This window comes from Eucyclogobius newberryi, unplaced genomic scaffold, assembly GCF_026437365.1.
Source record: "Eucyclogobius newberryi isolate DKJ021-1_F unplaced genomic scaffold, fEucNew1.0.hap1 SCAF_2, whole genome shotgun sequence".
NCBI lineage: Eukaryota > Metazoa > Chordata > Actinopteri > Gobiiformes > Gobiidae > Eucyclogobius > Eucyclogobius newberryi.
In genome coordinates this window covers 19,498,218-19,567,910 of record NW_027315834.1, presented here as the reverse complement: position 1 = coordinate 19,567,910, position 69,693 = coordinate 19,498,218, and the positions used below count along the sequence as shown (strand labels likewise).

Genomic DNA, 69,693 nt, shown 5'->3' with positions numbered 1-69,693 from the left:
GGCCCGCTGTGTGTGTGTGTGTTAACCAATTTCACAGTTCATACCCAGCACAGTTAAACTCTCTGAGCCCGCTGTGATGGCCCTGTGATAAAAGAGGGAGGGGCTCCGGTGGTAGCAGAATGGTAATCTTCAAGTTCATTCAGCATGATTAAACCTGAGAGAGGACTTTTCTTCTCAGCTAATTATGTGGAAATTACAAACACAATAAAGCATCTGGTAGTCATGCTTTCTCTGGGTTTTTCCTCAATATTGTGACAGGCAGATGCATTGTGTGAGCCTCCACTCCCCGCGCACATTGGCCGGGACGCTGAGGTCAGCAGAGAGCAAATAGATGAATTTATAACTTTGGCTTTTCACAAACAGAGCAGTGATATTGTCCCCCTTTCTCCCCTGCCCGTCTGCACTGTTCCACCCCAAAGAGCAGCACTCATTGTGAGGACACAGGCTTTCTCCCACCATGCCACCCAAACTGAATGTGCAGTGCCTCAGAGACGGGACTGCTTCACTAATACGCTCCTCCTCCCTCTTTCTCTTCCTCACCAGGACACAAAGTGGGCCTCCCTTGCTCTGACAGGCCACCCTGCAAAATAGCTGCCTTTTTATCATTCCTGTCTGCTGCCACTAATTCAGCACACAAGTCACAGCAACGCCGCTCACAATGACCAGGAAATCATGTCTAGCTTTGCCCGCAGGACGCTATGGAGACAGGCCAGGACAGATCCGATGATGTTTGTGAATCTGGCATTTGAGAAACTTTATTCACTTAACTTGTTGATTCTTGATAACAGCTTCTACTTCATGTCAGTCACAGATTTCCCTGCACCTGATGTCCTGCATCTCCTCCACAGTTATGGTGCTGCCTTGGCCCTTAATTAAATGTGCACTTCATTAATGTAAATTGGGAGGTTTAATGCCCTTGTTGAAATTCTGAACAAAGTGCACTGGCCCCGCGAAATGTGCCTGCATCATTGCAAATTAGATTAGGGACCAAGAAAGGCAGTAAAATTAGAATGATAATGGTTGATATGGCTCCCTGACAGGCATGACTATTCAAGGATCAATGAGATGTTGAATGCTTTAGCAAAGCTCACTTCTCAAAGGCCCGGGACAAAACGTCAGCCTACAGATGTGCCTTTTGGAAGCACTTGAAATTAGTTTAATTTGGTAAATGGTAAGGATTTAGAAGCTTTTAGCCTGGCAGAAACAAGACAAGAATACATTGGAATGTTTTGCCATTATTAGCATAAAATGGGTTGGGCCAATTTGCATTAACAACAAGTCTTTTTTTTTTACTTCCATAAATGCATATCTTTCTTTGCTTTTGCATCCAACAGTGGTGCTCAAAATTAACATGTTTTAAAACTTCTTAATCCTATTTAGAAAATGTAGTTTTTTACTGAATTACCAAGGTTATTTTGAATGAATCTTAATAACTTTAATAAGGCTTAAAGGATTCAAATGTTTCGTAGTTTCTCTGTTATGCTAAAAGATTGGGCTCAAAGTTTTCATGATGTGTGTGTGGGCATCTTGACAATACAGTTTAAAGGTGCATTCTGTAACTTTTCTGTAATTCTTCTGGTGGGGGGGGTCGGCCACCTGCTTGTCTCCATTGTTTTGCTCTGCTTGGAATGTTCCACTGTGTAGCATTAAATGAGCTCTCTTGCATTTATTTAATTAGTTGTGCTGCTAATATTGCTCAAAAATATAACATAATAATATCATATCATATAATATTGCGCACTACTAATAAGGTATTTGAACTTTTGTATCCAAAAAAACTCTACAGTCTATATTCTGATTATATTAGATAATTAATCAATAATCTATAGCCTAGAAATGTTTTTTCAGCACTGAACAGATTATGTGATATTACAATAATCTTACACTGGAAGCCATTTTTAATTATCGCAATATGCTAGATGATAAAATAACTCAAATAAACTAATCTGTGTTAATTTGAACCTTATTAGAAAACTCAGATGAACTTTCCCCTTCTCAGAACACTATTATCAATCATGGTAGAGATATTCACACACGGTTCCTTCTTTCTCTGTCCTGTTTCCTGTAGAACCAAAGGGGCGGTCACAGGAAGCAGGTCATGGCAAAGTGGTCACTGGCAGCCCCATAATTAATCAGCTTCCTCTGTAATTAAGGTGTCCATCAACAAACCAGGCAACAGCGTGGGCCCCATCGCTATACAGAGGCCTCGGGAAATCAACCTGCACAAATAATGAGTTCACCTTTAACTGCCGTGGTAACAGATAAACACCACATCACGAGCTGAATACACAACACATCTGATGGATCACTGTCATGCTCCCAGCCTTACAACTTCTAAAACATGCATTTAAGAGCCAGAAGAAAAAGCCTGGTGTAGGTGCAAATAATCTTTTAAAATAACAAATATCGAGATTTCACTTAAAGAAGACATGCTATTTTTAGGGTTCTCAGTCTTAAACTAATACATTTGGTGATCATTAGTTTACATTTTATGTATAGATTTACATAAAAGTTCATAATAAAGACTTCCTGTTCAAAACCGTAGAACTGAGAAGCGAGGCCAGTGTATTATAGAGCACAATTTGTACACAAGGCCATTCAAAGTGCTTCACAAAACAGGGGAAAATGCACCAAAATCACAGAAATGACAGAAATCACAAAACAGTTAAAGACATAAAAGAGAAGAGTGCAAAGTTTTTGGATCTGGACATTCCCAGAGCAGAGGCCTGTATCACACTTCAGGAAGACTGTTCCAGATTTTAGTTGTATAAAACTGAAAACTGAAGCCTGAGAAAAAAATGTTTAAACCTACATGTATAAATCAACACGTTATCACAAGTAAATTCATAAAAGTGGCCAGAAATTGGGGGTAGGTGAAAACAGACATTTTTGGAGCTTTCAAGTCATTGGTGTAGGACAATGCAGGCTTACTGAAATATGCATGATTTAATTGAAAGTGAGGGAATGATGAGAAGACTAACATGGTATTTATAGAATTTGCCATTATTATTATTATTTTATTATTAATTTTTTTATGTTGCACCTTAAAAGGCGTAATGGACGATTTTTTTTACCCAAATCTGAGTCTCATTTCCTCTGGTGTGGACTGTCGATTAGTCCTGCCACGTATCAATCATAAAACGCACCTACCGCTCACCTGCAGCCACGTTCTGGCTCGTCCCCAGGAGAGCAGCACTTTCTACGTGTCTAAGCGCATTGATCTATCATCTGATAAGATAAGATAAGATATTCCTTTATTGCCACACATGGGGAAATTTTGTTGTTGCAACGCAGGTAGATACAGAAGAAAAGGACAGATAACTTATAGGAAGTTTAAAAAACACTCTTAATAGAAGAACACTCTTATAAACAAAAACTCTTATAATATAGTTCCCTCAGTGTTCAGGACAAAATGAAGACAGAGAAAGACAGTTCGAGCTGGCTCAGAAGAAGACGGAAATCTACGGGAGACGAGAGATGCGATGCGATCCGTTGCGCTAATAAACAAACGCACGTGTGTGTTGTATCAATCCACACGGGGGAGTGCGCATGCGCACCTCCGCCTGAGTTCTCAAATCGCCGAAAAATCGTCCATTACGCCCAAAAGCGCAAAACAAGTTCCTGTTTGTGAACTTTGTTCAATTATAATGGCAATAAACCCTTTTCTGATTCTGATTCTGAAAAGTATTTAAGGGCAGACATCTGGACGCTGTTTCGAAAATCAAGACCTTTCAACATCCATCTGCACGCTCAATTCCAAAAATGTATAAAGACTTTTGAATAAAAGTTTAAATGTTTTGATTTTCAAAACAGTGTTCAATTCAATTCAGTTCAATTCAGTTTATTTTTTCTAGTGCCTGACATCACAACAGCAGTTTGCTCGAAGGGCGACTACCCTTAAAACCTTACATGGAACACTGCTGGATGAATGAGGGATTATGTGGATATTGATCAATTACCACCAACATGGTAAAAGACCATTTTTACATAATATGTCCCCTCTAAAAATGCAATTTATGTACATACTACATTGAGTTATGCTGATGTTATTATTCATTATCCCTCGCTACACTGAGCGGGAAAGCCATCTTTGAAATGCATGTGCTCCTGTGTGAACAGGATCAATGGCAAAAGTGGAATTAGTCATTCTAAATCATGCAGCTGTGGTCGAAGAGCGGGCCCTCCAAAAATCATTAAACAATCATGTATTCTCATTGATTTATTCTAAATATCTGAGGAGGGGCAGATTAAACAGGGGAAGAGCAGGCTAATGCAGATGAAACAGTTGAAGGATGGTGGCTCCTCAGGGAATGCTTTTGTCCTAATCAGAAGGAAACAATACTGCTGCAATTACCAGCCTAAGCAGGTCTATTAAGGCTCCTTCACTTGACATATTTATGTATTTCAGATACTATAGGACACATTAAATTGAGTTTACTCAGGGACTTTTACCTTTATGCAGTAAACAGGGGATACACAGGGGACGAAGTGAAAAACCCATTACTGGAACCGCTTATATTAAGGCCCTAAGTCTTATTCTGGACCTCACTATGTGCATGAAGCATAAACCAAATCAGGTCATCAAGAAAACTACATTCATGCTGTGCCAAATGCAAGTGCATTACAATTGTTACATACAATGGGTATTGTATTTGGACATGTCCTTTGGAAAGGCTATTTTCTGGTAAACAGGACTCTTTAATGCAAATATTCATAATGCATTTTTTGGGAAGTGGACAAATGTAAGTCACATATTATACCTCCCATTATGAGTATGCAAATTGTATTTATAAGTGCTGTTACATGTGTTGACCAATATTACATTTTGAGATCAACAACAAAGCTTTGAATGACCAAAAAAAGTAGATTATTGGTTTCGTGCAGCTGATTAAAAGATAAAACTAAAATGAATAGAAAATATCAGTTTGTGTTCAATCTGCTTCAATACAATGTCTAAGTATAAAAAGAAGAGATTTACATAATTTCTTGATAAGATTAGAGAGACTTTTAAGCCTTTTAACTTATTCTCTCTGAGAAAATGTTAATCAGAGCAGATTAAAGATATGCACATTTGTCTCCTGGGAATGAAGAATGAGCATGTTTTCATCAGACACTTCACAAAGCTCTCACATTTGCTATCACCAAACTGAATCTTAAGAACAGGTGTCATTAACAAATAAAGCTTACTTGGGAAGGATTGGAAGAGATTAGACACAGTAAAATTTAAGTTCAACAGTGAAGTGTACTTAATCCTACTCATGTAAAACAGTGTATATAGGCATTTCCCTCAAATTGTGGGGTCTTCCAGTGTGTCCAGGGCAGCGGTCAGAGATATTGAGCTGTGACTCTGACAGAGAAGACATCACACTAATTGCTTTCTGGCTGAGCAAAGAGACATTGTAACTGCCGCAATTAATATGCTCCTCTGCAAACAGCTGAGGGTCAGACTCACACTCACACAGGGGAGTGTTCTTCACAAGGTACAGTCATTTTTATAATTGTCTACACTGCACTGATCCAGACCTACCCCACCTGATAATGTTTATGCTCCAAAAGAAAGCCCTAAAAATGTCACCAGATTAAAGAAAATAATTCATAGATTATAGATTCTTCGATTATCAAGGAAATTAAATAGTTAACAGAAATTGTTTGTGATTTAATGGCAGGTTGTTCTCACATTCTTAAAAGAATTGCAATGTAAAATTAGAATCAGAATGACTATTTTTTGCATTCCCTCAGTCACAGAAAACGAAAAGAAGAAACTCTAAATAAATTATCTTAAAAGTTAAAAGTAATTTATCATGTGAACAAATGATTTCAATGGGGCTCCACAGCATGGCCTGCTGCTCTTGTATGCCCCGTCATTTAGAATCACTTAAAGGTCTCATCTCAGTTCATCTCGTGCTAGCAAGAAGAAAACAAAAAGTCAATTCGACTTTGATGGAATCTTAGTGTGAAACTGAGGATTTGTGTGTGCTCTGGAGACAGCAGTGTGGCTGTTTAAACAGTGTCTTGATGTAGCACAGTTATGCTGAAGGTCGACTCACACAAACCTCTCTAGTCAAGACATTGCTGCAATCAATATTTCTTTAGCACAAACACACAAAATAAAAGCACTTTTAAAGGCTGAAGCTACAGTTCTACAACAGCAATCTGCATCGAAGGCAGCATCGACTGCTGCACCAGCTTTAGTATGTGAGGTAATCAATGAGGGTAAGGGTTGGGATGAAATGATTAACTCCATATGGGGGTTCCTTAGACTGCCCACCAGACAACAGGGGCAGCCGTAGTGTTACAATATACTAATCACTGTTTCTTTCTGTGTCTGTGTGTTTGCATTTATGCATATGAAATACATATTTACAAGGTTATTTAAGGCCATTTGAACAGGCAGCCCAGCTTTATTAAATTTGACAAACAGTATTCTGTCTGTTTGTTTGTATATATATATATATATATATATATATATATATATATATATATATATATATATATATATATATATATATATATATATAACACATACCGGTACATGGACTTGGTGTTTAATACAGGTATTTTAGTGTCTTCTCTGAAATACAATGGTGTGCACAATGAACCCTCTGTCAGGTCTGCAGCATTAATGTGCCACTGCTGGCCTGTGTGTTGACAAAAGCTAACTGATGACAGTCAAGGAGACACAGCAGTCCGCCATATTGGGGAGAAAAACACTGTTGACCCTGTTTAGATTGGATTTACCGCAAGGCTGGATCTCACAACTGCTAGACATGATGGATTACTGTAATGGCCATCTCAATGGCCTCTTTGTCATGTTTAAATGGCAATACATTTTGTCTGGAAAGGGACTAAATATAACAGCAGAGGACTATCTGTTTGAGGCGTAAATAAAAGCATGCCATGATAATGATGCGCAGGTGCTGCTGATGGCCTGTAAAGTTGGACTTGACATGGCAGGCCATTGATCCCTGATTGCTTTTTATTGGGCACATTCATCAGCAAGCATTAAAAGCCACTATTATATCTGACTGGATCACTGCCAGGCTCGTACTACATGGACGTATCTGGCATTTGTGGCTGTATATCTTCACCACCAGTGTCAAATTATAAGTAATCTTTGTATCACCCATTTATCAAGGCAAAGTGTGGTGATAACATTTGCAGTTGGTCAAGACTCAAGGTTCACTTGTCCAAGCTGCAGTGTTTCCAGCTGCATTATCTTCTGACTCCTTGCACACAATAGTGATTAAGTGTCTGACTTGTTTAGCTTTGAGGGCACTCTTATCACCAGTGAGCTGTTGGTATAACTATACACATTCCCATGTAAAGCTAGAGAGTAAAAAGAAACACCTCAGTTGAGAAGTGCAAGGGACACATTTTTAAAAACTCACTGAAACATATATATTTGATTAACATAATTTTTTATAATTAATTTCTTAAGTCACTCATCAATTCATATCCCAATAGGAGATGTACACATTATTTTAACATGTAGCATCAAATATATATTATATATAACATATATATATATATACATACATACATACATACATACATACATACATACATACATACATACATACATACATACATGCATACTATATTTCATCCCAGAGCACTTTGCTCCATGTGTACTTTCTACCTTTTACTACATTCCTACAAAGTAAAACTGACCAGATGACAAAGCGTGAGAGAGACAGGTTCATTTGGAGACAGACACAGCTCCCACAGTGGGGCAAACAGTCTATAAGAGAATGTAAATGAAGTGGCTTATGCCAACAAACCAGTACTTTCTCTCGATCATGAATAAATATTAGAGGTTCTCACTCTGTGGCTGTCTGTCCACCGGCTGAACATCAGATACACAATGTCTCTCATCACGACCGCAGAGTGGAGGAAGAAAGCTTCTTATGTCACATGGTGAACACAAGTCATTAACCAGGAGATGGTTTCAGATGAGGACATTCACTCAAACTGTAGGAACTTTATGCTCGCTCCATAAAGTGGTCGTCCTGGGTAACTAGGTAAACTGCATCTTTGTCTTATAATGTCAGTGAAATGATTATAAGACAAAGATGCAGTTTAGAAACAAAGATGCAGTTGCACAGACATCACCTAATCCACAGGTGTTATAATAATGCGTAGTGCTTTTTTTGAGCACTCAAAGACGCTTTTCCCAGGTTGCAGTTAGCTTTAGATACAGGGTCAAAGGTTTCATGTCTGATGAACAAAATTTTATGAAATGATTGTATTGTTGGGGCCTGAAGCATGTACATAATGTATGCAGCTTGATATTGTTTAATGCACTTTACTTCCATGTGTTCTATCCCATTATTGGCCATTTCTGTTTTGTGTGATAATAACATTTTGATCAATGATTTGAAGATATATTTTTCCCAAACAATAAAAGTGATGTATTGCTTTATGTTGTGTTCAGTGTTTGCAGAGATTTTACCGAGTTGCTGTGTTCACTTGCGGCTGTCAGGTTTTGAATGTGGGCTTATAGGACGAGGGTCTGTGTCGTATTAACAAGGAGGTATTTGTGTTCATTACTGCAGAGAGAGCAGACATGAGCACAGACAAGTCGGAGCATGGCCAGTTGATTTGAGCGCTGTCTCTAGTGACAGACTGCTGTCTCCTCAGCTTTAAATGGATTCTGTGTCAGGAAGAATGGAGGGGATAAACTGCACTCTCCAATCCCCAGACCCATTTAGAAGAGCAGATGAAAAGGTGGACAGACAGCCTATACATGTTCTCCCACTTTTATTCAGCGCTGGCTTTCTAATAAACAAAACAGCAAATATCCAGTGCATTTTGACAGCCACTTTCCACCTGCCACTCCACATAACAGACATTGTGGGCTTTTTGCTAAGCCAGGCAAACTCTGGGTCACCACTCCACGTCTTCCCTCACTCTGATCGAACTTGGACAGACAATTAATTCAAATCATAATTATAACATTGTGGGAACAGCATTATTGAGAGCATGATTAAATGTTTCCGTGTTTGTCTATTGACTGAGGCTGGTGTGATTGATGCATTTGTTTAGTCAATAGTCTTGTTGAAATGATGTAATTAATTATGTATGGTGACTTCAAGATGTGCTCAGAGACACTCTGTGTCTCACTTTACTCCTGCAACAGAAAAGGCTGGGGACATAGACATTTGTTCCAGTAATCCTGGTAGATGATCCCTAAACATACAGAAATATGGTTCTGAAATAAAAAGTTAATGATGATGTGATTTCTTAAATTTATTAAATTCTAGCTATGCAAACTGTTAAAGATATCCTATTTTTCAAACCGTTAAATACTCATATTTCGGCCAAAAATATCACAATCATAAGACGAATATAATCCCACGTGCCTATTGTGCTGTTAATGCAACAGGCCCTAAAGTCTCTATCCATCCTGTCTGTCAGTTCACCTCTCGGAGGGATTGCACCGTCAGTCCGTGGTCTTACACAAAGGTCAGAGGTCAGCTGCAGTTTCCTGTCAAATCTCCCTCGAGTAATTTCCATTTTAATGTCACACTAATCTATCAAACTGTGAGGGACATCACACACAGGCTTTACATCTTCTTCCCCAGGGCTCTGTCGTTCATGTGATTGGCAAAATGATATGTCACAGCTTCTTTTGGCAAGACACGAGAAATAGATTTATTGGTCCAGGATCACACATTTAATGTCTGTAGAGTTATAAGAGATTTGTAAACTGGTTCATATTGTTTTATTATTGCAGAATATTAGCACTGCAATTCTATCTCACTGACATGTCTTTGAAGGAATAAATACTATCTGACTTTTGGTAAAATTGCAAAAGTGTACAAAAGTAAGGTCAAATAGCCCTTACTTTGACTTTTGTTTGATGATTGATTTTTTTCCTATGAAATGCCAAGAATATCTATTAATCTATTTATGTAGTTGAGTGTAGGTTGTGAGAGGGGCTGATGGCACACATTGGCAGCCTCACCTGCATCGGTCTGCCCCAGGGCAGCTGCGGCTACAATAGTAGCTTACCACCACTGAGTGTCGAGTAAATGAATAATGCACTATATAAAGCCAGTGATTAATTCCTTCAAAATATAAAATGTCAATGCTAGAGTGGAAAGTAGAATAATGCATGATAGGGCATTAAAAATAACTTAAACATACACGCATAGCAACTCGAGGTATGCTTTTGATTAACATGGTTGAAAACTGTGGCTTTGACTATCAGAGGGAGTATATTTTTATATTTGATATTTTATAAACAGAAAGATGTTTTCAACATTGTGAGAGATGGCTGGTTCCAGTCATTGCCTTTAGCATACGCATGACTTGGGATATTAATGCGCTCCAGTAACTGTTAATTTCACTTTGGAGAAGTGATTTATGGGTAGACGGAGGGGAGAGGCATAATCTAATTGAGATCAGAATGGCTGTTTCTCACATAGTCACGCCTGCACCTTCCAGATGGGGCACCATGATTAATGCAAAATGAGCAAATAATCCATGAAATGAATAAAAAACAATTCTTCAACCATTGCTTTCTTTGTGGACAGCAGAATAAATAGTAATGAAACTACCTTTGTCATATCTTGCTTGCTCAGAATGCTGTTCTTTTTCCACACTTTATTGAAGAGTTGAACAATCAATGAAGAGAAACGGCATAATCAATCTGATATTGCATTGTCTGTCTGTGCGCTGCCTTTATGAAATGATAAAAGAGCCCAGAAAAGCTCTGCATCATTAATGTCTTCATCTTTCAAGTCATGAGGTTGCAAGCCAAACAAGCTCATGCCAGACCATGTGGAATAATGTACCACACTTCAAAACAATGGGGGCATACGTGTATTTTGGGTTTGTTTGGAAAATAAACTCAACTTTAAGCAAATAAGTGCTGAAAATATACAATCCAAAAAAGCAAATAGACAGTTTAAAGGGGTAAAAACCCTCATTTAGCAATAACTGGCTAAATGGCTTTGAAAAATATAATTAGAAAGTCTAATAGTGGACTTTGGCCATTCCTGTCCTCTTGAGACGATGAATATCAGATGAAAAGGGAAGATGGCAATAGAAGAGGCCCATTATCGATTGATAAAACTATAACATTTTCAGCTTAGAAGAGTGGCTGCCTCATTGTGAAAAAGATCTATAACACTAGAGAATCTCCTGTATTGATTTTAACATAAGGATTCATCTTTCTGCATTAGAACACATTTGGGACAAAGACCAATCCAGTTCACTTATCATTATTTGACAGGGGCATTATCAATGGAAGTGGCAGTGGGGCAGTTAGTTCAAGTGTCTCCCAGGTAATGAACTATGCACGTGGCAGAATTGGCAGGGATTATACCTCACACCATTTATTTGCTTAGCATGGCTCTTAGCTGTACTGACCTGCATAGCTTCTTTTTCACACTTAAACCATTTGCACAGCTGGAGCAGGAGCATGGGGCTGCAACAAATGGGCCCATCCACTGAAATGAGTGACAACAGTTATGGGAAATGCCTTGTAACTAACCAATACTTAAGAAGTCGACAAGTCAAGCGATTGATTTTTTAACAACTATTTGACCAAATAAAGGTTGAAATTTGGTGACTGAAGATGTAAATCAGAAATTGCATATTCCTTTTGCCATCTTTGTTATAAAAGGTCTCATGGCATAACCTTTGGAGTCTGTAGTCCAACGATTATGCTTATTTTAATAGTCGACTAGTCTCAACTATTCTGAGTAATTGGGGAAGCCCATACTGCAAGGTAAAGATCAGTTCATGATCAAGTGAACGGCTGAGAATCTGACTGAAAAATTAGGTCTTCATTTAGTGTTTACAGTGGAATCAGAACGCCTGACTGACAGCGTTTACACATAAGATTATAGCCATGTGCGATGCATCTATTTACCTGCCTTAAAGCAGATCTGTCTCTCTGACACTGTGAGAATAATGCACAACAATCATTTTGTTACCTAAGTGGGAACAAACAGATGCCCTCCACAATTTCAATCCCAAGGGAAAGCGTCATTTTGATTTACATGGAAAGCAGGTCTGTACCTCTGCCTTAATAAATACCTGCAAACTAGAATGGACACACTTAAAGTCATTGGCTATTAACAAGAGGGACTGAGGTCAGAGGACTTTATAGAACCTTTATAATCTGTAGAAACTGAGCATGGAACTGCTTGGGAATGTGTGAAGTGCAATGTTGGACTAACACAGAAAAACTTAATTATTCTGGTTGCTCGTCACACCAGAAAACAAGTGAAAAATACAAGTACAATACAATAAAAGTGTCTCATCTAAAAGCATTATCTGGACACCTTTTTTACTGGCCTCAACTTAATGCGGCTAGTGCTGTGTGTGTATGAAATGGAAACCACACGTTTAACCATTTCATTTATTTATTAGATTTTTATATCCATCCATCCATTTTCTACCGCTTGTTCCCTTTCGGGGTCGCGGGTGACTGGAGCCTATCCCAGTGACTTCGGGCCTTAGATTTTTATAAATAAAATTAAATATCAAGCAAAGCAAAGTATATATATAAATATATATATATATATATATATATATATATATATATATATATATATATATATACGTGTATGTGTGTGTGTGTGTGTGTGTGTATATATGTATATGTATATAAAAGATTTTAAAACTTAAAATATTATTTATATACATTTTTATACATGGTCATTTGATTGAAGAACATTTACGTATCATTCAATTGCAGCTTTGTATTTAATTATTCTATTTTCTGTTGATTCAAGTCCACTTTAAATATAATTATACATGTATATTATACATGGGTTAGGTTGGATAGGTTCATAATGCTCAAACTTTCTTATATCCTAAAGGTCAGCTTTATAAAAACACTGTATGCTCATCATCTCAGTACAACTGTTTTCTGGTCTTGATTAAATGACAGGCCCTAAACTGACAAGTCCACAGAACACTGCTGAACACCAAACCTTGCTGTGAGACAAATTGTTACAAATTGGTATTTTTCCACTTTATAGGATTACAAAGAGGCCCCTAAGGGTCATTTCTATGGTCCGGTGAGGAGGGAGGGAGGGGGTTCCAGAAGGAACAAAAAAGCTGTGGGCCACGAGGGTTGGTCTCATGGTCTTAGCCACCTCACGCTTTCAAAGCATAAGGGGCTTTAATGGGATGGGACCTTCCCACAGTTCCAATAATTAAACAAACAGAAAAAAACTCTAAAGTCTAAACCAATATACAAGTTGTATCTATTGTAGTTATGAACATACAGTATAAGTAAAAGAAAGAAGTGGTTGAATCACTAAGGAAGATAAACTAACCACAACCAATTGTTGAAAGGTTTTCCCATGAAATTCTTGAAAAAGTCTGCTTTGTTTTTTGTCTTTCTATCTCAAAGTCACAGTTTGTTCTGACAAGCTCAAGTCTTTTAAGTGTAATTGATTGCAGTTGCGTACCATCCACATCCAAACTCTGGGATAATACATGAATGTGTCACAAATTGAAGACAACGGTTTGGGAACAGACACAGTCAAGTGCCACAAAAAGATCCACACTTATCTATGAACCAGAATTGACAGGATCCTGTCTGGGTTGGTACTCACGAGAGAAAATTGTCAGCACTGTGAAGGTAGAAATAGAAACCGTTCAAACACAAGGCTCAGATTGTGACGTATTCCTCTGTCAGTGTGGACAAGACCATAATGCCATTTTCCCATGCTCGCCAAGGCCCTGCTGTTTGTTTAGTGATGTTGCAACTGAGTGTTAATGCCTCTTTAGTTATGTGACCGGGAGCTGTCAGGAAACTACACAAATACTCTTGTCTATTCACACAAGGAAATACTTACACTTGGTATATGCCAGGAAAAGTTCACACTATGATTGGAAAAAGCATCAATCCATATCATTTCCATTGAGAAAAAATGTGTCTTTAACAAAGTATCTTTGCTTTGTCCATAAATGTGTGTAGGTCATTATTCCAAAAGTCAATTAAGACAAATAAAAGCCAGACCAGTGGTGATATTGGATTCTTTTTCAAGACTTCAGGCATGTTTAGATTTCCTGGGTGACCTCGTTGTCCTAACTTTAGTCTGAGCAGATCTGCCGATCTGGTGTTTATTTTATTGACCAACCAGACACATTAGTTCAATTGGCTTAATGGGTTTTTATTTTTTACTGGACAAACACTTTTTGTTGAGCCTTTTCACGGTCTTAACAATTGTCTTTTGTCTGAAAAGGATAAAAGAAGATTTATCTATATTACTTAATTTATTTAAAAAACAGTTTTTTCATTATTCTCGTGAATCGTATGTGTGTGTTTGCCCAAAGACCATAGGCCTCTCTCTTCCCTCCCAAATGCTAATCTGGGGGCCCTGCTGTCCCCTGACGGACTAGAGCAGAGATTTGTGCATTCATCCTCCAGCAGTATTTTACAGCTTGACAGATAACCTCATCATAAATAACTCTATGAAAAATGGGGGAAAGGATGATCACAATAACCAGCTGAACTTGAGAGCTTCTCATCGATTATGGAGATCCCTCCGTCAGTGACCCAGGATTTTATGAGTCCTCTATATTGATTAAAAACACAAAGAAAATACTCTGGGCCTTAATTCAGACTTTTATTTAATTAGCCTCTTTGTCTTCTAAAATCAAATGCCAATTCAAATTGATTTAATTTCTGTGTACCTATAAGCTTTATTGTAGGGAAATTAGATCAACTGTAGTGCATTGTTAATGCATACCAACCTTAGGCTGAAGACCTTTCACCCTTGACCCCAGAGAAGTGTCTGGTCATAAGGGAAGTAAGGGGGACACACAGACCCCATGCACTTAAGACCCTCTCGTTTCAGGCCACCTTGATTTGGCACATCAAATCAGTGGGCGTTCAGATCAATAGATTCTCTGAGGTTGACTTCATAAGTAGGCCATAAGAAGCTGTAGAGATATTAACACTGGGTAAATTGAGGCTGACTGGAGTTCATGCTCCTGTTTCTGCTTTTGGAAGTAATCTGCACTAAAAAAGACCCACATGTTATCTGGACACTTATGTCAATACACTGTGTAAGTCGACTGACAACATACCACATACTAAATCTACAGCAGGTGAACTAGGCTACCATTAACTGCAACCACTCAATTAATTTAAGTGATCGTATTTTGCTTTCAGTCCAGTTTGTGCCTCATTTTGAAATACAAAAGTACAGCCTCACAATACAGATTTCTTCCCTTTGCCTGGTTTTGGAGGAGAGATCTCCATGTGACATGGTTCAGAACAGTCGGGCTTAAATAAAACAATTCAGACTGTTCAGTAGCTAAAGAACTGAGCTAATTTCATCTCTCAAATGTCATTTCTGACCTTTTATTTTCAATTGCTTTGACATAGTTTACAAAGAAGAGATACACACACAAAGAATTATCCTATGTTATTAATCTAAATGTATTTGAAATCAGGAGTGTTTTCAGATGATTGCTTTAATACCCTTGGACCAACTACCAACTTTATGCACACTTAGCGTCACCTATAAAATGTTCCTATTTGGAAATACTTTAGTTCTTTAGACATAACCCACAAGATATCACATTTCACATGAAGGGGTGTTGGATGTACTTAATTTGTCATTAGCATGTGGTCTGTTTAATGGTGTTAGGCCTAAATGCCCCAACAGTCACAATGAAAAGCCCTGCGTAGGTCTCATGTGTCATACTGTCACTTCTCTATAATGTAGCGACAGGCCAAGCAGAGCAGCCCCTCTAACACATTTGGATAAAGCGATGGGGCACTCGATGTTTATCTTGTGATGTGGCAGTGCACTCGCTGCCACAGGAACCACATTGTGTGTATAATTTACCAGCGGCATTTGTCAGAAGAGGGATCTATGCAGGCTAATGATCCACAAGAAATTAATAGGTTCATAAAATAGAAAAATCTACTGTTCACACAAGCATGGCAGAAGCTTGTGACTTTGATAAACTGTTAAATGAGAGATAATCAGGAGGGAGGGGGCTCTTCATCTCTCTGGGGTGTTTCTACTGCACCCCAGCAGGAAGTAAGACGTCTCTGAGACATCTCTGTGTCATTACACCGAGCACTGAAGGTGACAGAAATGGACTAAACATCACTACAATATTCCAGATCATCATCAAACAAACCCTTTCTAATATTAGACAAATTTGAGTTAGTTTGATGAAAATGATCCTGTGCAAAAAATCAAAACAAAAACTATTCAGATGTTGATGTAACACAGCAAAGACTCACTGGAACAACAAAGGTCAACACTCAGTATATAATGTTATCTGATCGGGCAAATTTGTGAAACCAAGACTCGCTATTTTCATGATATGGAATCCTTACTGCAAGACCTACAGTGCCAAGACTCCAATGCACAATTTAATTATCGCCCTATGCAGTTTATTACCTTTTTAGTGTCATGTGAATTTACGTCCGGGCTTCACTCTTTGATGGCCATCGTGTCAGTTCTGGAAAATGCGCGTTGTCTGACTAAAGAGAAAGCGAGCCCAAATGAATGTATAATCAGGCTTTGATTTCTGTGAGCTGAGCGTGTCTGCTGCCGACAGCTTGAGACCATCTATTACTTTACTGCCGTTTCTTAAGTGTTTGCACCCACCGTAACCCTGCCACTTTATCTGTTGTTTTTTTTATTTTCAGAGTGCATGATGTCCATATGTTACTCTAATAGTTGCTATAATTCTTGTGCCGCGTTTGCGTTTAAGAGTCCTGAATAAAACAGGAATACATTTTACTGATATTCCTTTACAGCGCAGTGCACATTGAAGTATTTACATAGAGCTTTGTTATTGTGACTTGTACAATATGATTGAATCAATATGATGAAGCTGTTATTGTTGTTGCCACATAATACATTCATAAAGGTTGGAATAGTGTTGATTGGGTGATGTGGGTGACTTTACATGATTGGAATTTAGGGTTCACTGCGTTCCAAAAATTTTGTAATCATCTCACACTCAAGAGAACCACAGAAGCAAAGATCTGCTTCTAAAAAACAGCAACAACTTTGCACATTGGTTAACAATCTCATCACACAAGAAAGGATTTGATCCCCAAACTGTGGGAGCCTTGTTCCAAGTGAAAATAATTTGTGTTTCAGTTTTTGCTACTACTGTTACAGAACATTCTGTTAAAATAGATGAAACATTCAAGATGAAATGCTGTTCTATCCAAAATGTTTCAGTGGTACAGTATACAGATATGTTTATAATCTAAAAGAACGTCGGTAGTTTATGTTGTATATGTCATATACATATGATACATTTAACATACAGTAAGAAGTGTAAAGGGATCATCACACAATTATCATTGAATGTTTACCTTTCTGGCCTGACGAGTGGAGACACCTGTACTGGAGAAGCTCCTGTGACAAACAGAGGTGAAACATCATTAAAAGAGATTATCTCAGAATAAATACTTGAATGAGGTTACAACCCAGGCTGCGCCCAACACAGGGCTGTGGGACCTGTAGATAACACGGCTCAAGATTATATCTCATATCTCATCTGAGTCACTTTCCTAAGTATGCACTCAAAGATCCCGCTGGCAAATGAGGCCTTCCTCCGAAAGAGCACCTACTCTTAAATCCTACACACTTAATTATTGGCATGGGCTGTCATTAACTTGCTCAAGCAGACACAGCAATTAACATTGACTTTCTTTCTCTACCCTAAGGCCAGCATTCAGTGGACAGCGCAATAATGCCTCCAGAATGAATTAAATACTCAGATTTAGAACACTATGGATTCAAAGATGGAGCTCAGGCGGTTTTCACTCAACCATGAATATGTGCTAAAAGATCAGATAGCGGCGCTTTAGCTCGAGTGAGGGGAGTGCTGCCACTGTGTGGCCCGTTAGCTTTTCATAATGGGGGATCCCAAGGCGCTCCTTATCAAAAGCCTCAGAGCAGGGTTAGAGTGAGATAAGGCCACAGGCAAATGTGAGTTACAATTCATTGCTGTGGGAGCCACAGGCTCTGTGACACATGTCCTTGTGTGTAATCTCTTGTACTACACGGCCTGTCAATGGACTCTTTTTAAAGATCACCTAACGCTAACACATTAGTCACACCAGCAAACAGGGCAAGAATTAGAGGAAATCAACAGGTTGGGCAACAGTAAAATGCAACAAGCTGTTCTCATGTGTGACTTAAAAGTACTGTTAACCAAATAATAAATATTAGACCGTTTTCTTTCACCTGATTGCCTCCATCTCAATTAATCCTCGTACAACGCATCTGTATTTGCCAATTCAATATAATGTCATTCATTTAAAAGTAGGAAGACTTTCATTTTCCTAAAACTTTAATAAACCAAACACCATGGTCGATATCAATCCATATTTTACTTCAACTGAACTTTTGTAACATTATTATTATTTGTATTATTATCATCATTATCATTATTATTATCATTATCATTACCATTATTATTAACAATGTAATAATATTATTATTGTTATTATTATTAACAGAGTAAAAGTAAAAATAGACAACTTGGTGGGCTATTTACTTATTCTAATTTTGGAGTTAAAGTTTAAAGTCAATATTGTCTGTAGGGCATGGACCGATACAGACAAACATATGTCTTACCTCTTTGGAATTGTGCTGGCCACTTTCCTCACCCTTCAGCTGCAGACAAAAGAAGATCACGAGTGCCCACATTTTTTGAGAAAGTGATACTGGGTTGGCAGGAAAATGAGCATTGTGAAAGCAAGTATCTGCCTGGCAGAGCAAGTCAGACGACAGATGCTGCAGCCAGTCCCTGTGGGCTGGGCCCCATGTTCTCTACACCTGGAACACATAAAGGCAATGTTCCTTCACCTACTACAGTCAACAAACAGCTTGTTAACTTCATCTGGAGATAAAAAAAATAATTCATAAAATGATCCAAGCACAAGCCGATAAAGTACTAAATAACCTATGTCCATCCTTTTCTAAAACATGCAGTTGATTACACTATGTTGTAATGTTTCCAGCATCACAGCCTCTTATCGACCCGCAAATCCCCCCGGAACAATTTGCACTCTATTTTTAAAGTTCCGTTTTTCCTTTTAGATTTGCATGTCAATAACTTATAATACATGTACGTTTGATACTTAATTCACAGTACTTATTTGAAACAAATCCCGAGAGACCCCCGGACCCCACTTTGAGAAACACACTCCAGAGTTGCCTTGATGTGGCCATTGATCCTCTGATTTTTATAGATGCCTGAATTTAAACAAAAGTGTTTGCTCCGGCTGCGGCTTTAATGCCACAAAGAGAGGGCCACTTCACTGTCCCACCGCAGCCGACAACTGCAGCCACCGACGGAGCGCGCGATGCTCCACAACGTACCGCGTTTACCCTGATGCATTCAAACGATTCAACCTCTTCCAAAGACTACAAACTTTACCTTTCACAACAAGGCTAAAGAAGAGACAGCCGCAGGAGAACAGCGGGATCCACGTCCAGAAAAGAACTGCGCACTTTGCAACCGGTTTTAAAAATAAAATCCCATTTGATTAATTAACTGCTCCATCAAAAAAAAAAAATCAAAAAAAAAAATCACACAATATAGAACTGAATACAAAACAATATTCGTGTAAATGATAGATACACACATTTTATTTTAGGTCAAATTCGTCAATTGCAGGCATCCCAAACCCACATCCACTAAAAGGTTTTAACCTAATAATTTACCAAATATGACCAGATCAGATTTTATTTATTTAGCTTGTTTTTTATATTTTTGTATCGTTCATAACAGCTTTCCCGCGGCACCAGGCAGAGATCCACGTGCTAAATAAAATATGCCCTATAAAAAACACGATATTTTCAATCAGTGAAGTGTTGAGCTTGCTGCACTTTCTCTTATTTTACAGATGGGACAGGTTCAAACACAGAGAAAAAAAGACCTCAAATGCGAGAGAAGGATCGGCGAAAGTTGTATAAATTAAAAGTGAATCAAAAACACAATAATGCAACAAAATAAATTACAGTGGTCATCACACATCATATGAGGCCTAAAATTATACATTTTTTTTCTTAGAGTGACAACAAAGCCAGCAAGTTATTACTATATATTTTTTAATTATTATTCTTATTATTAAATAAAAGTGCATTACATTTATCTGCCATAACTGTGCAGTTCAGTCCTTATTACCAAAGAAATTAAGTTAAAATCTGAGTCGTGTGTGGCCAAGGTGGTTAAACAAGATGCGGATATCACAAAGATGTTGTTCATATATTTTAGAGAATCAGACAAAGTGAATATTAAAAAGAAAAAGAAAGGTTTGCCAGCTAAAGACGAATATCATATTCCACTTTTTTGTTCGCCATAAATTGCGTCTGAAATTTAATTATACTTGATGAACTCAGCTTTGTACAAAACACAAATTATGATCATTTGGGTTACAACTCACGGTTATATTTACAAGTCTTCATTCCGTCACTGCATTGAAACGCATCTGTCCTAACATAAAAATGTCTTGTTTCTTCATATGAAGTTAAAGGACAGGCGTCTGTCACAATGCAAAACAACAGCTTGAACTGTGCACGGTTCCGCGTTTTTTAGTCTTTCGCCCAAAATTGTCAATTAGGAGCTTTCATTTTCGGATGTGTGGATTAACAGCGATGAGCAGGGTTTGTGTTTTTTAAGCAGCTGTGTAATCTTCTCGTCGTCTGAGTTCGGGTCCAGTGGTCTGTTGTAGTCATCATCGTCGTCTTCGTTGTCCGAGGTCCCCTTCAGCCTCTCGGTCTCTGAGTCTTGCTTCTTTTTGGCCGTGGCCATCTCCGCTGCGTGCTTTTTCCTCCATTTAGTCCTTCTGTTCTGAAACCACACCTGCGAAACACAATATTGGAATTATTTAACATTACGCTCAGAATAAACCTGGCCTCCAGCAAATGTGCTATATTTTAACAACACATGCAGTTTGTCTTCAATGCCATGTAAATCAGTAATTTGGCTATATAAAGTATCGGGAAGATGGAAAAAATAGCAGTGCAAAATGCACAAAAACACTGAAATAATGTGGTATCACATAGAGTTTGCAAAATATGTAGTCTATTAATTGTTTGCAGTTTACGAAAGCGTTATTATAAAAGTAGCCTAAATATGTATGAATATATTTCTATTATATTGTACAATTTAAAATGAAGGCCCTTTACCTTGACTTGGCTCTCGGTCATTCCCAGAGAGTACGCGAGCCGTGCCCGCTCGGGCCCCGCCAGGTATTTGGTCTGTTCAAAAGTCTTTTCCAAAGCGAAAATCTGTTGTCCAGAAAAGGTTGGCCTCGTATGTTTCCTTTTGCCATCTTTGTCCAATAACACCGAATTCTGATCTGAAATGTTGAACAATTTCAAAATCTATTTTAAATCAATATATGCTTGAACATATAACGATGACATGCCTAAAGCACAGGCTGATAGCCCATCCTATTATAATTTAGGCCTAAAAGGTCAATTAGCATAGTAGATAATAAAATTGGCCAAAGATGCCACACACTTACGGGGTGAACAGGCGAATCTGGCGTCCCTCCAGTGGGGGCTCTGCATGACCCCCGGCCAAAAGATAGGCGTTCTTCCCGGGAGGTCCGCCAGGGGTTTGGGGTATCTGGCCACGGCCACCGCGGCGGCGCCGGGACTGAAGTACAGTCCATGAGGCGGCGGTGGGCTTAAGCTGCTGAACCGGGGCAGTCCTGACAGGGTGCCAGCTGTTGAAGAGCCCACGGCGGCGGGGGTCGTGCAGGAAGACGTGGAGGGACGGTTCAGGATGTCGTTTATCCCGTGAGGAGTCGCCGACGAACAGTGCTGCGGAGAGCCCAGTCCTGAAGACAGTCCGGTGGACGACTTGATCCCCGGGGATCCAGCCATGCCTCCCGGGTTGGGAGAAGTGGTGGCCGGTGACGTGGAAGAGTTGGGGCCGCTGGAGGACAAGGGGTACGCCGGGTACAAGGGGGTCTTCATCTCGGTCATACTGTGCAGAGCGGCCAAAGGAGGGGTGCTGAGGAGAAAGGCGCTCTGTCGGGACCCATCCATCGGACCCACGGCCAACATTACAAAGTGTGAGTGAAGACACGAGCCTGTCCGAAAGATCCAGTCTGCGCCCTCACTGTGGGAGACGGCCCGCAGCAGTGTCCGACTAACCACGGCGCGCAAAAATCCAAACTACCGTCAAGTCACATTAAATGTCCAACACAACATGAATGTGAAAAAATAAAAAGGCCTAAAATAAAAAAACGCAAACACACTTCTGTATCATTTCTCAAGTATCCGTATAGTCCACGCAGTTCTGTTTTGCTTCACTTCAGACAGGTTTTCCCAATAGCGCACAATAAAAAGACACTTTCTCTGTTGTGCTCAAGGAGTTGTTTGAGATAATAAAACATTATCATCTATTTCTAGTGAGTATTAGCTGAAAAGTCAAAAGTTTGAGCGGGGAGGGTGGAGAGCAGGCGGATGTTTGTGTCGGGATTGGGCGACCTGCCCGTGACGTGTAACGAGTGGATTTAGGGCCACTCCTCATTGGCTCAACCCTTCACTCTGATTCACTACATGTACAATAAAAAGACCCCAGTGCAATCTTTTCCACTCAACATGAACTTGAGAGATAAACGTGACGAGATCATTTTCATTTTAAGGCAAAAAGTATCTTTGTGTTCCATGGTTACATTTAATTAGACAGCAATTATAGATCCTTATGGTGTAAGCTTCAAATAGTCATTCACTGGGGAACATAAGCAAATTGAGGGTACAATCGACTCTCCACAGGCTTAAATCTTTATACAAAACAGTAAGTGTTAAAGCTGACATCTGCTTACATTTACGAACTTAGTGCACAAGTATGACACGCGCAATCCGCTGTGTGAATCATTCTACAACTCCCAAGGCCCACTGCTAAATACAAGACTGTCTTTCTACACTAAACCTCCAGTGACACCTAGTGGTACATGAAGGGAACGTTCAGCTTCTTTAAAGTGACGCTTCCATTTTAACATGTTCTGTGGGGGAAATGTTATTCTGGAGTCGAGATCTCCTTGGCATCTCAGTAATTACCAAAGCTTCGATTGATTCTCAAGGATTTTTTTGTATTGACACTATTTTTAGGATTTCATATTCATGTGCAATTACTGTCGTACTCGCAAGCAATTAAAGCCATATTCAGGTGCATATAACTGATATGTCTACTTACCATTAGTATTATTTAGTCTTATGCTAGCCATTTTAGTTTATTATTTTTGTCTTTTTATTTTATTTATTCCTCCATTCCCTATTAAGATATGAGAGTTTTGTTAAGAGTTCTATCAAGTGTTTTTTTTTTAACTTCCTATAAGTTATGCACTTTCCCCCTGTATCTACTGCGTTGTAATGCTGAAATTATCGTGTGGACAATAAAGGATTCTTTTTTAAGCAATTTAGTTTAATTCCTTTTGGATGGGTGCATGCAAGTTAACGACAATTTAGTTCAGTTGCTAAAACATTTACAGGGACTTAACAGAACTTTTCCACATTGTTAAATCCAAACTTTCTGAAGAAAAATCAGTACAGGATTTCTAGGTTTAATAAAACTGAAAATAGCAGCGTGCTGAAGTATTCAGACCCTAGATTGAATGGCCTAATAAGAGTCCACCTGTACAAGCTGAAAAGTGAGAGATGCAGGGAGTCCTGGCACCTGAACACATCATCCCACTGTCAAACATCGTGGTGCAGCAGCATTCCGAGTCTGCTTTTCTGCTGCAGAGACAGGGAAGCTGCTCAGAGTAGAAAAATCTGTAGGGGTCTGCAAAAGGGACAGAAGTTCCTACACAAAGCCAGAGCAATATTTCAGTGGCAAAACATTCACGAGTTAGCCTGAATCCAAATCAATGTGCAGCAACCATGAACTCGGACAGAGCTCGAGTAGTTTTGCACACAGCACTTTCGTTTTAAATCTGCAAATGTACTTTTCCTGGATGTGGTCTGGACAAGAAGTTCCAGGAATGGGATTACATTTCCAAGCCATAAGGTTGACTGGAGATAAATTTGTAGGTTTTTACTTTAGTCTGAATGCAAACGTTACAGCCCTTGAGGAAAAATTAAGTTCTCTGAACTGCACCTAGTAGCCAAACGTCCCTACCCTCTACACATCATACTGCTATATACTTTTTCATACCAGGTTTTAGAAACTGATGGTTCCAAACTTGAGTGACTTAAAAGACCAGACAAAAGGCATTCAGTGTTTTTCATTTTATTGAAATCTACTCCCGGGCCATGAGTTTCTGCTTCTTCAACTTCTTCTGTGAGACCTATGAAGGAGAGAAATTATAGTCAGTTTTCTTGTGAAGTATCGGTCGCCTTCTAGACACACATTTAGTTGCTCAGCATAAAGAGTTTATTTTCATGAGTTATCCAAAGGTGTCCTAAGTGGTCATCACAGCAACGCAATTACCAATTTTCATTCAATACAGCATATAATACAACTGCATTTACCTTTTTCTTTTGAGCCACCTCCTCCTCTGGTTTGGGGACAATCTGCTCCTTCTCAGTGAGGATCATCTCAATGTGGCAGGGAGAGCTCATGTAAGGGTTGATGCGTCCATGAGCGCGATAGGTGCGCCTCCTCATCTTGGGGGCCTTGTTGACTTGAATGTGTTCAATGACCAAAGAGTCCACATCCAGACCCTGCAGGCCACAATGACTCGTAGTCATATTTCAACATTTGTGCCGCAGTTCAAACAAAAAGTCTCAGTTACAAAACCCTTAAGGTCAAGTCGTGTAAGTTTGCATTTTGGTTCCAGCCTCAAACTTTAAACCATTTAGAAATTCACCTTAAAACGAGTCAGCACATCAGTGTACCAGAGATAATTTGTAATGGGCAATAATGGCAATTTTTTTTGATCATTGAAAAGGATTTTTCGCAAGCAATCCAAGTAATTTCCTTGCGGTGTGGACGGCAGAGTAGTTCTCCCACATGTCAATCGTTCCCTGCATTTACTGCACACCTGCAGGCTCACTCAGGATAGCAGTACACTTCCCTGGCTGCACATGCGTGGTTGATATGCTGGTGTGTGTTTAAAGAGTTCCTTTTAGACTGAGCTCAGAAGCGATTTAAATCTGCGGAGACAAGGATGTGATACATCACGCTAAACGCAGGAGGGGCTGTTCCATGCTTTCGCACAAAGTTTGATGGTAGGCGGAGTCTTGAAAACAAGGGGGGTGCACGTGCCAATTAAAAAAATAAACACGTACATACAGAGGACATCATAATCTCCACCACCCCAGCTTTAAAAACACATCCATAAACAGTTATAAGATAGACATTGGTTAAATATCTGAATGGCCATCAACCATTTGACAATGCAGACGGTTACTTTAAAAAGCCAGTCATTTTTCCTTTTCCTCTTGTTCTTACGCACTTGTAAGCAAACCAATACAAGTGCGCCTTTGTAAGAGGACTGAGACTATGGGCCTTAGGCAGGTGCGCACTGGGTAGGGACCAGCTCACAGGGTTTACTGCATAACCATTTCCTTGTAAATGCGTTCATACAAATCTTAGTATGACACTAGATATAGTGCATATTCCAGGAGCAAAGCAAAATCCCTTTTGGTATATGGGGCACAGACTTAACTGCATTTACCAAAGCCGTCCAAGTTCCAGTAACCATCAAAAACATACCTTGAGTTCAGCATTGCTCTCTGCATTTTTTAGCATGTGAAGGAGAAACTCTGCACTTTTCTTTGGCCAACGTCCCTGGGTCCAACCAAACTGTTTGGCCTATTAATAAAAAAAAAAAAAAAAAACTCAATTTTTTTTTGCATCAATCTAAAACAGTCTCAAAAGCTGCTCAGCCAACAAAGTTTAGTTTCATCTTTAATCCAAAGGTGTCCTAAGATGGTCATCATTGCAGCATTTCATGTCTACACATAATTTACTTATTGTACCTGAGCACACCTGCCCACGCCACCGTTGTAGCGGCGGAACGGGACACACTGATGCTTGACCACCACATCACGCAGATACTTGTTGGCCTTGCGGATGTGCATGCCTTTGATGGCTTGAGCTGTCTCGCGAGTGTTCTGGGGAAAACATTAGGCAAAACATTACATTTGATAATTAAACCAAATGGGCCTGATTTTAATGTAAAAATAAACAGTAAAGCACAAGTTGACGGTCAACCATATTTAATTTATTGGCACTAGTTGAGTTAAACTTAAAAAAAAAAACTAGGTTGTGAGTTCGATGGCTTTCAAACATAAAATCGTACCTTGAAATGAACCCGCAGATTGGAACCCCTTGCCTTGCAAGCTGGAATAGAAACACACTATAAGAAAAGGTACTTTATAATACAACCTGCGGTGCCACTTTCTGTATGGCATCTCAGAGCATTAGATTTTATTTTCATGATCAATCCAAAGGTGTCCTAAGAAGTCATCACAGTTATCCATACACAGCATGATAGTTAATTGTACATCTCTGTAGTACTCACACTTGGTCGGGTTCTCGGGGTCAAGTGAGTAGCGGACCATTTTCAGAAGATCTATAAAGAGGCAAAACAGTTAAAAGTCATGATCACACGCAGGCTCTAGCTAGCTTAGCATTAGCTAATGGAAGACGGGGCGGCCCTGACACTATTTGTAAACGTGTTGGTCACAAACATTTTGGGTATTAGCTGTACACAGAGTGCAAGTAAGTCTAAATATGTGCCACTGCTACACAATTTCTACGCTTCAGTTTGTTGTGGCGCAGGGAGCAAGGCCGAGCAGAGGCGTTTAACACAAGCGGCTTCCGCAGCCACTTAAAAACAGTCAGCGACTTCACATATACTACTATTTAAACACATCTGCCGATTATTTAACCGTGTGACTAAAAATAAAGATTTAAATATGCAGGATGGCAATAATTTCAAACAGATTCAACGTGTCATGTTTCCTCTTGTGCAAAGTAGCAGCCATACCTCTGAGGCCGCTGGAGAAAGAGGAAGTTGGGCTGCAGCGCTGCGGTTCTTGTGCTTCCTGCTGGAGTTACTGCCCCCTGCTGGAGAGCTGGGGCTCCGACTAAATACAGGCCGGGAAGCTGCAATGTGTTAAGTTGAACAGTTGGTGGTGGTGTTCGACGCCCAAAAAAATCAAACATTTGGAGTATCTCTCACTTTCTGAGGCTAATGTGAAACAAATATGTCCTTTTTGTTTATAAATGCTGACAGAGAGAAACATTTTTTGTTCCATATGGAGAGGCCTAGTACTAGTATTACATCGATATGAACCAGGTCAACGAATCTTCTAATCTGATATTTAAACTGCAAATTAGACTTGCATAGACTTCTGACCTGACAATATATATATATATATATATATATATATATCTGGTTCATATCGATGTAATACTAGTACAAGGCCTCTCCATATGGAACAAAAAATGTTTCTCTCTGTCAGCATTTATAAACAAAAAGGACATATTTGTTTCACATTAGCCTCAGAAAGTGAGAGATACTCCAAATGTTTGATTTTTTTGTGTAAAGGTTTCTGATAGACTTCTGACCTGACAATATATATATATATATATATATATATATATATATATATATATATATATATATATATATATATATATATATATATATATATATATATATATATATATATATATATATTGTCAGGTCAGAAGTCTATGCAAGTCTAATTTGCAGTTTAAATATCAGATTAGAAGATTCGTTGACCTGGTTCATATCGATGTAATACTAGTACTAGGCCTCTCCATATGGAACAAAAAATGTTTCTCTCTGTCAGCATTTATAAACAAAAAGGACATATTTGTTTCACATTAGCCTCAGAAAGTGAGAGATACTCCAAATGTTTGATTTTTTTGTGTAAAGGTTTCTGATAAAACATAAGTTTGATGCCAAACCCAAAGTTTTATATGCTCTTGCCCACCCTGAGATTACTGAGATCTGAGCATATTCGCAGATTTCTTAGTGACTATACCTAAGAACTTATTGTATTACAACAAACTTATGCATTTCAACAATTATCATTTTAGTGCTCTCCATCTGTATTAAATGTCATTGGCTGATGGAACATCACATGAACACAACCTGTTTACCATGTCCATGATCCCGCTCGTTTTCTTCAAACATCATTGTTTTGACTGGGTCAAAATTCCAAACACTGTAAACAGGAAGCTGAAACCTCACAACTCAATTCATTGCCTATAAAAAGTTGTAGCCTACATAAAATCTTGGAATAAAAATACAGACAGTTTTTTTTTAATATTAAAGCCAGATATTTATTTGGTATTATTCTGTGAGCTGTTAAAACCAGCAAACAAGTGCAACCTCCCTATATCCTGGTCATGCACAACATTGCACTGATGTGTCAAAACTAGGATGGACACACCCTAGGCCAACATATAAAAATAAAATTATCATTTCAATAGGAAGATGACTTCTTCCTCTAATCTGTTCTGTTTTTTCAGTGAGGGGACATACTACCCACAATGTCTCCTCACCTTTAATTTATGTACATAAAACATTTCGCATTATCAGAACTGTTTGGTCAGAAACAGCTTCAATAAAGATTCCACTGACCACTCCTTGGCAGTTACTAGTTTTCACTTCAACACTCTGCTGCATAGCCTTTGGTGGTAAACCCTACAGGGAGATACAATGAGGAGTGTCAGAGTGGACAATATGTAGGTGTCTTGTAATGTTATGAATTGATGAAACAGAAGTAGCATGAGTCAAACATCCTTGGTAATACAATCTGCATTTGAACTGTCTGAAAGTAGAATATTTGTGCTGTTCCACACTCCTTCAATACAATGGAAAGTGTTACAAGAAAAAGGACAACCAGAAAAGTACAGTGATTATGACAACATGCAAAGTCCGCTGACCACATTTTTCAATATTGTATAAATATTCAAACGAAGAAAGATTTTGGATATGTGTGCACTTTTACATGTCCAGCATCAATGGAAATGGCGTTTTGGAAAGGCCATGGAGCCACTGGTTTAGCACAGCTGTTATTTTGGACAGGGACTGGACACTGCGGGAGTCGGAGGGTAGACCAGTGCTACATTCACACTCTCTGTGCCAATTGGGCAGATGATCTCAGCGAGTCCCTCCGGCCGAGGCTGGCTGAGAAGTTCACCTGAAATACAACACACAAAACAATGAGAAAGATGCAGTTCCCAAACGTGTCAATAGATGGCAGCTTTACCACATCTAAAAACACATACAATTTACATTACTTGATATTAAATTGATTAATACTCATGTTTGGGGGGGGGAACTAAATGCACACTTGTCACACTGAGCATTAAACTCAATGAGTGCAGAGCAGGAAACAGCTGTTGTGCAGCCTTGAAGCTTAATTGGTTCAAAAGTGAGGCGATATAGTTTGCTCTGCTGCTTGGCTGTTATTGTTACCATCTCTTTAGTTAAACCCATTGCATGTAAATGTGTTGAACGGTGGTATAAATAAAGAGTGCAGTGATGCGTACACACATACTGGACATACAATATGTCCCCATTCTAGGACACTTCCTGTTGAGTGCACACAAATCTGTCACAGGCTTTTCCTCCAAAACAGAAATATTTGACCAAAACAAGACCAGAAAAATATCATATTGACATAGAAATGTCTCTTATCTGTCTTTACATTGAGTTTCAAAACTGTTAATCCATTGACAGCTTTCCTATAAATATAGTAAATGTGGGTAAGCTTATTGTTTGTCTGATTGCATTTGTGCCCCCTGAGAGCAAAACAACAGCCTTTTCCAACTGCCTCTGTGGCCTAAGATACTTAAGATCACAAAGCATTAGCGCAGTCAGTTAGTTGTCTGTAAAACTGTATTAACCATAGTCACATACTGCTTACACTGAATCACCCTCAATATTCTCACTGGCTGCACTGATCTAGATTTATAATCTGCTTTAGACATGAACTGACCCGTTTTTGTTGCCCAGATCATTATCTGTTGTTGTTTTGACAACTGTATATGCCTTCCACAATCTATGGCACAGCTCATTGTGTGTATTTCATGCAGCACAAGCACTATTTCATAGGAAAACTAGAAACGTTTGTAAAACATTTACCATGTGGAAAATTGTAAAACAAGGAAAAACAAAACAAGGAAGTGTCTTGAGTAGCTTTCCCTTACATTCACTATAATCACTAAGTGGAATATACGTTATTACTTATGTGAAACGCATTTTACAGTCGCCTTTGCCAACTAAAAAATCTAAAGATTTCGTCAAGTATGTTGTCTTGGCACCACTGGCCATTACACCGTTAGCAGCACTTAAACCATTAGGCTCATTGATTTTGTTCTCCTCTTTCACTCTGGAGCTGTTTGGACAGAGTCCAGACCAAGACTCATCACTACAGCCCACACACTCTCCTCATTGGTAAATACGATTTTTATTCCAGGAAGTGGATGCGTAGTCATGCAGACACTGAAATAGGTCAATAATAGATAATAACTCCTCCTCCTGAATGCTTCTCTGAAAGGGTCACAGACTGACTAAATCAGAGGACAGTGAGTGAGGAGGGGAGAGACTGGTCACTGACTTTAAGAGCAAGAATGTGCAGATCTCACATCAGCCCTCCATATTTAAACTTCACCAGCATGTACAAGAATCATTTACATTCCACTGAGCTTGGCTTGTTTCCCTGGAAGCATTATTTTTGCTCTCACAGTTATGCACAACAAAATACTTTGGTTTTCTGTAAAGGAATGTGCATCCTCTTATTCAATAAAACTACACTTTCCGGTCTCCTGAAAAGTCCCTGTGAGCTGCAGGATGTCGGTTAAGAAATGGAGGGAAACTGAACTGCTGAAGTCCATTCAGAGAGCGCTGGACTATGATCTTATTTCCTCCAGACTCATGTCCTCCAGGATCTGTGGAGGTAAACATCAGAGGTTTTGTTTGATACAGATGTATTGATGCAAAGATGCATCAATACATCTGTTTGGATTTATCCTAAAACCTTTCTTGCTTGTACATAGATATCACACATATTCCACTTCCACTCTACAAACCCTTTCTTGTGCGGAGGTTCTGCCGATGCTAAAAACTAACAACAGTGTTTACGCTGCTCTAGGCGTCAATAGTTTACACAAACAAATTAAATAGCAGTATTACAAGTATCCCAAAAAAATAGATGTATAATGAAAGATATGATATGGCCCAGTCCAATTTTAAAGATGTTTTCTAATCCATCAGCTCTTTGAGCGGCAAATGGAATTATTCTATGATGTGCTTGAATTAATAGTCACAACATCAACAGCAAGACTGTTGCTTACATGTACAAGTAACTGAAGCGCCAACAGTCTCTCAAAGCCATAGTTCTAAAAGCAGCTGAGGAAAGAAAAATGACAGAAAAATGCATGTAAATTGCATGTAATATTGTGACAATAGAGCATACACAAGACATCTCAGGCACATAAGCCATTTAATGGTTTACTGAATGACAGCTTAGCATGCAACTTCTTTTAAAATAAATGTAGTTCTCAAATCACCAGTCTGCCCACAAACACTAATGAACTGTCCAACCTCAACCACAATGTCATCAGTTGAGCCACAAGACTAGTCTAGTACCAAACAGTTCATCTGTAAAGATGCCAGGGTCAGCCATCCCTGACTAGACAGTTCCTCTGCACACTTTCTATAAAACATCCCGTCCTTCCTTTCAACCAGATTTGGGTTATACAGGTCTTATACACATTTAAGCAGTTCAGCACCGAGGGGAGTGACCACCATGTCATAGACTGTAAACTGCATTTGATCACAATTGCCACAACCTTCATTTCCTCATATTGAACAATTCGATTGATTATATCCGTAATTAACAATAGATAAAAATCACTTTCAATCTCAACTTCTTTATAATATAAAGAGGACAGATTTTAAATCAGTGCCATTCACAAAAATAGTAATAGTACTGTATATATCTGTGTATGTATATAATATTTATTCAAAGAGTTCAAAAATGTCTTTTTTTCCAAGAATAAAAACATTGCGGTTATTGCAGTTTGCAATGAAAACAATACAGCACTATAATCTATGTATGTTATAATTGAATACTAAATACTCAAAGACAACATGTCTTCTTTAAGATTTCTTTGTATGGACTTCGAGAGTCCTTCTGGTCGACCAGACTATGGCGGGATGCCTCTGTAAAGAGATAGTGAAACTCAGTGGTTACTGCTCTCTCCATATACCTTTATAATCTCATTATAGTGACCATTTATATCCTTAAAAAGCCACAGGGCAGTCCACTCTCAACCACTGCATCCACTGCAACTGAATTTCATGATGTTACACGGGGATAATGCAAATTGTCAATATTTTGCACCATAACATAATTTACCACAATGCATTGTTAGTTTAGATGTATTATATACACACACAGCTATATGACAGTACACAACTGACTTGTACAATATGAAACTTTGAATTGTGCTGTGGTCAAATTCTGAAATACAACATTATTAGAGAAGCCAAGGAGGAGGTGTAATGACAGTGCTATAGCGCTTACAGCCAAAGGACTTGGTAATAGGTAATAAGCTGCTGCAGCACTCAGGTGGTACAGGACCAGCGTCACACACACCAAGTGTAAACACACACAGCCGCAATCACATGTCTCAGGTAATTCGGCAGCTTACCACAAGTGATGTAACAGGATTGCCATTCTCTACTACAGGATTACTATTTGCACCATCAACATAGTTCAGGGTTTCACACAGAAAAAATCAGCTTTGGACTAGGTAATAATACAGAATTTATATTCTGTATACGCTCCATCTATGATATAATGTAAAGCTTTAAATATGTATGAAACAAAAGACAGCCATGGTCTGATAGGACCTGGAACCTCAGGAAACCACACGCGTGATTTATTTTTTCAGGCTTTACCTCAAAAAAGGCAGTCTCATCAGTCCAATATGGAATGGAGTGAAACAAAGGGTAACAAACCTAACACGGGGACATGATCTGGGCATGTTTGAACAAGCTGCTCCCTTATTATACAGACACAGACTGGCTTGGTAAGGTTAAGGATATCAAATAAGTTTTGTCAAAGTGCTGTCAAAATATTTTACTTGAGTATATAATTCTTAAAACCATACCAAACACATGCCATTTTATTCAGCTTTAGAATACTGAATCTCACTTTGACATGGTTGAGATTAAAACCAGGTTTTGCTTGTTATGAAATAAATCACAAAAATGCAATGGAGCACTCTATCATACTCTGTAATTAATTATAAACAAGTGTCTTTGCTATGAAGTTGCTGACATAAAAATGTCTCAGAGAAAGCCATGAGGACCACAAATTTAGATTAAGTCAACTGAAGCCCTACAATGCTTCAGTTTTCTGGGCAATGTACTTTTACATATCACAGCAGTTTAAAAGGGAACGATTACCGGTATTCACACCTATAAACTCAAGATAGTAATGCAATAATCAGTGAGAGAGTAAAACGGCAGTAGAAATCTCCTGGTTCACTTGGCCAGAGTACCCAGGTTTAAATCTTCTTAACAGATAATAACTGTCAGAATAATAAAACAGGCCCTGAGAGGCATTTCAGATTGACTAGTAAATGCATTACTAGGGGCAACATATTAAAGATAGTGACATGAATTTTTAAAAGCTCGAGTACAGGTTTTTAACAACTGAGTCATCACTCAAAAATGATGTTTAAAATGTGCGGCTACCCTTGAGCTAAAGACATACAGACGCTAAATAAGAAATTAGAACATATGGAGCATACACACAGCCAGAGGCTTAACACTTGAGTCAAAGTTTGATTTGTGGTTGCCATGTTATTGAGCAATGAATTGCAATGAATTGCTCAATAACTGCAGCCTTTGCCTAACCAGCTCTTTATCTATAAAAATGTAAATACACCAAATCCCCACCAATTCATTAAAGTTAAATTAAAGGAGTCAGACTAGGCGATAAAGTGTAGAGCAACCGCGTACTGTCCATACCGTACATACAACAAAAAAGGCCACGTCTTCCATATTGTAATTTAGTGGAAGCCACCAGCACCAAAGCAAGTTTTGATGCAGGTTTCTGCTCCTCATTTTACAGCACAAGTGCTGAGCCACAACTCGAGTCTCCTAGTAGTTTCTTCTGTAGACAGCCTCTGTAGATATTTCTGCCAGTATGGGTTATAATTATGTCCTCCCCATCATGTTTGTCGGCGAGCCTAGCTCCTACTAAGAATGGTAAAGTCTCATATAATCATTGGTTGGTAACACTTAGTTACATTTACTCAAATCACTTTTTGGAAGTATTGTTAGACAATACTTTTGTGATAGTACTGTTACTCTGTACAGTATCCTACTTGAGTAAAAGTTCTGGTTCCTCTTCCCAATGAGAAATAAATAAAAGCTTTGTTGACAATATTAATGATTTGAACACATTTCTTGTTTTACCATCAAATATGATTTGTTTATTGTAACGTTGTCTTTTCTTTGGAAATAATTTGTACCGGTAATGTTTTGTCTGTCTGACTACATTAACTCATGACCAGATTTTAAATATATTTTATGTTCAAAAAGTTATGTTACTCACTACTCAACTTGTAGTTATTGTAGTAAAATACTGGTACTGGTAAGTACTGGTTACTACTTTTTACTTATATTGGAATATTATTTTAACGTTGCATTACTATTGCTTTAGTACAAATACAAATGATTGACTGTACAGGACCTATGAACATATGTCTGATAAAAATCTAATTTGTTGCATTTATGTATTAAATAAGGCATTTCATGTTAGTGCATATAATGCACATCATATGAATGTAAATATATCTGATTGCTTCATTGTCCCACAAATCTAATAGTATTATTGTTCTCACCCCATTCCCAGCAGTACTCCAAAAGATTTATGAAATCATACTAAGAAACAAATGTATTCTATAGTACGCATCTAATCCAGGGTATATTTCAGACGCCTACCTTTGTGTATTATAATAATTGATAATAGTTTATGTGCTCATTGAACTGAGCCCTATGCTATTTCCATTTCATGCAAGTATAAGTATAGCTCACACATGGAAAAAAGGTTAGAGACCGTTGCAGTACATCAAATAACTCTGTAAAGTGATATTCAAAAAGAACAAATACATTCCTTTAAAGTCTGTTTCCTGATCCAACTGCAGTGTGTTTAGTCTGGAGCCCAAACTCTGCCTCAGCTAAGAGCAGCTAAACATATCAAGTCCATAAAAGGCCTGGCCCTGGAGAACCAGGACACACTCACAAGCATAAAACATCAAGAGGAGGTTCCCAGAACAAAGAAATAAATCACGTAGCCTAGGTCTAAATAGTGAGCCCAAAAAAGTCTATGTTTAGCACTGGTAGTGATAACTTAGTCCCTTAAACACTTCTGTTTGCAATAACAGTATCTCCTGCTACTAAATGATTACGTAATTGTTACAATTCTACACTTCAACAAACCAACACAAAACATAGGGTAAATTGTATAAAATCGAAGGGTAATAAATAAAGCAGTGCTGTTTTTCCATTTTTGCAAAGCACTTCCTGCTTTCCATGGGAGTTTCAAACTACGTAATCAAGCCGGAGAAAAATATCTATTTGTTTTCGTATTTTCAGCAATTGCAACTACGTAATTCTTAAATTCAGTTGTGTGATACAGACATGAGAGGAAAGCGTTGGTCTGTCTTCAATACACGTTATATAACTATGAAAAGGCTAGTGCCATAACAACCTGTTTAACACAAGCTCTATTGTAGAAGAATGAACAGACTAATCAAGGCATGCATCATTTGATGGCCTTGTGAAAGATTACTAAAGCTGTCAAATGCCTCAGACCCTGCTCAATGCGCATGATCATATTCAGATTGTAAAATAGATAACAAAATGTATTTTGCTGAAGTCTTAGATCCATAAAGCTAAATCAAATATGCTATTGGCTATGTCTTTTGCAGTGTCTGCACTGGGCAATGTGACAAAATATAACATGCAGGCTGTTGTAACCTTGGTACATATATAGGATAAATGACTTGTACATGCAAAATAAATGCAATTAATTCAATAATATATAATCAATGAATAATTATATGGCCTGCCAGGAATTCAAAATGTCTAACAGTAGGTGTAGTACCTGGAAAGGCATGTGGGCTGGATGACCCTCTTTTGAGGCACTTTGAACACAGGATATGCACAGAGAAGAGGAGCGCAGGCCACTCTTGAAGCAGCAGGTCCAGTTCTTCCACCAGTGGCATGATGGCTTGCCATGCAGTCCAAATGTTTGGCAGGGAAGCATGGCTGACTATGGAGAGGGTCTCTGTCAGTTTTCCTTTTGGTGGATGGTGGCTTATTACCACGGGGACTTTACCGCGATAAGCACAGATTTGATCCCTTCCATCCGACCTTTGGACGACATGGCTGTTTATCTGCGCACTGAATCGGTCAAACAGTCCTGGAGGAAAGAAAACAGGGAAGCGGTACTGGATGTTCAGCTGCTCCACCGAGAAAAACTGGCAGGAAGAGCCTCCACTGGCTGAGGCCTCAGTGGTACTGGGGGAGACACTGTTGACGTAGCTGGGAAACCTGTACCACACAGTGGCTCCGTTAAGAGGCTTGTTGCGGGTTTTGTTGATGCAGTAGCAGATTCCCATCTTCTCCAGGAGCTGCATGATGAGGTGAAGGTCCTGCTGGGTCTGAATGAGTGGTCTTAGAAGCAGGCGGATCACGTTAGAGGGTAGAAGGCCGTTTTGAAGAAAGCCTTGCACAAAATGCTGCAGATGCGTAACCCTGAGGCTCTCTCCTTTTTCATCCTCAATGATCAAGCTTACCCTACCTTTATCCCCCCTTTCCCCCTCAGACAGAAGTCTGTCTAAGAGAGTGGATTCATCTCTCTGGAAAAACACATTTAAGATTGCAATAAATCTTGGAAGATTATGAAAAACATATTCTTTCAGAGTAAGACTGTCTTCAAAATAAAGCAGTTTCCCACTCTCATGTAGGTAGGACAAAGCACTCTGTAAGCGGTCCTCTGTTAGTCCTGCCTGTAGGCCAAGACGAGCAGAATCCCACCAGGACAGCCACAGATCTTTGGGTTTAAAGTGCAGTTCCTCCAGCATCTGCCAGGACTTAGGCAGCACACGGTGGAGATTGGGGAAAATGTCTCTGTGGTCAGCAACAGACATGAGCTTTTCCCTTAGCCTCTGGATGTTGAGCTGTGCAGAGGTGCAGCTAACAGACAGCACAGGGGAGAGAATCTGAAGTCTGTGGTTCAGCATGTACTCTAGTTGGGATTTCCTGCGCCGTAGGTTCCTATCAGACACACCATAAAACGGGATATGAGGGCTAAGAGAGCGGACATTAAAGCCCTGCTCCAAAGCCAGGTCCATCTGCAGAATGATGCCTCTTATAGACTCTATGTCCGTCAGTTCCTGGAGGCCAATCTGTCTGTGAATGTCAAGACATTTCTCCTCTACTTCCATGTCTCCACATACGTCTCTGTGTGTGCCCACTATGCACACTATGGCATGAGGGACTTTGGCACCGAGAAGGTGAAGAAAATACCCAACATGGGCATAAAAGTTCTTGGGTGTATACATTTTAAGATTTACTACAAGTACATACAAAGCACCAGGGGAGAGAAAAAAGGGTTTTATGAGGTCATAATTTGACTTCCCTGACAAATCGTACACTAAAAATGTAAGACACCTGTCTATATCTGCTATCCAGTTTGTGACTTCAATGCCTTTGTTTCCATGGAAATGAGCCGCATTCTGCAATTTGCGAACTAAACTCTGCCTGAGGAAAGATTTTCCAGAGTTTTTCATCCCCATTAAGACCAGTTTAAGTCTTGGCTTCACAGCAAGCTGGGATTGTGCAAGTTCTTTTTGATAAGCAGCAATGTATGGTATTCCCTTCATACAAACCTCATAAGGTGGCTGGATAAGAGGGTTATCCTTCACTTTCCAAATGTTCACTTGGGACAGCTTTCCAAAATTATCCGGGAGTATGGCTATTTGATTACCCTGTATAACAAGCTCTTCCAATTTTGACAGTTCCACAACAGAATCTGGCAGAAATGTTATGCTGTTATTGTCCAACCACAGATTGGCCAAATTCACAAGTTGCCCTAAATCCTCTGGAATGCAAGTGAGTTTATTTCTGCTCAGGTAAAGTTCCTCTAATCCTCTGATACTTAAAATAACCTCAGGAAAGTTTTCAAAATTGTTTGAGGAGAGATTAAGCATTTTCAGTCTTTGCAAGTTGGTGAAGGCAGGAGGCAGCACATGTAGGTTGTTACTGTCCAGCATTAGGCTCTCAATCTTATGCAGTTGACAAAAAGTGTCCGGTAATGTGGTGATATGAAGGCAACTGAGCCACAGGATTTTTGTGGATTTTAGTTTCACAAAATCTGTTGGCAATTTCTCAAATTTATTCCCAGACAAGTCTAACTCCTCTAAATCCCCGAGACCAAGGATCTCAGAAGGAAATTGATTGAGTTTGTTATGATCTGTATCCAGTGTCCGCAGCTTAGTGAGGTTAGAAAGGGATTTGGGTAGAACACGTAGCTCATTAAAGCTGATGTCAAGTTCCTCCAAAAACTTGAGTAAACCAATTTGAGAGGATAAATATTGTACTTTGTTATGACTGACGCATAGCTTTTTCAGTCCCTTTAACTTCCCAACATCGTCGGAGAGACATTTTAAGCAGTTGTGGCTCATGTCCAGCTCAAGCAACTGCCCTAGCTCAAAGATGACTCCGGGAATAATTGTGAACTTATTCCTCCTGAGAACAAGAATGCGGAGATTGTTGAGACTGGATCCCAGGCCCTCTGGAAGCTCCTGAAGAAAATTGTTACCGAGGTTGAGCACCTCTATCTCGGCGATATCATCTGGCAGTATGATCTCCTGGTTGTCTTTGGAGCACAGGGTGAGCTGGCGCAGGTTGCTCCGCAGTTTCCTGGACCTGAGGGCTGCATCCCTCCACATCCTGGCCGTCTTTAGGTTGTTCTCCTTGTCCTCCATGGCGTTAGAGCCAGGCGTCTCCTCCTTGTTTTCATTTACGGTCCTCATCAATGTGGCGCGTGCAGCGGGACGGTCCAGCGACAACAATCTTCATCCTCACCAAAACGACAGGCGGATAGTCAAACATTTCCATGGGTGATGCCGCTGGGCTTGGGCACCGCGTTACTCCGCGCATCCTCTGCTCCTGCGCCACTCGCCACACAATGAAAACAAACCGCCCGTGATTATAGCGCACGCTGTAATCCCCGGTGACGACTGGAGCGTGGCCCTGCGCTCACTCTCCGCTTCATTATGGCCCCCGGAACCTTAGACGGTTCTTTCAGCCGCTCTTTTGTCTTTGGCGGTGCCTCGGCTCTCTGTTTTCAGCATCTAGCCGCGGAATGAAGCGACTCCCTCCAGCACACTGCGTCAGTGGGCCCAGCTTCAGTCTTCCTCCTTCCTGCTCATGTTGCTGCTCATGTTGCTGCTCCTGCTCCTGCCGCCACCACAGGGGGGCGAGCTGAGGGAAAGTGACTGCCACACGTGGTCACACTGCGCAGCGTCCGCCCCAAAACACACATTTAACTATACTAGAAAGACATTTAATAGATTTATATATACATAATTATGTTTTCCCAATGGTGCCCAGGGTGTGTAAAACATGTAATCCTGCTCTTCTCGAGGTCTCCATGGTGGACAGAGAAAAATTCTGAATGAATTCACTTGCGCCACCTTAAGGACAAAGTGTGTAGAATATCAATAGAATTGTCGCTGATCAAATATTAGTTATCCTCGCCTGCATTATTACTGTGGTCAACTTTCCTTTTAAAAGGCTGTGGACCTTGCTTAAAAAAAAGACCCCAATAATCACTAGCAGGGATCAAAAGCCATACTATATAAGGTCTAATTTATCAGTTAAATATATTTTAACACTGAAATGTTTGTTCATTTGACCTTAAACATAAATGCTGCATTACATAAGTGAAGTGGAGGCACCTAGACAGCTAACGGAACTGTTGGAAGATGGGTGAAGGACAAGATCAAAATCTTATGTTTTGTGTAGCATGTATACAAATGCTTTGTATCTTTTCACTTCCACAAGACTCTTTAGACAATGAGCTATTGCTTCACAAATAATTAGTTTCTTGCCAACTGATCATATTTATTTATAAATTACAGCTCAATGCAACCTATCAGTGAAATAAATCCCATTCATTTTTTCCAACAGTGCATACAAACATTGATCAAATGCAACAATTACATTTTTTTTAGTAATACGTTCCCCATATTGATCTCCAGTGCCAACACACTTTATTCAAACCGATGAGTCACTCAAACTTTACAACTCTTTGGTTTTCACAAATGTGACGTAGCACAAAGCCACTTATAGATAAACCAAAACTAAAATCATTTAATAACTAGTATAAAAATTACATCAAGACATACAATAACAGGTAACAATATCTGAGGTGAATTTATATTACATGTGCCTTTATGGGAAAAAAGTGCCTCCCCTTGCATTGTATAATAGCAGCACATATTAAAAAAGTGTATTGCAGCTTACCACAAAGAGGAACACAATGTACTGTGTGCAAACAACAAAGTATTTTTTACATACACTTTAACTAAGTATTGCGTCCATTTACAAAAAAAAAAGTGAAAAATTGTCACGCTTCAGATGGAAAACAATAAAATTGAAATGCATCTTATCAAAAAGGTTCATCTCATTGTAAACAGTATTTAGTAGTATGGGCCGAGGTTTTCATAACCTGCATAACTTGGCCAATCAGGAAAAATTCCATGGGAGCAAGTGGGGCTCCCGTAGCGGTCAAAGTGAATCCCAAACCCTAAAGAATCTTTATGGCAACTGTCCTCATTGTGTTTCTTCATTGAAGACCACAGGATGCGATAGTTCTTCCCCTCGTTACTGTCCCAATACTCACGGCTGGCCACTTCATAGCAGATGGCAAATTCAATGCGCTCATGCGGCCTCAAACTTTCAGGGATTGACACCTCAAAAGAGAAAGTGTCACTGTAGGAACTTGGATATGTGTCTTTTATGTACTTGCATCCAAAATCTATATAGCTCTTCCATGTGTCAAAGGTCACCCTCACATTCACAGACTTCTCAAAAGACAAATTTTTCACTTTAATTGTTCCAGCCAGAACCTTTTCTTTCAACACACAATGCTCCAGACACACATAGTTGTTCTCCAGACATTGGCGAAAGTGCAGGTAATCTGAGGACGGTTGTGAAAAGTCCAGCACCAACTGGTCCTCTTCTGTAGCTTGTGTGATGGCAGTATTCAACATCTGTTGCACACTTACAGGAATGTCAATCTGATCATTAAACTCAGAGAAGATTTTCACCTTTGTTAAGGAAAATCCTTTGTGGTCTGCAAAAGTCACTTGCTTTTTTATTTTTCTTGCCGTTTCATTGATTGAATTTGTATTGGCTTCGCTCTGATCAATGCAGTGCAAGTGTTCAAACCTCTGGCATGAATTTGGACCAGGCTGGCAGTTTTTGGAAGTTGTCTTGTAGTCAAACTCCTCCTTGGCCAGGCAAAGTGGCAATGCCATGTCAGTTGGCATTGTCAACTTTGGGGGAAACATGCACAGCACACTGAAAGAGAAGTGCAAACACATTATTTATAGACATTTGACTCTGTCATTTAGGAACCCTAATTATCAAACATGCACTTTTACAGCAATGTCAGGAAGTGCATATATTTAGTGGTCATCATAACAATGATTATTGGTATAAAACATTTTGGTGTGAGACAGGCCATATTTTAGGTCCAAGTCTGAAAAAGGTGAGCTCAGTTTAACTTCAACTAAATGCATCCATTTGAATGAATGGCCCTTTTCTTCATGTAGGCTGAACTGGTCTCAACTGGCTTTAGAGCAAAAAACAATGAAAAGGAATCCTACAAAAAAAAAGCTCTGTGCTTTTAAATGTAAACTCGTCTTTTTATTAGTTCTTAAATGTCTTTTAATTGTATCAATATTTTTTATGATTTGTGCGATATCGTATTTTTCCATTTGCTCCAGATAACCCGTGAAAGAGGTCTTCGTGGGTTCAATGGGTTCATTGGGTTCAATGGGTTCTTACCTGGTTAAATAAAAGGCTAATAAATGAATGAATGAATTAAATAAAAACAAATAGGCCGTTTCAATGAGGCCTATAGTAAAAAAAGTTTGGACACCCCGTGTATCAAACGGTTTTAGTACGCGGAAGCACCAAAACGACACCTTTCAAACATCCAGTAATGAAGTTGTATTACTTAAATGAGTTCGATCTAGCAAACATCAGAAACTAGAGATATATTTTAGACGCGTTAGTAGTCCTACAAACAAAAGGCTACATTTAAAAGTGAACAAATGTAGACTAGGCAGATTACGCACCTTGGTCGGTTCCGGTTTACGGGGTGAAGCTTTGACTTCTGGTGAATGTAGCAGCAGGTTAACTCGTCTTCATTTTGGTTAAAAGTTGCATATATCGTGTCTTTGTTCGGGGTTCATAGGTAGCTGTACGCCGCATGCACACTGCCAAAGCGACCCCAGTCTTTGTTGAAGCCCCACACCGGCTTCACGTGAACACTCGTCCGCAGCCAATCAGAGCGCAGCCTGATGGAGTGATCGCTGCTCTCTCATTGATTGTATTGCTCTCCTGAACCAGGGGCATGTGTGAGAGCGCCTGCTATAAGAGGTGACTGGGGGACAGAGCAAGTCAACACATCTGCAACCTTCTGCAACCTTCACTAACTTCACTAACTTCACTTACTTCACTAAGGCTTATAGGGAAACTTTATGTCATTAAGTATGCTGCAAACATTTTTGCTTCATGTTAATTTCTGCTTTTGACAGATATCTTGAGTTCTGATTATATTTTTGTATAAAAAAGCTCATCATTGTATGTTATGGATTAGAAAGCCTATTTGGTGCACTTTAGGCCTATAATAGCCACATAGATTACCTCTGGCTTAATCTAATAGTTTATGTTTTAAACAAGATAAAGGCAATAATAATAATTAGGCAATTGTTTAATCTATAATAGCCTAAAGTAGACCTACTTTTTTGTAATATTTGGAGAAATTTTGTGTAGTTTACAAGTAATAATAATAATACATTTTATTTATAATGCACTTTACTTTCGAATGGAACCTCAAAAAGTTTACAAGTATAATCTTCTAAGCCAACTTGTCTCACAATACCAGGTCAGGTTTCGGTGCCTCACAACAACTGGTGGTGGTTCACATATAGACCTGTGCAATGAGACATGACTTAGTCCTGCATGCAAAATGTGCTTATTTATTTTATTTATATTATACTTATTATATATATATAGTTATATTATTTTTTTCAATCTTTTTGGCACATTTTGTGTAACTTCACACTTTGCAAATGGTTAAAATATAAACTCAGTAATAATATTTATAAATGTATCTCTCCAAGACAGAGAACAAGAAAATGTTTAGCTCTTGTAGATGTGTGCTGTGAGTTAGAAACCTATAAAACCAGTATCACTCTATTTCTGTTGGTTTTAGAATATTGGTTTAAGAGGTATAATGCTGTAAATATATAAAATATTACACAAATCATTTATGTAGCAAAGAAAGGCAATAGGATATCAGAATAGTTTCAGCCTTGGACAATGAGTCTCTGGATCAAAACCTGGTTCAGACCATTGGTCCAGACATGTTTTCAGTCTGACTTTAAATGTGTTCATACTGTGTTTTCTGTTGGGTTATCTGTGTGTTTGGTCTATGGACCTGCTGTGTGTTTGAGTGTTGAGTGAACGTTTGCTGCCCAATTGGCAAGTGTTGAAATTTGTGCCAATTATGAGTCTTTTATACGTTTTATGTGAGTTTCTTTTTGTGCATTACAGTTTACATTTAAAGCTGGGCTCCTGACTAGGATGTGATTGACATTGTGCTTGATTTTGGGGTTGAAGCTACTTGGACCATGAAGAGGTCCAAGAGGGCTAGGTTAGGTTAATTACACATATTTCTGATAAGATCTGCCCCTGTGACTGTATATACCCAAAACAAACTGGCTCGTGTTAAATGTTACAGCAAGACTGAGTGAAACATTAATAACAAAAATCAATCTGACTTGCACATTTTGTCATGTTTTGGGGGCAAAGCTTCTGTTTGAACATTTTGAATTAGGCAATAGGTCCCAGTGGAACAAATATAATAAAGAGGACTCTTTGTCCTCTCAAACAGCAAACACACTTCCATCCAATAAAAACACAAAAAATGTTAGATGTATATTTAATGTTACCCATTTGATGAGATGGCTGTGTTAAAGAGGAACTTAGCTGAGCACATGCCTTTAGGCCAACATAAAATAATCTCTAAACTCTGGACGGCCTCTAGATCAGATAATTTCCGCTCACAACATCAATTTCCACCTCAATTCAATGCAAATCAGTTTATTTTTATATCACACCGAAATCATAAGAGCAGTAGCTTCGAAGAGCAACAGTGAGAACAGATTAAAGAATGTTCATAGGGACTTGGCAATGTCCCAAGGTTCCCTGTCCGTAGACACTCCTTCTCGGCCAGGAAAAACTCTTTGGGAAAAAGTAGAAACCTTGAGGAGTTCCACAATGAAGGAGGGATCCGGCTCCCTTGGATGGACAGGCGGATATGCTTCAATTTGCAGCTAGACTGTGGAGCTGGAGCCACTCAGGAGGAGAACCAGTTCTTCGAGGCAGATGAAGAACCATTCATCTGGAGTAGAGACTGTTTCTCCAGGCATCTGAGGAGTATCTGGATGCACAGGTCATCGATGTGCCTGTTCCACTTCCCTTGGGGAAGTGAAAGAAGAAGAAAAAGATGTGAACAGCAGAAGAAGAAAAAGATGTAAACAGCAGAAGAAGAAAAAGATGTAAACAGAAACACCTGTATGCGGCTGACTTTCAGCTATACTTCCCATTGATCCCAGGGATTCTAGCATGCTGGATTGTCTGTACAGCTGCTTCAAGGACATCAAGACCTTTCTAGCCCTGAAAATCGCCCCACAGCAATCGGAGCGTAGCCCCTTCAACAGCACATTTTGCTCCTACCGTGAGGAACATGGAGGTCGTCTTTGACAACAATCTAAGATTTAGACAAGCAGGTTAGTGCTGTGGGAAAGGCAACCCTTTTTCAGCTAAGGCTCATGACTAAAGTAAAGCCCTGACCATTCATGCCTTCATCAGCTTGAGGCTTGATCACTGTAACGTATAGTACAATGGACTGAAAAAATCCCTCCTCCACAGAAAGTTTAAAGTGATTCTGTTTGTACACAATGCCCTCAATGGTCACGTTCCAAACTAATACAATGAAGTGCCAATCCGAGGCTTTGCCTCGGATTGGCACTTCCATTGTATTCGCACTTCCGGTTGAGCGGGAACTCCTCCAGCTCCTTAGAGATAAGGTGAGGAGCTCAGTCACACGGGAGGGGCTCGGAGTAGAGCCGCTGCTCCTCCCCGTCGAGAAAAGCCAGCTGAGGTGGCTCGGGCATCTGTTCCAAATGCCTCCAGGGCGCCTCCCTGGGGAGGTGTTTCGGGCATGTCCCACCGGGAAGAGGCCCCGGGGAAGACCCAGGACACGCTGGAGGGACTATGTCTCTTGGCTGGCCTGGGAACTCCGTAGGATCCACCGGAGGAGTTGGAGGAAGTGTCTGGGGAGGAGGAAGTCTGGGATTCCCTGATTAGACTGCTGCCCCCGCTACCCGGCCCCGGAAGAAGATGGATGGATGGGTTGAAACTCCAACGCCAATCTGCGCAGGTCATGCTTATCCTGAACACGTCTATTAAGCTAAAATGATCACTAGTGTTTCTCTTTCTAAAATAAACTCTGTGAAATCATAAAATGTTCACATAACTGCATTTACACTGAGTACCACTTGATGCGGCAGTAAACACAAAATCGTTTTTAGGATTTTAGAGATTTTAATTAAGGACGCGCCAAATCGGACCAGTGTTCCAAATCGTCACAAATAGTCCTCATAGCAGTAGAATAGGAAGAAAAAAGATCAAACAATAAATTACAAAATTTCCATTATCTTATGGGGAGCTATTAATTTGGTGGGCAAATTCCGGCCCACTAAGCGTTGCAATATGGTCCATGGAACACCAAATTGCTTGGTAAGATGAGTTTTTCTTTAGTGCACTGTTAGCGCTGTTATTCAGTATCCTACGGTACTGTGCTTTAAACTACAATTAAATTAGATGCTAATGTCTTATCTATATTCAAGTGATTCAGTTATTAAGTTATTCAGAAGTCCTGGTTCAGATTCTGTGGTCGAGTCCTGTTCAAGGTGCCTGATGTGACCCACAATATGTTTAGTCTTCTAGATTAGATCTAGTTTAGATCTGCTGCTATGATTTGCTCTTGTTCAAGTCTGGTTGTCATGTGACATTTACTTCAGTGAAACAATAGATTTTTGTTGAATAGTACCATTGCAAGTTGTTTGTGGGTATTGGATATAATAAATAATACAATTGTGGAGCCGTTTTGTAGTCCAGTCCCCAGACAATGACCCTCCGAAATAACTGGTCCCATGGAAATATAACTGAATAGCCCTGTCCCGTGGTAAATGGGACTTTCTGAGTCCCTCTCTAGAGTATATCTGATTTCATAAACTCCATGAAGCTCCACAACCACCTCCACAAGCTATTTAACTGAGCGGTCCAATATTCTCTTAAAAGCATTGCTCCTTTATTTCTTGTGAGCACAAAAAGTATACAAGCCCATGGATGAGTCTAATGCCCATGCGCAATTCAAGACGCCCAGCAGTGACGTCTGGGTCTGTGATGATATATATAACACTAGAGGATCTTTTCGCCATGGTTACTTCAGACGTCCAATTCTTGCAGGCATATTATAACTGTCTCGTGCAAACTAAGAGCCATTATGAATTACACTTTTCATTAAATTGCCTTTGTTATATTTGAACTTTATCTATATTTACTGTTCTATTTTTACCAGCTGTAAGGTTATTTTATATAATTTGTAAATTCTTCTTCTTGATATATATTGTTACTATCATTATTCATTGTTATATGTTGCACCTTAATGTTAAAGCATGTTCCTAGTTTGTCAATTCTGTTCACTGACAATGGCAATAAAACGCTGTTCTGATTCTGATACTACTTTTTTTGCTGATTATTAAATTGTCTTAAACCTTTGTCTATTGTGGGTAAGTAGAATGAGTATCAATGGTTGTGTCCATACAGTGTTCTGGCATAAAAACATACTGTAATTTGGCAATAATCGTTGACTGGTGACACATTAAAATGTTCATTTTCATAATCAAGACTGACAGCTCTGGGTCCGCGCGTACTCTAGCTTTATCTATACAACTTTGCATGTTTCCGTCTGCGGAGCGGAAAACCAGGATGTGCCGACGTAATCGAAGCAGACTTGAATTTATGTAAAAAAACTAAAACTAAAACTCATATACCTTGATATGAGGAATTGTCCTGTCAGACTTTTGTCCCAAAGCGACCAAAAGTGAGTAACAACATTTTAATAATGCAGCCTAACATGACGGTTTAATGTAAGCTAACGCGGTTAGCTTGTGTTATTTGACTGATAAAGTTGCTGTAGTTAACGTTAGCTGTATACGTGGAAAAAGCCTTAAGAAGGGTAACAGTTACGTCACAAACGGCTTTCTCGTTAGTGTTTTAAAGGGGCGTGTTGGTCATGTTTACGTGTCTGTTTATTGATTCCACTCTGAGCTAAAGCCATGTCGCAGTCCATATAACATCAACGCTAGCTGGGCTTAAAGTTATTTTTATTATGAGGAATAAAACATATGTATTTTGGAGTGTGTTTAGTTGAAATGACACCAGCCTCCTAAACTGTGACTGAAAAACACAAAAGCTTTATTCTGACAGCTCAGGTCCATCCTCTTACTTTGACAGCAGAGAACACTAGAACTAGACCAATCCAAAACGGACCATTTGATATTGTCACATATTCTTACATTTCTCTTATAGGTCACTATAAGGCTTCCAAAATCAAAAAGATGAGTGGAGCAGCCCTGGGCATTGAAATTGTGGTGGTGTTTTTTCTGGCTTTGTTCCTGCTGCATCGGTATGGAGACTTCCGTAAGCAACAGCGTATGGTATTATTTGGCACACTGCTTGCCTGGTACCTGTGTTTCTTAATCGTCTTCATCTTGCCTTTGGACGTCAGCACGGTTAGTGTAAAATTGAGTCACAATAGAGTATTGTGTATGTTATTAATGTGTTTTTATTTTCTACAGACTATCTACAAACAGTGCATAATTGATCATGATCAAATTGCCTCAGATCCCACTGTGCATCAATTCCCATTCACAAATACAACTAGAAACTCATCTGCCACAACTACAAAGAGGTGCGTGCTGCGTACAGGGATGCTCATGGGTTCAATATACTGCAAGTGCACTTAAACCCGAAGGCCACTCCAGACCAAATCCACATCTGACACTCGTAGAAGACAAAGAGTGGCTGCTCTTTTGCTTCGCATCCAGCTAGAACATAAATGCACACAAAGAACACAGACACACCTCCTTCTGGTCTGTCCATAGCAAGAAACCTCATGCTGTCGACTCTATCAAACAAACCTTCCATTGATCCCTACCGAAGGAAAATCACTTTTGTCTGGAGTGGCCTCTAGTCCCCACCTCTCATAGTGCTTGCTCATAATCAACATTAAAATACAGTTTGATGTTTCTATGCAGCACTCGCATATTAAAAATACATTTGAACCATTGTACCACTCATCTGTTATAGTCCACCAAGATGCTACAAGCCATGGAGTTATATTCCTGATGGGATTATGCCTGTGTTCTGGAGAGTGGTGTACTGGACATCACAGTGTCTGACATGGTCAGTCAGTGTAACCTGCTGAATGGTACTAGAATATTATATCTAAATTCCTTTGTGCTTCAACATCTAGGTTGCTCCTGCCTTTCATGCAGTCGTATGCTCGATCTGGTGGCTTTTCAATCACTGGAAAAATTAAAACGGCATTGATAGAAAACGCAATCTATTATGGGACATATTTGCTTATATTTGGCTCTCTGCTTATATATGTGGCTGTTCACCCACAGTGGCATCTCTCATGGTGAATACCTTTTAATATTCTCTCCAGAGACTTAATTGTGAATAAGCTGTTTAAAACATCTCCATCTCTATCCTCAGGTATGAGCTCCAGACCATTGGTATCACAGCAGCCAACACATGGGGCTTGTTCCTTCTGGTGTTGTTGCTTGGATACGGATTGGTAGAAATTCCCCGCTCTTACTGGAATGCATCCAGACATGGACACATGCTCATCAAGACATACTTTAAAGCCTCAAAACTAATGACAGAAAAAGCTGATGCCGAGGAAAACCATGAAGATATTATGGAGGTGCATGTTGAGGGTTGTTGTGGGCGGTTACATTTGCTTTTCTGTGAACCTAACATTTCAGCTTTGCATTGATTTCAGGAGGTGAGAAAAGTGAGTGAATCTATTAAGTACAACCATCCTCTGAGAAAATGTGTTGACACAATACTCAGAAAAGTGAGTATATTCAACCATCACCTGATCCGCTAACAGTTTTAGTTTTAGTCTGAACTGTAATGTCTGACACAGTGCCCAGTGGACTATCAGGAGAAAATGGGGAGAAACATGGATGACTATGAAGATTTTGATGACAAACAAAACACTTACCCCAGTGAGAAAACTCTTGTAAAGCTTCATAAGCAGGTAAAAGGCCAATGATTGCTGTCATTTGTGTCATGCTATTTCTTTCTATCTTTGTGTTTTTTCATACACTATTTGTTTATCCAGGTGATCTATGCTGTGCAAAGACACAACAGGACACGTGTCCAGTGGCAGATCCTTTTGCAGCAAGCCATTCATTTCGAAGACGTTGCCAAGAATGAAACTAGTTCTACCCACCAGTTTGTTCACAGTTTTCCCTCTTCAGAGCCAACTGGATGGTTTAGCCGATACATTTACACACCAACTGTTGGTAGGTTTCGTCATAGGGCCACACATTTTACAGAAGCAATCATTATTACCACTGACTTTGTGTTTTTCCTTTTTTTTTCAGAATGGTACTGGGAGTGTTTTCTGAAGCGCTGTTTTTATAGGATGCTGTCTGTCACCGTGACTATGTTCAGTGTGGCTGTGGTTTGGTCTGAGTGCACTTTCTTCAGCACCCACCCTGTCCTTTCACTCTTCGCAGTGTTCATCCAGCTGGCTGAACGAGACTACAATTACCTTTACATTGAGGTATTTAGGGCATTTATGCTTTCCCATGCATTCTTTTTAATTGTTAGACTACAAGTTTGTTTTATTGTCCACTAGATGGCGTGTTTCCTCACAATTTTCTTCCTCTGCATCTGCGTTTACTCCACCGTGTTCCGTATTCGAGTTTTTAATTATTACTACCTGGCTCCCCATCATCAGACCGATGCCTACAGCCTTCAGTTTAGTGGGATGTAAGTGTCATTGTCAGTTAAAGTGTTCAATTGTTTGTTGATCTGAATCGCACAACTACCTTCGATTTCAATGTTGCAGGTTGTTCTGCCGTTTAACTCCTCCTTTGTGTCTCAATTTCCTTGGATTAATTCACATGGATTCTACAATCTCTCATCAGAAGAAAGAACAGACTGCATACACCTCAGTAAGCCACCACAAGATGTGCCACATAATGTGCCACTACAATTTATTTTGTTGATCTCTTAGCGGCAGATGTCTACTTTTGTTTTGCCAGATTATGGGATCCATGCGTGTTCTCTCTTTTATTGCTAATGGGTTCTACATCTATTATCCCATGTTGATTTTGATCCTCTGCATAGCCACATACTTCAGGTAAAGTGCCCTTAAAGTGAACATACTAGATATACAAGTATGATTGACATTTCACCTTCTCTTTTAGTCTGGGAACTCGTTGTCTAAACCTTCTGGGCTTCCAGCAGTTCATGGGCGACTGTGAAATGACGTCTGACTTGATTGACGAGGGTAAAGAACTAATTAGGAGAGGTAAGGCATACAGTCATTCTAATGACTTAAGGAGACAAACGGGTTTATCTTCTTTTAAACTGTTACATTTTTGTACAGAAAAAAGAAAACGACAAAGAATTGAAGATGGCGAGAACAGACGAAAAGTAAGTTTAAGTATATTTGAATTGCGAAAAACGCAGGCATAGTTTACTTTATGTCAATAAAGTAAATGTAACAACCAATGTCAACTAACAAGACATTATTTCTGATCTTTACCTTGCAGGAATGGAAGGAGCGTTATGGAAATCCAAGAGAAGAGAACACTGCAAGAAACAGAAGCAGCCATGAAATGAAGGAAACCAACTATTCAGACACGGTGAACCCGAGCACAAACCGGCGTAAGTCAGCTAGATATGAACATGGATATAAAGCATCTAGACTTAGTCATGTGAGTGCTGCTAACCGCATTTGATCAATAGAAGCAAAGTATTCCCGGAGTGTTAATCGGGCAGAGAAGGACTGCGTTGAACTTCTCCAGGATGCAGAGCCTTTAGATTTCAATGCAGATTCTTTAACAGAAGACCCACTTGATACTGACACTGGAAGGTAATATTTTTTAATATGATAAATTCTTTGATCACCGCCACACCTGTTGAATATATTTAAGTATTTGTGTATTTCTATTGAAATTAGGCACATGGGTGGAAGGTATCTGTCCATGTCTTCATCTCGTAACAGGATCTTTGATGATGTCTAAATGGAGGCGACTGGTACTTTTCTGGACACACCTGCCTTGCTGGACGGACCGGAGGAGACACTCGAGTCATGCGAGTGAATGTACTGCATTGCTCCGCCTCAGGTTACATCATTTGTATTGGTGTTCAGAGAATGGTTGGGCTGGCATCAAATTACTGCTTTACTCTCAATAGTAATTAGGTAGTTGCAGCTAAAATGTATGTTTGAATAACCGACTAACCGGTCTATTAAAATATGCATGATTCATCTACAGCGGATTGAACAACCTTAAAGTCTATTTCAATACTTGCATATGGCCTTATGGGGATAAATAACAGATGATGATGATGATGATAATGATAATAATATAATTATTATTAATAATAATAATAATAATAATAATAATAATATTATTATTATTATTATTATTATTATTAATAATAATAATATTAATAGTATTAATAGTATTAATAGTATTATTTATTTATAGTTGAGTTACTGTAAAGAACATAATGTTACAGTTATAGAAAATAAAATCTGAGATTTATTTCACACTCTGTTTTTGTGCGATGAGAAACTCCAAAAGTGCCATTAAAACAAACTTTAACATCAAAAAGAGTGCTTAAAGTACATGCATCCCATCTTGTATATGTATACGTTTTTTGAAGACGTCACATTTTGTTTCTCATGTGTAGTTTAGGATCAGAATATCTGATTTGTGGCTACTAATGTATATATTTACCGTGGGCCCAAAATGAATATCTGTTACAGGGCTCTCCTGTTTGTATATAGCTATGGTACCGTTTATCTTTTTATGTGATGTGAATTAAAGTTTAGGGATGGCTCTGAAATTGTTAAATTAAAATCTTAATGACTGTATTGCACACCAAGTCATCCGTCAACACACTGTGTATTGCACTACACACTGTCACCTCTTTCTTGTATGTGTACCACTACCTGGATATTTTGAGCATGTAATGGTGAAGATGAAGTGTTAAAAAATGGAAATATGATTTAATATTTATTGTGTTGGATGATATAATTTTAATCTGTAAAAGAAAAAATATTTGTGATTTAGTGTTTTGTGTCTGCTGCTGCCAGTGTTGTGTCATTGAATAAAAGACAATACAATTCACACTTTGGATCAGTGCTCATGAAGTCAACATGACTTTTAAAACAACAAAAAGCTCATGGTCTTCAGTGGTTCAGAGCTCTTCATATCCGGAACAGCCTTGGTCATAAAATGAAACGCAGCGTAAACACTCCGTCTCCATGGTAACCTGGTGGGGTGGAGGCGCAGAAACATCACATACACTTGTTTTCTCTGGAATCAGACGACGACTCATGCACACGGTCTGCCAAACTGGTACGCTTTGATGTACTTGTACTAATATAAGTATGTTGGCTTTGTTTCAACAATAAATGCAAGTATATATGTCCTTGTTTGCGAGGCTACAAAAACAAGTGCGCTAACATTAGCAAATGCGAATGTTTAGGCCAAAGAGCGTAATGCAGATATGTAACTAGTATCACATGTAAAGACGGTCTACTTGGGATGGACGAGCATGAACAAAGACTTAGCTAAGTTAATTCATAATGAGGTAACGTTCGCTAATATTTTTTTTTAATTGTTATCATTATCATTATCATTATCGTTATTATTATTATTATTATTATTATTATTTAAGAATGATTCAGGCTATTACTTAATAAAATAATATCCTTACTCCTCAAACTGAATAATACAAAAACAAAAAACGTTTCTTCATTAGGAATTAGGCAAGACATACAGACATTACTCATTTCTTTCATGTGTTGTTGTTGTTGTTGTTGTTGTTTAATCCACTCACATTCATGGATTTCTTAGGGACATTGTAACCTCAACGGCTGTTTTTTCTCCCACAGAAACATAAAGATCAGCACTTAAAGTAGAGTCTAAACAGAGAAAACTTTAACATCTTGTACTTAAGAAGATTTTGATGGAACGCAGAAGTATTTGTAGATATCTTATTCTAAGTCTGATTTATTGAAGTTTTAAGTTTAAAAAATCAGGTGAAATTTGAAATATGTCAATAAAATGAAGCAAGATGGCTTTGTCCATTTTTCAGATTCAAATGTCATAAATATGGTCAGTTGCCTTAATCTATATGAAAATATTACATGATAACATTTTTCTTACATTTATGTGTTCATGTATGGGAGAAGTTTTGAATTAATTTCTTTAAATGTAAGATTTTTTCCTGTTCACCTGCAGTGTCTTAAGTCTTTGTTCATGCGTTACTAAATCTGTGCAGAGCCTGATTTGCCCAGGAGTGATCCATTGTAGAAAAAGCTTCAGTTGTAGTCATCAGGAGACTGCTTTAGATAAACATGCTTTATTAAGGCTAATCAATGTGTTGTTAATATAAAGTGGTTTCCAGAACACAGCTCTATCCATATCTAGCACACTTTATTTAGCACATGACCTTTAATACAAATCTTATGAGATGTTCACTTATTTAATAAATAGCCACATAAGAGCGATGTTGATCATGTGTGTGTTGTGTCCACTCACTTTCTCTCGCCTGTTTTTAATTTCTCCACAGATCATAACCGGTCTTGAACATGGCAGGGACCTCCAGACATGATCATGAGATGGCAATAAATGCCAAAAAGAAGCTGGCGGTGTGCTCTGACCCCGTGGAGCGGCTGAGGCTGCAGTGTCTCACAAGGGGCTCCTCCGGCATCAAGGGTCTTGGAAGGTAAGGATCATTTCAACATACTTTTATGTAGTTTCTGTTTCAAACGTCTCTTATTCAGCAAAAAATTGTAAATTAAAATAATATAAAATCATGACGATGTGCTACCATCTTCACTCTGGCCCAGGTCAACCTTGAAAAAGAGGTTTTGATCTCAATGTTGTTGTTTTTTCCCCGGTTAAGCTGTGAGCTGTGGTTTTCTTCTGTTATGAAGCTGTGAACACGACCACGGTTGTGTCTCAACATCACTGCCAGTTCTGATGCTGTGGTTTGATTTGTTGATGCACAAGTTAGTACTACCGTGCAATGCATCTCTGAATAGGTTCACTACAACGCACTACAGTAAGTAGGCGTTGGCCTATGAAGGCGCTGGGTTTAAGCACAGTGCACTCAAGTGACACGTTTGACCACCAGTCACTCTTGCACTGATTTGTATTAACACGGCAGGTGAAGTGCAACACGTATTGTCAGTATATGGGGCTCAAAACTGTCTTTCGCTTGACAAAACTGCACTTGTTGTATCTGACAGAACCTTCAAAATAATGGACGACAACAACAATCGCAGCCTGGACTTCAAAGAGTTTGTGAAAGGCCTCAATGACTACGGGGTCTTGATGGAAAAAGACGAGTTGGCTGCCCTTTTTCAGCAGTTTGACAGAGACGGCAATGGGACCATTGACTTCGATGAATTTCTCATTACTCTCAGGGTAAATGGACTGTTGAAAAATACATATGTTTCAACCAAAGGGTCGTACAACACAACATAATGTTGTTTTGTTTGTCTTTTCAACAGCCACCAATGTCCAAGGCCAGAAAAGGAGTGGTCATGGAAGCGTTTCGAAAGCTGGATAAGACCGGAGATGGAGTGATCACTGTAGAAGACCTCAGGGGTGTTTACAATGCCAAGTACCACCCCAAATATCAGAACGGGGAATGGACTGAGGACCAGGTTTTCCGGACGTTTTTGGACAGCTTTGACTCCCCTTATGAGAAGGACGGAAAGGTATTTGTAAATGATTAACACCCAAAGGCAACACTGAGAGCGACATCACGTAGTAGTCAGAGGAAAGTCCCCATCGTGGTTTTCTGTTTGTTATTCAAATGCTGTCATGATGTTAATATCTGTTACTGCTTTAACTTTGTATTTGTCATGAAGGTGACCCAGGAAGAGTTTATGAATTATTATGCTGGTGTGAGTGCCTCCATTGACACAGATGTCTACTTTATTGTGATGATGAAAAATGCCTGGAAAATTTGACTTGGCAACACAGTACGGTAAACAAACTCAACTTAGTAGGAAGTCGACAAAGGGGGCGGAGTTGAGCACAATCAATTAGTTGGCTTGGGCCCTGGCTTTACTTTTTTCTTAAGGTACAAAATTCTATTTCCTTCTGCGGTAGATGGTAGTTTTATCTTACCACTGACATTTTGGTGAGGGGTGTTGATCTTGGTGATGTCACAACTTCTTCAAAAATCCTCCCTCGACTGGTTTCTTAGCTGTTGTCTGTTTAAAAGTACATCCACGTGTTTCAATGATATACTGGTTTGTGTTGATGCAGGTGACCAAAGATGAATTTATCAACTACTACTCTGGCGTGAGCGCTTCCATTGACAGCGACGTCTACTTCATCCTCATGATGAAAAATGCGTGGAGACTCTGATTCTGTGTCAAGAAACATTTCAACAGCAGCTAGTATCTGTTAATAATTTAAGTAATCTGTGTATCTGTGTAATTCTTTGAAATTACACATTTTAGTTCATCTGTAATTTACCTCATTTTTAGAAAGCTGGTTTAAAGTGCATTTGACTGTTTGGATAGTCCTTGTGGTAAATATTTATTATAGTTTTACATAGAAAAGTTGATAGAGAAAAGTTGAAATTTACAGCTGAATAGAGCTGAATTCTAAAACAGAATCCTTCTGTCCTTGTCATCGATAAGCGACATTTCATCAAAAACGCAGCAACAATTTACACGCAACTGAAATTTCTGACAGTTTAATCATTCATTTATCATCTGTTGCTCATGTCAAACCAGGAAGAAACATTACAAAAGTCCCCGAAATTGTCAAAAGGGGGAAAAATCTGCAACATTTTTTGTCAAATCTTATGTCATGTTCGCTATGTTTTACTGAAGTCATACACCCTTACATACTCTTATGCAATAGTCCGCAAATGGGTATGGTATGAAAGAGTAGAAAGAATACACACATATATATTTTGGTTAGGATCTTGGATTAAAGAAATGTCTTGGATATGTTTAAAGCCTTTAAAGCCAGTCATGCTCAATGATCTGCACTATGTATATGAGATAAATATATATGCATGTAACTCCTGTAGGCATTTAATGAAGTTTGGAGCAGTTAGTTAAATATTATGGAGGCAGAAAAAATATTTCCTTTTGTATTAAGTTAATTAAGTAAAAAAAATAAAAACACATTGATTTGCTTAATGTCTTTGTTTTCCACTTTGATACCAGACGGAAAATATGAATTAACAATGTCAAAGCTCTTGCAATGTTATTTTTAAATCATCATAAAACCACAACAGCAACAACAACAACAACAACAACAACAACAACAACAACAACAAAAGAGCTAATATAAATACCTGTAAGTAAATAAAGCATGTGCTACAAAGTATATTGCTTGTGTTATTCCTGTCATTATTAGCAGCTCAGAGAATGAGGTGTTGGTTGTGTGTGATATAGTTAAAGCAGCATTACCTTTCCTTCTTCAGCCACAAACAGTGATGTGGTGTCAGAATAAATATGTTTAAAAAAAATAAATGGACATACTCGACAGATGACCAGATATGGAACAGCTCAGTACAGTTGGATATTTTGGCACATTAATACACTCCTACAGTTTGAGGAAGCAGCATTGAAGAGTGTGTTGTACTAAATGAAAGCAGTGATGTATAAATACACCATTGGTCGGTTAAAAAAAGTAAATATTTCTATTGCTAGTTTAATTTTTAAAGCTACAAGATATATATAATAAAATTGCACATGCAGGGTATTGGGTTATGAGAGATAATGAGTTTTATAAGATTTAAATAATGGTAGAAAAAGCTTCAGTTGTAGTCATCTGGACTCAGTTTGAAAAAATAGACGTTTCGACTCTCATCCAAGAGTCATTGTCAATAAAAGAATTTAGATCGAGAACTCCGATATTAATACTGTGGAATATGGAACATATGGAAAATGGAACACGCCTGGACGAATGAGGGATTACACCGACATTTAAATAATGCTTAAATCTTCAACTGCAGGTAATTCTGTTTAAAATTGGTGTTAAAATTTAGTAACGCTGAATAGCAAGTTGATTGTCATATCCCTTCTGAAAATACTTTTTTATGGACTGTAATCAATAATTAAAGCCGCAAGCGGCATCCAACGGCCCTCGCGGGCCGCCGGCCTTCCGACTCTGCGCTTTCGACTTGATAAAGATGGCGCCCTTATTGTGTGTTGAATTAAAAAAGAACTTGACAGACGGTGACACATTGGACATGGCCAATCCAGTGCAAATGAACGCAAATGTCGGTCAAACGTGCAGGTCCGCCGCACAGAGACCGTGGCACTTGGAATATAAATATGGATAACTTTTGATGCCCCGCTTGTGTATATTATTTTCCCCAAATATAAGCTTGATCGAGCTATTGCCCTTAGAGGAGTTTGTTAAAGTGTGAAGCGTAAATGTGAACATTTCAGAGATTTCGCTGTTTTCCCATTTCTGACATATATTTGCGGGTCCGCCACACAGAGACCGTAGCACTTAGAATCAAAATATGGATAAGTTTTGATGCCCCGCTTGTGTAGATGATATTCTCCAAATATGAACTTGATCGGACAATCGCCCTAGGAGGAGTTCATTAAAGTGTGAAGCGTAAAAATGTGGTGATTTGAGCGATTCTACGATTTTCCCATAAGGATAACATGGGATGTTTCTGTCATCGCTACGGTTACGCCGTACAAAATATGACTTTGGCTCTCATACTTTTATGATCAGGATGGCAAATTAGAATTTTGTTCAAAATATCATGTCATTTGGAAAAACTCTATTGTTTATAGGCCACTCTGAAGGCCAAATAGTCAGAATTCTGGGAAATGTTTGCGGCTCCGTCGCACAGAGACCGTAAAAGCTATCCTTAAAATTTGGATAACTTTAGATGCCCCACTTGTCTAGAGGACGTACACCGATTTTGAGGTCGGTGGGCAAAACGCACTAGGAGGAGTTCGTTAAAGTGTGAAACAGAAAAATGTGGATATTCGAGAGATTTAGCGGTTTTCCCATAGGGATAACATGGGAGGTTTATGTCATCGCTACGACTACGCCGTAAAAATTAAGGCATTTTTGTGATTGGCTTTTGTGATCGGGACGGCAAAATAGAATTTTGGGTAAAGTTTAGACAATTTTGGTAAAACTAATTTTTGACCTTCAATGTTAATTTAAAGGTCACTCTGTAGGGGGCGCTATCGCGCCCATTTCAATTTTGTCATCATAAACTGGTCCAAACAAGAAAGTTTAACAACTGATTCAAATTTGGTCCTAATCGGACTGGTTTTGATCAAATGGGAGCAATTTTTAGATCGGCAATATCCCAAAATAAGTTGTCCAACTTTGCGGCTGCGCCGCACACAGACCGGTAAAGGTATCTCAAAAAATTGGATAACTTTAGATGCCCCACTTGTCCAGAGGACGTCCGCCGATTTTGAAGTCGGTGGGCAAAACGCCCTAGGAGGAGTTCGTCAAAGTTTGACGTGAACAAAATGGCTAACACAGCGTGTTTTCATTTTCAAAGGAAGATGGCGGGCATAGGGTAAGTCTGGGGGCGTGGCTACAATAATATTTTTTTTTTGTCCTCACGAGAGGAATGCGTGTTCCGAATTTCGTAGCTTTACGACAAAGTTGACCTCGGGGCGTCTCCCATAGGCGCAATGTATTTTGACTTTTGTCGGTGGCGCTGTCGCGCCATTTTTTTACGAAAAAAAAAATGGCCCAGAAAAAACAAAATTTTTCGCCGATTCTGAATTTTGGGCAAAGTTTGGTGAGTTTTTGAGCATGTTCAGGGGGTCAAATTAGAGCTCAAAGCGCAGATGAAGAACAAAAAAAAAATAATAATAATATTTTTAGCAAAAACAATATAGCCGTTTCCACTATAACAACAAATTATACATCGTTTGAAAGCTCTAAGCCTTCCCGATGCCGCCATGGGGTGGAATCATCATTACGAGCGCTTACGCGCTCGTCACTCTCTATTCCGTCGGGATGCCCCGCCCACTCCCCATAGACTTCCATTGATTTGAGTAGATACAAGCATGGCCCATGCCTGCGGCATGGATTCTCGCGTACGGGACGATGCCAGGAGGGTTTTTGGAGGAATGCAGCGCTTCGCGCTGCTGTTGTCAACAATGAGTGAGTGGGCTACGCCCATTCACTAATTGTTGACTATTTCTGTCATAGCAGGAGTAAGTATGCATGATCCATGCCTTCGGCATGGGCTAGTTCACTGTACTTGCCAGGGGCGACGGGGTACCAAACATGCGGGCTGCGCCCGCATGTTTGGTCAGACAGTTGCAACGCTGCCTTCGGCAGCGTTGCGGGAGCAATAGGCCCTCCGCCCTGCTGGGGCTCAGGCCTAATTAATATGCAACGAGACAAACATCCCAAACAAAGATCAAGTTGCACTCAGATGTGTGGCGAATGTCTTGTCATCTGTCCCAACTGTTTTGATCTGGTAGAAACTGGACACAGTGACATAGGAATTGTCCATTTCACTTTGTATGATCCTGTGGTCCATTGGAGTGGTCTCTGGTGCCTCTACATGTTGGACCGGGTTCTGAAAAGGCAGGCCCTTTGTCGGGACGTCGGGCTCTCCTTCTGAGGTGCTACTCTGGCTCAACAGCTCCACCTCCTCAGTCCGGACACTGCTGTTGCTCAGGGAGGCGTCTGTGCTCGGGGAGGAAGAGACTGTCCCAGCTGCAGACAGCAAAGACTTGGTCTCACTGCAGGACGATGTAGCAGACTGGTTCACGCTGGAGTAGACATTCAGAGAACTGAACTCTTCAGGATTGTAGATTAATAAAAGACCCTGTGCATAATCCAGCATATGTTACAGCACTATCTTTAATCATGTAATCCGTGGGTTGTACTGTTGTAAATACTCACTTTATTTGCCCCCCATATCTGCTCAAGAGTTGTTTTGGGATGTGGTATACTTGGCCACATGTAGGTCAGTATTCTATGGAAAAATTAGCACACAAGAAATATAAATGGGGAAGTGCAATCATTAGAATTTTCACCAAGATTTCTTGTCATCAATGATTCTTAGCTCAAAGGCAATTATGGTTGCTATGTTGTTGCAACTTATACAAGTATTTAATTAGGTATTAAGGCTGCTACTACTTACAACATGTCCTCCCTTCTCTCTCATCCCCATTTCACACTAAATGGTCCTGTCTAATAAACTCTACGGGCCAAAAAATCCTCTTGAAAAAAGAAAAGAAAATTACATTGAACTTACTTATTTTTCCACATGAGAACCATGATCCCCACCACTACAACTGGAGTAACGCTCCACAAAAGGACATAGAGGTTTTTTGGTTGATCACCTGTTGCAAAGACAAGAGCTCGTCATAAACGTTGTAAATCCATTAAAGATTAAATCCGTTGTAAAGAGACATAAATAGCCTTTTAGAGTTTGTTGACACCTGGGGGTGTTTTAAAGGTGACGGCTCGGCTCCACTCACTCCATGTGCCCTGAAAGTGCACCCACGGTATGGCTCGCACCTTCACATGATACTCAGTGCCGCTGCGCAGATGGTCCCGGCCGATGTTCATCGAGGCTGATGTCATGTTCTGAGTCTGTTTTATTTTAGAATAATGTTTTTGTTATTGGTTAATACTTCTGAACATTATAAGATGAGGCAAGTACCAGGTTGATCTTTTCACTCCAGAGCTGAATCTGAAAGCGTTGGTTCTCCACTGTGAGGTAGTCACGCTCGTATGGGGTTTGGACATAAACAAGAGCCTGGTCCTGGTTGAGAGTCACGTTATACACCTGCGGACTTTTTGGTTTGACTTCAGGAAAGTACAGAACACTTATGTGACATAATACAGAAAACAACGTTATGTTTCCAAGTGTTAAAATCAAAATTAACCTACTTTGTTTTCTGAGGTCAAGTTTTGTCTCGACCTGGTGGCCTCTTTTCGACAGGGCAGTCAGAGTGATGGGGCAAATGGGATTCAAGTCTTTTGAGATCACAGTCTCTCCAGTTGCCTCCACACACTTTTCATTGCTCTGACAACTACAACAACAAATTAAATCACTGGGATGAATCTAATGATTCAATTCCACATGCAATACATAGTTTACAGAACCAATAATATTATTGCACATGATGATATGTGGTTAATCACAAATTAATATATATTTTAAACAGCATTTTGTATATTCCCTTCATTCACTTTCAATTATTTCATAAAATACAAATATTTGTATAATTATAATCACCCATAGAATGGACGACCATGACATTCACAATGTCCTTTCTTTCTGTATTGGTCTGTACCGCATACTAATGGACATTATTGTGTTATTGTGGTAGAAATTCAGCAGATACACCGCTTGGTAATTATTACCAGTATGTGGTCTGTGGCAGAACTCCATTAGCAGACATTTCCCTTGACGCTGAAATGGTGTTCGACGTGGTAAAGGGGAATTACTTGTTTACTATTTTAAAGATCAACGAGTATTTTATAAAATGGATTCATGTACAAACAAATCATTACAGTTCAGATTATTTCAAACTGAAGAGAGGCACTAGGCTAGGCTTAACCTTATCTCTCTTGTTATTTTGTTTAGTGATTGAACCACTGACTACAGCCATGAGCATGGAGAAAGACTTCAGTGGAGCTCAGGTTGCTCAAGTTACTGTTTGAAGATGGAATTATTTCTTTTGTCTCAAACCTGACAGATCAATACTCACTCTGTCAGAAGTAAAGCAGTCATTTTCTAAGGCTTTTGGGGATGGGTTAACTAGGCTCTAATACCCAACTGTCCAATAACTCTTTTTAAAGCAGGGGACTTTCAGTGGCCAAAACAATGTCAGAATTATAGAAATGTTTTACCAAGCAGTTATGTTCTTGATGTAGTCATAGTCTTCGTCCTCGTCATCCTCCAGATTGTAGCCACTGGAGATTAGCTGACAGGTTACAGTATTCTCTTCAAATATACTGATATGGGACCAGCAGTGCACTGTGGGCACTGGACAGACACAACATACATCCAATCAACTCACTTAAACAATGTAGTTGACGATTCAACATTATTGATGATTGAATGTGCTCTCACCCATCCCTGGGTCTGGCTCTCCACTCTGGGCTCCTGCTCTGGCTGACAGCATCACAGTCCAAAGCAGCAGCATATTCCAGCAGCTCTGTAGACCTCTATCTCTGCTTCACCCGCGCCGTCTGCTGCTCTCAGCCACTCTGAGCTTTTGAACCACTCACAGGAACATAGGCGGAGCAAAGACTCTTCACTTACACAGGAAACCAGATACTCACAGGATGTTCAGATGTGGTGGTGCTATGTTTAATTGTTTTGTTTTGACAAGAAGAGTGTTGCGTTGGGTACAGGCTTTACATTCCTAATAATGTGTATATTATCTTTAAAGCCTCATGCAGCTGGGCCCATGAGCCTTACTGCACCTCCCACCTGCTCCACCTCAGTGCAATGTGCCAGGCATGGGTAGTCCTGTGGTGGGACGTATCTACAAGCACAGTTTGGAATAGCAATAGATCACACCATATTACAAACCAGGACCCTCAAAAGTGATGTTTTTTTCCAAGCATATGTATGTTACCCGGTTTTCTATGTAAAGTGAAAAGGTGGGATATACTCTAAGTGGGACAAGGAAAAATTGACTATGACAATTAGTGTCTTATTGTCTTGAAATAATACGGACTGCTGCTATAGACAAGTCTCGTAACATCATCAACATCACAGCATCTAAACCAGTGCCTCCAAACCACTTCCCGTACTGAATAATCTACTTTGCTTTGGGGCCACAGTGTTCACCGTGTGCACTGAACTCATTGTGAGGACAACGACCACTTATGACACCTTTGCAAAGCTCCGCTCCAACAGAAGTAATTCAGTAAACCCTAAAATGGGCTGACACGTCAACAATTGTATCAAACGCATCCACTTTTTCAAATCAGCATTAACATGAATTGTTTAATTATAAACTAAAGAATGTTATAAAAACAGCATTTGGACTGTAAGTTCCTTTTCGTAAAACATGCGTCGCCAAAATAGCCTTTTCTGTGAAGGTTCTATTCAATGGAATATGTTCCGGTCCATTTAAAATCTATGACAAAATTTAGTATCTTCAAAAAAGAAACTAAATCTTAGATGGGTCAAGCAGCTGCCCTGCACTCACGTTTAATGTGTTTTTAATCAATCTTTTCTTGTCCATGTCCTAATGTTGTACTTATCTCTGTGTCCTTGTGTTTTGTGTCTGTGAAAAGTGCTGTGAATTAGCTCCGGCTGTAAGTAAATACATACATTTCATTTTAATCAATACTTCACCAGGGGTGGAAATACTTAATTGAGTAGATATTTTTTGGTACTCTAATTGTACTTTTTTTTGTAGATTTTTACATGTGCACTTGTAATTGAGTACAATTTTAGCCATGAAATTGAAATTGAGTTGTGGTTAAACCGTATTAGTTACTTCTTTAAAGATAGCTCGCACCTGTTTGGTGTTTTGGACACCGTGGGTGCACTCGAATGCAGGTGTGGGTGACACTTGTGGTTCTCTTGCAAACAGAAAGATTAGTTTGGCAGGATAATGTGCTTTACACATGTGCCAATTTTAAGTATTTTCTATTAACATTAGAACTGAATGAACGAGACACTTTTTGCTTTACAGACAGGGCTTTACTTCTGTCTCGGGCTCATGGGGATGATGGTGAATTTTCAAAAACATCATTTTCGCTGGGTTCCCACACTACTCAAAATTATTTTTACTAAAAATGATTTATTAAGATTTTTCCAGGATATTTTAGAGAATGCAATCACGGCATCTACAAACACATTACCCCCCTTTTCTACAGATCTATTAATAAAGATGACGGCAAAGTCTATACAAAGTCTACAATGATGAATTAATCATAATATGAAGGCACTAATTATATCCTCACTCTCAATTAAAATAATGTTAACACAAATGTGGCAAACAGAAAGCTTATCAACCTTATCTCTTTTGTGATATTGCATTGTATATTTAGAAAAATAAATCACACATTAACTATTGATCCTGCTTTATTAGACTGTATTGAGAACTGTTTTCATCATTTTACTTTTTTAAATAGCCAAAAGTAAAATGTTACTGAAAGGTAAGATCATGTGCAACATAGGTCCAGTGTAACAGGGAGGATAACAAGATGTGTAAAGTCCTGCTTTTAGGTTTATTTAACAACATTTTTTTCATTCAGCTTGTCTGGGCTGTATAGAATACATTGGCTATTAATGTTGAATTACAAACATAGGTTCACACTATATACTGTCGTGATCACATGCAATGGTATTTATTGTATTTATTTATTTGTCTATGGGAGTTTTTGTTTATAGGGGCTCTTCTACTGAAAGTGTTTTTCAGACTTCCTATAAGTGATCTGTTCTTTTCTTCTGTATCTTCCTGCGTTGCACCAATGAAATTTCCCCATGTGGGACAATAAAGGATTATCTTATCTTATCTTATCTTATTCTGCACATTTGTAGTGTACATGTATGGAAATGTTCCGTTAGGGCAGCTGAACTTCAGTCTCATATTTTCTATGCCCTAAATAAATCCAAGAAATTGTGAAATTGATGCTCTCAAATTGGTGTCCAACAGCAAACTGTCACCTGGTTCTAGTTTCCAGATTTCATTCAAGGATAAAATATAGTTTTTCTAGGACATGCATTTTCCCATGTCTAATTTTCCAAGTTTTCCAGGACGTGTAGGAAACTTACTGTATCACCCTGTGTTTGTTTTTTATTTGGACTTTTTATTAATTTACTAGAATTTTAATTTGACTAGAACTTCACCCCAGTAGAATAGAAAAATCCTGACTTGAAGAATGATGTTTTGAAGATACACTTTAAACCGCACGGCTGAGGTTATATCTCTGCTCACATCTCATAACACGTTCTGTGGTTCAGATTGGTATGGTCGACTCCCGCTGCTGCAGAGATGGAAATCCATAATGCCACCTGTTAGTAAAGTAAATTCAGCACAGTCACCAGAAAGTGCCTTGTGCATAAAGTCCTCATTGCAGACTCATGTCCTTACTATACATATATTACATCCATCTGCCTAGAGCATCTATTTATGTCAGATATGTCTTGACACCTACGCCTGAACCATCAAACCACAGCGTGAAATCCTGTAGTGATGAATGCGAGCAAAGCCACACCAAATGAGTGCACATTTAAAGCTGCCACATGAACGTTTTCCCACTCAGTCGTCTGAAAGAGTGCATGGAGGTCTGTGCTCAGCTCGCTTTTTTTTGCCCAATACAATCCACATCTTCAAAACCCGAGACAGCTCCTTTAACATTGCTACGCTTTGCAGATGCAACATCATTTCTAAAGAAAGGTGTTGCAAGTTTTGCAAATGCTTCAGAAATGTCTTGTCACCACATCCTCTTCCTTGAGTCATAATATTTATCTTCATCATTTAAAAACACCAACTTAAATTAGCATCTGGTCCTGAGAGTAATTTGAGCACTAAGAACCCTTTACTTACTTAGACCCAAAACATTTTAACTGTACCTACCCTTAGAGAGGTTGTAGTTAAAAATCAAGCTGACTCAGATGCAGATGCCAGAGGCACAAAGCCACTGGTTACACATTAGTTTCTGTTTGTGGCAATGTGGAAGTGTCCTAAAGCTGCTGCCACCTGAACAAACCACGACCTGCCTCACAAACGGCTCTGTCTCACAAACCCTGGGAATCATGCTCCACGCCTGCTCACACCATTCTACACACTAGATTAGGAAATATATAGACAAACACCGGATAGCTCTCGATACATAAAGTGTATACTTTTCATTTGTTTTCTTGCCACTAAATCGAATAAACTATTACTTCGTATTTTAAATGATACCCAACACAACTTTTATGGTGGAGTATATGCAACCTGCTTGTCACCACGTTATAGCTTTGCTGGGAATGTTCCATCGTATGGCATTAAATGTTAAAAAGCGGCTGATCAACCAGACCCAAGTTACACGTTTAGGCAATACATTTAACGCCACTGTGGAATATTCCAGGCAAATCAAGGTCTCCATGGAGAAAAAACATGTGGAGGACCTGCCACCAGAAAAGGTACATAGTGCACCTTCAAATATAATATTAAACAAACTACAAACCAACCAAGCAATAGAGGCTTTACTCATCCCATTTATTTTCATAATTTTAAGGCAGCTGTATTAGAAAAGAGATAACAGCATAAGACAATTAAAAAACTGCTACATTTTTCAAATATATGTATACTTCATTTAATCATGTTATTACACTTATTGCTCACTGATGAAATGCAATATTTTGAGAGATCATCATTGCAAAAACAGAATGAAATATATGCATTAAATTAGAGAAAACTACATTACTGATGGATGTAGGCATGCAGTTTATAAAGTAATTGTAAAATATGTATATACAATACATAATTGTAAAACCACACTTTTCTACTCAATTCTAGGACTGATAATTTACTGGGGGGGGAAGTATTTTGAGTACCGTGTGTGCACTTATTCTAGAAAACATGCCAGCAGAGGGAACCAGAGGAATATCATACGTTTTCTTCAAAGCAATGAAACAGATCAGGGCTTTTGTATCAAACAAAAGTCCTACATGTTTTGTGGTTGGCATTAAAAAAGATAATTACATAACAATATTTGGATAAGGCAAAACGACTTAAAGAAAATGTGGATAAGATTTGTTTTTGCATTTAAACGGTGCATTTGTCAATATACTACAGTGTAGACAAACACCTGCCAGAATCACACGTACAGCTTTCATTTATTAATCTCTAGTTTAATATAGTTTGTGTCTTTTATTTTATTTTTTGTAAAAAACCCAAAACGAAAACAAAATTAATCTAAGCAAATATCAACCTTCTTTTCACACACTTTTACTTGTGCAGGCGACCACAAGCCGCCTTGTGCCTTCTACATTGGAGACATTACAGACACTGTAAGAGTTGAGGACAAGGATGGGAGTTGGAAATCCACAAGTTCAACAGCACTGAACGTACCTAGTCATGTAAACTTTATGTCTACTCCACAGGAGCATGTTACACTCTCTGGATCTTGTGGCCATTGTGTGTGGTTGTGTGTCCACTTGAGTTACTGGTGGATCATACTCGGTTGATGAAGTCCAGGCCAAGCGACGCAGGGATGTGCAGCACGTCTAGACATAGAGCGGACGGCGTGTAAGGGAAGAGAACTGGGAAAATGTGTTTGGTGTCCAAGAGGAGCTGCTGTGGGTCGTTCCTCTCCTGTAGATTACTCTGCACAGAGAAGTTCATCACATGGTTAAATGTGTACCTCACTGTCCAGTTAATACTGTGGTACAATATTTTAGTTAAAAAGTCTAACCTGAATGTTACGGATAAATGACACAGTGACCCTCTCTTCAAACTCATTCAGCGGTGTGTAAAGGTTCAGGATTTTTACAATCTGTAAACACAAGAACCGGTTGGCATGTTAGAAACCTGGCATGTTTCAATAAAATATTTGAAAAGGTTAATCATTATGAACCTGTTGCATGGTGAGAGCAGTGCAGAGTGAACAAATAGCCTCTGCATCCTGGGACGTCTTCTTCTTGACCTGCAGTAGCTGGGCAGCCTGGATGATGGGCTCCAACGTGGCAGAAGCTTTACTCTGATACAAGTTATTTGCTCTGAGCCACTCCTCCATCTGACTGGTGTTATACCTACACAGATCAAAACATTAGCACCATGTCTCTTTACGGGAATGTTAAGTGATGATTTCATCACTTAACATTTCCGGTCATGCCTCATTCACTAAGACATGGTGGCAGAACAGTTAGTTCTTTAACCACACACAAAGAAGGCTCCAAGTTCCAGCATGAGACATTTGTAAGGTGAAAAGTTGGACCATGTTGTCACACTTAACATTCCCATACAGTCTGTTTCTGTGTGTACCTGAGCTGCATGCCCGTACTCCAAGAGCACACGTCTTTGCGCAAGAGCAGGTTGTTGAGGGTGAAGGCGTTGATGCAGTGGAACAGCTGCCGGACGACCTGCCCGACGATCTCGGGGTCCAGGCCGTGATCACTCATGATGCTGTGGAACTGGCCCAGCTGCCGGATCAGGGCATCCAGTGTGTAACTACAAGGCCCGCTCCCGTCGTTGTCCATGCTAGAAGAGCGGTTCCTGTATCCCGTGGGCTTCACGGCTGCCAGGCTTGGGATGCTATCACTTTCCAACATGGCGGAAACTGAACATAAAAAATACTATGACAGCAGAACAGTCAAATTGCAGTGAGTTCCTTATTTGGGGATAAGAATCCTACCGATCATAGGCTGTATGGTGCCCTCTGCCACTTTGACGAGCTGCTGGTAGATCTGAATCGAGAGGTCGCTCAGCACCTGTCTGTACTCAGCCAGGTCAAAGTTTTTCAAACAGTGTTCGTTCTGTTTTGGACTATTCTGCGTCATAAAAGCCTGGACAACAGCAGACAAATTGATACAAACGTGTAAGATACATCAAGCTCATTACGGCTCTAGTTTAACTTCCACAAACTCACCTCATCACCACTGTACTGCTTCAGACAATGGAGGAGGCGACTTGTGTTGGCCAGCCAGAAGGATGTCATTTCAAAATTATCATTGTTTTTCTGCAATACATTACTTGGTTGAATATTACTAGATTCTGATTAATAAAATGAACTGAATACAGACGTTTTTGTTGTTGTTTTTTTACCTTCAGGACTTTCTTGATTGCATTGATTGTGGAGGTGAGCAAAGACTCTACTTTCTGGTCGTCATTGATGTAATCTGCGTGTCGAATGCACATGAAGAGGATATATGCAGGCAAACAGGGAACTGTAGCTGACACAACGCTTGGTCTGATGTCTGAAAATATATACAATGAAACACAGTTGAAATAATGAAACAAAGTTGAAACTAAATATCTTTTACAAAATGGCAGAGCTGTTGACAGTGAACAGTTACTCACCAGTGATCAGAGACTTGAC

At 39.3% G+C, this 69,693-nt stretch overlaps 8 protein-coding genes and 3 non-coding genes across 14 annotated transcripts in view; 2 read left to right on the top strand and 9 right to left on the bottom strand.

Annotated features, from left to right (window-relative positions):
- Positions 1-19,595: 19,595 nt before the first annotated feature.
- On the bottom strand, positions 19,596-22,271 carry nkx6.1 (NK6 homeobox 1). The gene is made up of 3 exons (XM_072454819.1): positions 21,497-22,271; positions 21,156-21,328; positions 19,596-20,829 (listed from the first exon to the last, which is right to left on the bottom strand). Exons 1-3 carry the CDS (start codon positions 22,041-22,043, stop codon positions 20,584-20,586), a joined length of 966 nt encoding a protein of 321 aa, XP_072310920.1. The 5' UTR covers positions 22,044-22,271; the 3' UTR covers positions 19,596-20,583.
- Positions 22,272-24,197: 1,926 nt separating this feature from the next.
- rpl17 (ribosomal protein L17) lies at positions 24,198-26,551 on the bottom strand. The gene is made up of 6 exons (XM_072454145.1): positions 26,453-26,551; positions 26,231-26,271; positions 25,908-26,042; positions 25,642-25,740; positions 24,456-24,647; positions 24,198-24,271 (listed from the first exon to the last, which is right to left on the bottom strand). Exons 1-6 carry the CDS (start codon positions 26,490-26,492, stop codon positions 24,224-24,226), a joined length of 555 nt encoding a protein of 184 aa, XP_072310246.1. The 5' UTR covers positions 26,493-26,551; the 3' UTR covers positions 24,198-24,223.
- LOC140368461 (small nucleolar RNA SNORD58) lies at positions 24,339-24,405 on the bottom strand. The gene has a single exon (XR_011928172.1). It is a non-coding gene; the product is annotated as a small nucleolar RNA SNORD58 (small nucleolar RNA).
- Positions 25,806-25,873, bottom strand: LOC140368460 (small nucleolar RNA SNORD58). Its single transcript, XR_011928171.1, has one exon. It is a non-coding gene; the product is annotated as a small nucleolar RNA SNORD58 (small nucleolar RNA).
- On the bottom strand, positions 26,339-26,406 carry LOC140368462 (small nucleolar RNA SNORD58). The gene has a single exon (XR_011928173.1). It is a non-coding gene; the product is annotated as a small nucleolar RNA SNORD58 (small nucleolar RNA).
- Positions 26,552-28,221: 1,670 nt separating the features above from the next.
- On the bottom strand, positions 28,222-39,332 carry mfhas1 (multifunctional ROCO family signaling regulator 1). The gene is made up of 2 exons (XM_072454142.1): positions 36,102-39,332; positions 28,222-29,111 (listed from the first exon to the last, which is right to left on the bottom strand). The coding sequence occupies exons 1-2, from the start codon at positions 39,034-39,036 to the stop codon at positions 28,984-28,986; spliced, it is 3,063 nt and encodes a 1,020-aa protein (XP_072310243.1). The 5' UTR covers positions 39,037-39,332; the 3' UTR covers positions 28,222-28,983.
- Positions 39,333-40,261: 929 nt separating this feature from the next.
- ppp1r3b (protein phosphatase 1, regulatory subunit 3B) lies at positions 40,262-42,585 on the bottom strand. The gene is made up of 2 exons (XM_072454187.1): positions 42,373-42,585; positions 40,262-41,590 (listed from the first exon to the last, which is right to left on the bottom strand). Exon 2 carries the CDS (start codon positions 41,578-41,580, stop codon positions 40,708-40,710), a length of 873 nt encoding a protein of 290 aa, XP_072310288.1. The 5' UTR covers positions 41,581-41,590; positions 42,373-42,585; the 3' UTR covers positions 40,262-40,707.
- A 4,738-nt stretch (positions 42,586-47,323) lies between these two features.
- On the top strand, positions 47,324-52,031 carry lmbrd2b (LMBR1 domain containing 2b). The gene is made up of 18 exons (XM_072454141.1): positions 47,324-47,474; positions 47,963-48,165; positions 48,232-48,344; positions 48,743-48,838; positions 48,909-49,076; positions 49,154-49,364; positions 49,443-49,517; positions 49,590-49,703; positions 49,788-49,971; positions 50,053-50,234; positions 50,310-50,443; positions 50,523-50,628; positions 50,719-50,816; positions 50,884-50,987; positions 51,066-51,112; positions 51,232-51,346; positions 51,428-51,554; positions 51,642-52,031. The coding sequence occupies exons 2-18, from the start codon at positions 47,992-47,994 to the stop codon at positions 51,703-51,705; spliced, it is 2,112 nt and encodes a 703-aa protein (XP_072310242.1). The 5' UTR covers positions 47,324-47,474; positions 47,963-47,991; the 3' UTR covers positions 51,706-52,031.
- An 843-nt stretch (positions 52,032-52,874) lies between these two features.
- On the top strand, positions 52,875-56,126 carry capslb (calcyphosine-like b). 2 transcript variants are annotated; one of them, XM_072454714.1, is made up of 6 exons: positions 52,875-53,049; positions 54,269-54,424; positions 54,951-55,128; positions 55,215-55,424; positions 55,578-55,696; positions 55,981-56,050. In XM_072454714.1, exons 2-5 carry the CDS (start codon positions 54,288-54,290, stop codon positions 55,677-55,679), a joined length of 627 nt encoding a protein of 208 aa, XP_072310815.1. In that variant the 5' UTR covers positions 52,875-53,049; positions 54,269-54,287; the 3' UTR covers positions 55,680-55,696; positions 55,981-56,050. The 2 variants fall into 2 exon arrangements, with proteins under 2 accessions (XP_072310815.1, XP_072310816.1); XM_072454715.1 differs by lacking the exon at positions 55,578-55,696 and having other exon boundaries at positions 55,981-56,126.
- A 3,917-nt stretch (positions 56,127-60,043) lies between these two features.
- il7r (interleukin 7 receptor) lies at positions 60,044-62,921 on the bottom strand. The gene is made up of 8 exons (XM_072453755.1): positions 62,774-62,921; positions 62,551-62,686; positions 61,585-61,727; positions 61,355-61,500; positions 61,131-61,284; positions 60,944-61,031; positions 60,589-60,661; positions 60,044-60,511 (listed from the first exon to the last, which is right to left on the bottom strand). The coding sequence occupies exons 1-8, from the start codon at positions 62,844-62,846 to the stop codon at positions 60,098-60,100; spliced, it is 1,227 nt and encodes a 408-aa protein (XP_072309856.1). The 5' UTR covers positions 62,847-62,921; the 3' UTR covers positions 60,044-60,097.
- Positions 62,922-66,991: 4,070 nt separating this feature from the next.
- Positions 66,992-69,693, bottom strand: part of myo5b (myosin VB) — a 24,000-nt gene continuing 21,298 nt past the window's right edge. For 2 of the 3 annotated variants that reach the window (XM_072454138.1, XM_072454139.1), the window contains exons 33-40: positions 69,675-69,693; positions 69,420-69,571; positions 69,244-69,333; positions 69,010-69,160; positions 68,640-68,934; positions 68,233-68,407; positions 68,071-68,151; positions 66,992-67,982 (exon numbers count right to left, since the gene is read on the bottom strand). The exon at positions 69,675-69,693 is cut by the window's right edge and continues 128 nt beyond it. In XM_072454138.1, coding sequence (XP_072310239.1) covers positions 67,830-67,982; positions 68,071-68,151; positions 68,233-68,407; positions 68,640-68,934; positions 69,010-69,160; positions 69,244-69,333; positions 69,420-69,571; positions 69,675-69,693 — 1,116 coding nt within the window. In that variant the 3' untranslated portion in view covers positions 66,992-67,829. The remainder of the gene's footprint in view (positions 67,983-68,070; positions 68,152-68,232; positions 68,408-68,639; positions 68,935-69,009; positions 69,161-69,243; positions 69,334-69,419; positions 69,572-69,674) is intronic. The other variant, XM_072454140.1, reaches the window with a different exon arrangement.

Excerpts from the sequence above, each read along its gene's own strand:
- nkx6.1 (XM_072454819.1), bottom strand. The coding sequence starts at position 22,043 with ATGTTGGCCGTGGGTCCGATGGATGGGTCCCGACAGAGCGCCTTTCTC. Across the intron at positions 21,329-21,496 it reads CAGATTCGCCTGTTCACCCC|ATCAGAATTCGGTGTTATTG; the intron begins GTAAGTGTGTGG and ends TCAACATTTCAG. Across the intron at positions 20,830-21,155 it reads TGACCGAGAGCCAAGTCAAG|GTGTGGTTTCAGAACAGAAG; the intron begins GTAAAGGGCCTT and ends TGTGTTTCGCAG.
- rpl17 (XM_072454145.1), bottom strand. The coding sequence starts at position 26,492 with ATGGTCCGCTACTCACTTGACCCCGAGAACCCGACCAAGT. Across the intron at positions 26,272-26,452 it reads CCCCGAGAACCCGACCAAGT|CTTGCAAGGCAAGGGGTTCC; the intron begins GTGAGTACTACA and ends TTTCTATTCCAG. Across the intron at positions 26,043-26,230 it reads ATCTGCGGGTTCATTTCAAG|AACACTCGCGAGACAGCTCA; the intron begins GTACGATTTTAT and ends TGTTTTCCCCAG.
- mfhas1 (XM_072454142.1), bottom strand. The coding sequence starts at position 39,036 with ATGAGGACCGTAAATGAAAACAAGGAGGAGACGCCTGGCTCTAACGCC. Across the intron at positions 29,112-36,101 it reads CAGCCCACATGCCTTTCCAG|GTGAACTTCTCAGCCAGCCT; the intron begins GTACTACACCTA and ends GTTGTATTTCAG.
- ppp1r3b (XM_072454187.1), bottom strand. The coding sequence starts at position 41,580 with ATGTTTCCCCCAAAGTTGACAATGCCAACTGACATGGCATTGCCACTT.
- lmbrd2b (XM_072454141.1), top strand. The coding sequence starts at position 47,992 with ATGAGTGGAGCAGCCCTGGGCATTGAAATTGTGGTGGTGTTTTTTCTG. Across the intron at positions 50,629-50,718 it reads AACAGACTGCATACACCTCA|ATTATGGGATCCATGCGTGT; the intron begins GTAAGCCACCAC and ends TTGTTTTGCCAG. Across the intron at positions 51,347-51,427 it reads GAACCCGAGCACAAACCGGC|AAGCAAAGTATTCCCGGAGT; the intron begins GTAAGTCAGCTA and ends TTTGATCAATAG.
- capslb (XM_072454715.1), top strand. The coding sequence starts at position 54,288 with ATGGCAGGGACCTCCAGACATGATCATGAGATGGCAATAAATGCCAAA. Across the intron at positions 54,425-54,950 it reads GGCATCAAGGGTCTTGGAAG|AACCTTCAAAATAATGGACG; the intron begins GTAAGGATCATT and ends TGTATCTGACAG. Across the intron at positions 55,425-55,980 it reads CTTATGAGAAGGACGGAAAG|GTGACCAAAGATGAATTTAT; the intron begins GTATTTGTAAAT and ends GTGTTGATGCAG.
- il7r (XM_072453755.1), bottom strand. The coding sequence starts at position 62,846 with ATGCTGCTGCTTTGGACTGTGATGCTGTCAGCCAGAGCAGGAGCCCAG. Across the intron at positions 61,032-61,130 it reads CACCTTTAAAACACCCCCAG|GTGATCAACCAAAAAACCTC; the intron begins GTGTCAACAAAC and ends TCTTTGCAACAG. Across the intron at positions 60,512-60,588 it reads AGATATGGGGGGCAAATAAA|GGTCTTTTATTAATCTACAA; the intron begins GTGAGTATTTAC and ends GATTATGCACAG.